Raw genomic sequence first — 72089 nt, 5'->3', positions numbered from 1 at the left:
CACACCACTGTCGAGGCACCGGAGCATGGCATTTCGACGGGCACCCGGTGCCAATTTTGAGCTCACAAGCTTTTCTCCGCTCAATCGCGTTTTGCAATTCCGGGGTCGCTGGATGGAGAATCCCATCCTATATGTTTTCAAGATGGAGTTAGATAAAGCTCTTGGGGAGAAGGAGATCAAATGTTATCGGGAAGGAGGGATTAGGCTCGAGTTGGATGATCAACCATGATCATAGTGAATGGCCGAGCAGGCTCGAAGGGCCAAATGGCCTCGTCCGGCTCTTATTTTCAATGTTTCTCTGTTCTTTTTTAAATGGGTACATACAGCTGAGGGGAATTTCAGTTCAACATGTATGTTCTTATCCTGCAGTGCAATATCAGTCAATTGCTTTTCAATATTGTCAAAGGTACTCACACTAACTCATGTGAGAGTACCTTTTAAGAAATGGGGGTTTATCGAATAGCTGTAGTGGGTATACCTTTAAGAAATGGGTATTTATTAGAGAGCTGCAGTGATGTCAGAGAGTGGGTGGAGATGGGCTGCCTGTCTGCTTTACTTTTGCTTTGGGCTGTTTGCTACAGGGTGTGGTTAGTTTTGTTTTGAGAGCTGGATAGCTGCAAACTAAAGACTGTCTCCAAATCAATTGGGTGATTTCAAAGTGCTGACTGCTCTCAATAGTGAATTTAAACCTGATCTCTGTGTTAAAAAGGGTCTTTTGTCTTCCGGATGTTGTTTGGGAATTTATTAAGAGTTATCTATCGAGTACTGTATTCTTTGGGGATTTATTGGTGTTGATAATTGGTAAGATGTTTACTGAGGGTTTATAAAGTGTTAACTGGTTTCATAAATAAACATTGTTTTAATTTAAAAGTACTGTAAAGCTCTGTTGCACCACATCTGTAGAGTGGACCGTGTGCTCCCCAAACCACAATCTAGTAAAAGTCATGGATCAAGTGAACTCCATGATACACTTTGGGGTTCTCTAAACCCTGGCCCATAACAAATTGGGGGCTCGAGGGGGATAAAAATCTATCTACTGGATTGGCTTTGTGAACTTAAAGACAGTGAGGGGTGAGCATATTGTGGGTGCTTTTCAGGTGTGGTATTCTAGTTTACAGAGGGCGTGTGTTGTGGACAATGGCTCTTTCAGAGGCTCCGAAGTTTTTGGGGGTGGAGATGGTCACACACAGTACCTTATAGACAGAGACTAAAAACAGACTTTTAGATTTGGCAAAAACATTGCAGTTAACATTACCTGACAAAATGCGAAAATATGAGGTACTTACGGTGGTAGCTGAGCATTTAAAATTGCCTGAGATACAGTCTGATGCATGAGAAATGGCAAAACTTCAGTTACAAATCAGGCAACTTGAACATGAAAAAGAATTAAAGCAGCTTGAATACGAAATGAGAGAAAAATAAAGAATAGCCCTAGCAGAACATAAAGAGAGAGAAAGAGAAATACATATCAAGGAAAAAGAAAGAGAGAAAAAGGACAGAAAAGAGAGAGAGAGTTTCAACTTCAGAAAATGGCCATGAAACATGAAAGTCAGTTAAGATTGGCGGCTGGAATGGAAAACGTACAGTTGGAGGATAGTGATGAGGATGAAGCGATAGAGCTTCATAGTCGAAGGCATGGTAGGGATCTATTTAAATATGTCCAAGCATTGCCAAGGTTTGACGAGAAGGAGGTAGAAGCCTTTTTAATTTCATTTGAGAAGGTAGCTGAACAAATGAAATGGCCACAGGACATGTGGATATTACTGATTCAAACAAAGCTGGTAGGTAGGGCTAGTGAAGTGTTTGCATCACTACCGGAGGAGGTATCTGGGAAGTATGAGGAGGTGAAAAAAATACATCTTAGGTGCATATGAACTAGTGCCTGAAGCCTACAGAGAAAGGTTTAGAAATTTAAATAAATAATTTAGTCAAACATACATGGAGTTTGAAAGGATCAAACAGAATAATTTTGATAGGTGGATAAGGGCTTTGAAAATAGACCAAACGTATGAAGCTCTCAGAAAAATTATACTTTTGGAGGAGTTAAAAAATTCAATTCCTGATGGAGTGAGAACTCATGTGAAAGAGCAGAAGGTTAAAACTGTGAGATTAGCAGCGGAAATGGCAGATGATTATGAATTAGTTCATAAATCAAAGTTTCGTTTCTGACATCAGTTTCAACCCAATGAGGGATAGAAACTGGGGACATGAGAAATACTCAAGTGGTAAAGGTAAAGGTGATCTGATGGGAGATAATAAGGAGAGTATACCTCAGATTAAAATGGAAATCCAGGAGAGTGGAAGAGACATGAAAAGTTTAAAATGTTTTCACTAATAAACTAGGCCATGTAAAGTCACAGTGTTGGTGGTGGAAGAAAAGCACTGGGAAGGCTGCAATGGTATAACAGGATAAGACAGTGGGGTTTATTAAAGTGGTAAAAGAAAGCCCAAGTGAAGCGAAGGAGGTGCAAAAGATTGTACAGCCTGATCAAGAAGTGATTGATAAGAAGGTGCCAGATCGCTTTAAACAATTTACTTGTGTGGGTAAAGTTTACTCATGTGTATCAGGAAGAGCAGGTAAAGAAGTCACAATATTAAGAGATACGTGAGCTAATCAATCTTTAATGGTAAGAGATGAGGAGTTATGTAGTTTGGGAAGAATGTTGCCAGAAAAGGTGGTAATATGTGGAATTCAGGGTGAGAAGAGTAGTGTTCCATTATATAAGGTAAGGTTGGAAAGTCCAGTGAAGAGTGGAGAAGTGGTAGTAGGAGTAATAGAGAAACTGTCTTGTCCAGGAATACAGTTTATCTTGGGTAATGATATAGCTGGATCGCAGGTGGGAGTGATGCCTACTGTGGTTAATAAGCCAGTGGAAAATCAGACAACTGAAGTGTTGAAGGACGAATATCCTGGGATTTTTCCAGATTGTGTAATAACAAGGTCGCAAAATCACAGATTAAGACAAGAGGAGAAATCAGAGAGTGAAGATAAAGGTGAAGTGCAATTATCAGAAACAATTTTTGATCAGCTGGTTGAAAAAGAACAAGAACAGGTGGAGAATGAGGCATCACAGATACCACTTGATGAACTTCTGCCCACTTTTAATCCGCCTGCATATATAAAGGTCTCCATTTTCTCATCAAGACATCACTTTCACGGTAATAACACTCTGGTATACACTCAGATTCCTCTTCCGTGTATGCTTTGTGATACATACGGTTTATGTCTATATCTCTCTGTTTTAACTCTGCCAATTTTTCTGAACTGAAACTATCTGCCTCATTCTCCACCTGTTCTTGTTCTTTTTCAACCATCTGATCAAAAATTGTTTTTGAATGTTGCCCGTAAACCGTACCGGTCAACCATTCAGTCCATCTCGCGCTGGAAGACGGAGTCCCCGTTGGTGACACCGAAGGGAACCCTTAAGAAGTGATAGAGCTGCCCATCTGCCTCGAAGGCAGTGTATTTGCGGTCACTAGTGCGGATCGGGAGCTGGTGGTAGGCGGACTTGAGATCCACCGTGGAGAAGACCTTGTACTGCGCGATCCTATTCACCAGGTCGTATATGCAGGGGAGAGGGTACGTGTCCAGCTGCGTAAACCTGTTGATGGTCTGACTGTAGTCGATGACCATCCTATGCTTCTCCCCGGTCTTTACCACCACTACTTGAGCTCTCCAGGGACTGTTGCTAGCTTCAATGACTCCTTCCCTCAGTAGCCTTTGGACCTCTGACCTAATAATGATTTGGTCCTGGGCACTGTACCATCTGCTTCTGGTGGCGACAGGTTTGCAATCCGGGGTGAGGTTCGCAAACAGGGAAGGCAGGTCGACCTTAAGGGTCACGAGGCCGCAGACAGTGAGGGGAGGTATAGGGCCACCCAATTTGAAAGTTAGACTTTGGAGATTACACTGGAAGTCTAAACCTAAGAGTGTGGCTGCGCAGAGGTGGGGAAGGACGTAGAGCCGGTAATTTTTAAACTCCCTTCCCTGGACTGTGAGGTTTCCCCCTTTATCTCTGCTGAGGCCAGGGAGATTTTTTGATTAACGGGGTGGACGAGGAGAGAACAGCGCCTTACCGTGTCGGGGTGTATGAAGCTCTCCGTGCCCCCAGAGTCGATTAGGCAGGACATCTCGTGCCCGTTGATAAATACAGTCGTTGTAGCAGTTGAGAGTGTTCGAGGCCGGAACTGATCCAGAGTCATCGAGGCTAATCACAGCAGTTGAGTGTTCTCTTTGGACAGTGCGCGGTCAGCCGAGCTGGGGTCCTGGGGGTCCATCCAAGATGGCGGCTCCCATTGGTCGCACATGGCTGGGGGTGCACAAAATGGCGGCACCCATCCATCTAATGTGGTGTCGCGGGACAAGATGGCGGCACCCGGGGGGCCGCACGTGGCCCTGGAGTAGGAATATGGCAGCGCCCGCTGGCCGCACGGGGACCGTGCAGAGGTTTGTGGTGGCGGTCCGCATTCGCCACGAGACCGCGCAACCGTATGGGCCTGGCATACCACCAGAAACTGGCCCTTTTTACCACATCCCTTGCAGGTGGATGCGCGGGCCGGGCAGTGCTGGCGGGGGTGCTTGGCCTGCCCGCAAAAGTAGCAGCGGGGCCCCCCCGGGGTTGCCAGGCCGCCTTGCAGCATAAGCCTGTGGGGGGATGGGGGATGTCTTGGTGCCTCCTTGAGACCTAGAGTGTCTTTTTTCAGCAATCACTGGCGGATTTGGGAGGACAGCACACCTGCCACGAAAGCGACCCGGACCAAGAGTTCAGTGTGTTCGCTCACCGAAACTTGCGGGCAGCTGCAGTTTCTCCCCAACACTAGGAATGCACAGTAGAATTCTTCCAGCGATTCCCCAGGGATTTGTCGCCTCGTCGCTAGCAGATGTCGGGCGTAGACCTGGTTTACCGGGCGAATATAATGTCCTTTTAGCAGCTCTATTTCCGCATCAAAGTCTCCCGCTTCCTCGATGAGGGTGTAAACCTCCGGGCTCACCCTTGAGTGCAGGACTTGCAGTTTCTGTTCTCCCATGGGTGTGTTTTCGGCCGTCCCGAGATATCTTTTAAAACACGCCAGCCAGTGCTTGAAGATTGTCGTTGAGTTCGCCACGTGGGGGCTGAGTTGCAGACAGTCTGGCTTGATTCGGAGCTCCACCCTTTTAAATCTAGCTTATTAAATGAATGCATGATCAATGACCACTAAAGCGAGGTTGTAGTCTAACCGAAGGCTTTATAAGCTAGATGTTTCCCCCAGCAGCTCAGGTACAGAATGAAGGCTGCTGGGGCGGCATGGGCTCTTATACCCCTCTAGCAGGGCGGAGCTACCATACAGCTTGACCAATAGGAAGCATACACTTTCTACCAATGGTGTTCCAGCATTACCAGGTACCGTAATACCTCTACGGCCACAATCTGTTGGAGTTATTCGATCGACTTCAGGAGGTGGGTTTTGTGGTAAAGCTAACCAAAAGTGAATTTGGAAAAGCCCAAGTCACTTTCCTTGGCCATACAAACGAACAGGGTTGAATGGTCACATGGGATGTGAAAAGAGGACAGTTAAAAGTCAGCCACATTGCTGTGGGTCTGGAGTCACATTTAGGCCAGGCCAGGTAAGGATGGAAGATTTCCTTCCCTTGTGTCATTTCAAGAAGGAATTAGATATAGTTTTGGGGGCTAAAGGGATCAAGGGATATGGGAGGAAGGCGGGATAAAGGTATTGAACTTGATGATCAGCCATGATCAAAGTGAATGGCGGAGCAGGCTCGAAGGGCCGAATGGCCTCCTCCTGCGTCTATTTTGTATATAAAGGACATTAGTCAACCAGATAGATTTTTTTTCTACAACAAATGATGGTGGTTTCATCTTCACCGTTACTGAGACCAGCTTTCAATTCCAGTTTTCTTTTAATTAATTAATTGAATTTTAATTCTACCAACTGACATGAGATTTGAACTCATGTTTGCATTAACCTGAGTCTCTGGACTGGTAGTGACATTGCCATTGTCTTTGGTACAGCCTCCTTATTCTCCTAATCATGCCACATCACACTTATCAATGTTGAAGCATAGTGCCCATTATATGTCTCTTCTTCAAGTTTATTAATACCTTATATTTTGTTGCGGCCCTTCTCTGTGTTAACTGCAACCCAGTTTGGTATCATCTGCAAATTATGAAATTGCACTTCAGATTCCCGAGTCCCAATCATTTCTATAAATGGTGAGCATCATTTCTCAGCACCATTCCTTGTGGAGCATCTCTTCCCAGCCAGTCTGAGTAGCCACTTTGAACCACATTATTTTGAATTCTGTTTTCGAGCTAACTTGATGCCCCTTCTGCTACAGCCCGTGTCCCCTGACTGTACATGAGATATGGATTAGAGACAACCGAGCTCCCAATCCTATAATGGCAAAGTCAGTGTGCATACCTCTCTCCATTCATTGTTACCATTTGCAACAAAACAACATTTCAGTTATATATTCATTGTAGTGCATTGTAACAAACAACGCAGTCAGGGGCCGATTCGGCTATGTGGCTCCTCACTGAAACATTATACAACAGGTAGCCTGAGAGGATCTTCCGTACGAAAGAGATCCTGGCTGAAGTCTGCAGGAAGAAAAATAAACGGTTAGCCGTGTTTCCTGTAATCTCCTCTCTCTCTGCTGACAAAGTATTCCCAACGGGGATCTAGAATTGTTTATGTGCTTTCTTGCGCTTGTTTTCAGATGAAATTGGCCACATCCTATGATCTCCCTTTACTTAGGATTCCAATCTAAACATTTCGGCTGGCTGTTATTTGTGAGCAAGGAGACGAATCCCGTTACCTATTTCAATGTGAAAGAAACAGGACAATGGGGGAAATAAGCAGCCCATACATTGCTGGAATGTATGTGGTGTGTGGGCTATACATAGTTAGCAGTATAACACATAAGTGCTTAGTGACACACCCACTAGTTATGGACCATATGTCAACGTCAAAAACAGAATCCATCAGCAGATAGTTGGATCATTCTCTGTAGCCCCTCCACCACCAACGACCCCCCGCCCCCCTCACACACACACACCACCACCACCACTAAAACTCCCTCCCCGCCCCAGCTATGGGGGGGGGAGGGGGGGGGGGTCCAAACCCTCTTTCAGGAGCCGGACTCGAGTTGGGTAGCCCAGGTGTCGAAACCTAACAACCACTGGCTCCCACCAATGCTGGTCTTTTCTTTCGCAGCCTTCCCAAACCAATATTGTTTGGTACTTAAGGCAAATTGCAATCGTTATGAAAAAGAGCATTTTTTGGGTTGCATTCACCAATCCAAATTCAACAAATCGATTGAGCATTTTAAAATTTAATTTTGGAGTTCTATGTTTTCAAAGAGCAATACAGCACAGGAACAGGCCCTTCGGCCCTCCAAGCCTGTACCGGTCATGATACCACCCTTGGTTCTGTTATTGTCTAATTCGGTTATGTTTTACCGAATTTGATGCTTACACGGTGCTGTGAGAAAATAAGAAGAAATGATGTCTCCATCCGCATAATGAGCTTTGTGGATTTACAGTAGAGCCGTTAGGATAGGTCAGAATGAGATGACATGGCATTCAATCAATGGTTCTTTGTAAAACAGGAGGAGGCAGAGAGATAACTGGACTGCCGCATGGACAGTGGACATGTTCCCTGTTATTTCAGTGCCACACACACCCTCTCGCTGCATGGCGTGGCGCTCCCAGTGACAGATCAAACCCCAGAGTGATTTAAACCAGGAAAAGCAAAGAACAGGTCAAGCCTTTACTAATCCGCTCACAATTCACCTTCTCCCATATCCTGGCAGTTCACACACAGTAAAAGAGGGGAATTCAGGCCGGGAGTGAGGTTAACCAGGACACAATTCTTCGCCCCCCCCCCCCCCCCCCCCACAGTGTGAGGCGCATACAGTTATCTTGGGGGCAGAGCCGAGTACAAATGAGGATAATTAGGAGCAAGGCAATCTTCATCAAGTGATCACTTTCAGTTCATAGTATATGTGTGTTGGAAATGCTGAACTCGACATCTTCCTGGCGCTTAGTATGAGAGCACTTGGTGAACACAGTGCCAACACGCGCCTTCACATTGCACCATTTGTGGCTACAGGTCAGCGGAGTGTTGTCACGGCCTCTGGCCCGTGGGTTTGTCAGGCCGACAACTCACATCGTAAATACTCGCTGTGAAGCCATTCACACTGACAAGCACAAATAAATCGGCGGCCACTCTGCACTTCCCCATTCACAGTGTACTGGAGCTGCGGCGGCCCATGTTGCATGACCCCGAGATTCTCAGTAAAGAAAACAGAACAAGAATCGAATTGGAAATCTCTGATGTGAATCGCACAATAAATCTCCGGATGGGAATCTTCCCCACCCCGCAGTCCCCGCTTAGATCTCGATAAACGTTTGCCAGGCTGTTTTACACCGCACAGAAACACCCATAACAAGCCCACTTTGTCAGATTTTGCACCGCCTTTTATTTAATAATTTGCTTTTCAGTTTAATGCGTACGGAATCCGCTCAGAAAACAGCAAATAATTGGTAGGAGCAAATAATAGCAGGTGTACTTTTATATGGACATCACATATATTTAGACATTCAATCGGTAGACAGCAGAGACAGAGCACTGATACAGATATGTATCCTCCACACATTCAATCCACTGGCTGCTTTGTCATTTGTGAAAGTAAAATGAGATTGAATGCTGGACGAGATGGGACAGCCATGACCCAGTAATGCGAATTCTAACTCGGACGTTTATGATTTACCTTCATTTTCCTTGATTGATGAGCGCATTGTTTATCCATCTGGGTGAGCCTGAGGTTTTTATCAAACTCCTGCACCCAAAGCTTTTTTTTTCTGGGGGGGGGGGGGGGGGGGGGAGTTATTGAACTTGCTGTACATTTCCAACAAACCTGCTCTAGCAGAGAGCGCTCGCAAGCAGACACATAGACTTAATTACACATCTCTGTCAAACAGCCTTCGTTCATACAAGACAGTCAGCCCAAACCGTTAGGTGAAATAAGGCATTTAATTGTAAGTCAAGGGTCTCAGATCGTGGGAATTTCATATCGGATTCAGCTGGAACAATGCTGATCGGGCAACACACACACCGCTGTGAATGTGTCTCCCCCCCCCCGCACACACATACACTTTTTATTTCTCCAGAGAGCATCATTTTAATATGTTACTTTCCGGCGAATTGTTACGTTCAGGGAAACGTTGTCCCTCGCCAGGCAAATGTGGTTAAAGGGTGTCAACCAGATCCCAGCTGTCATGGTGCGGTTCTTTTGGAACGACTGAATTTGTTAAACTTGGGATTAGAGATCTATCGATTGCGTTATGGTACACGCACAGATCATGAATTGTTTCACTTCACCCTCAACAATTACAACCGTTGCATATCCAATTCCAAATGAACACTTAATTGGCACATTGCACTAATCCTTATGTATGAGTTTAAAGATTGCAGCTAAATTGCAGCTAAAAGACAGTCTGTCCTATATTTTCAGCCTGGAATAGACATGCTGGTGTCTGGGTTCTGAGAATGACTGGCACTGGAAAGTATTTGATGCAGTTTTTAATCCTCTAACTCAAGGGGAAACGGGCATTCTCGCCTCTGAGGTAGCTCCCGCCGAAGGACAGCACATTACTGAATGGCTGACATACTGCATTTACAAATGCATCAGCTTTAACAGTCATCCAGACTCGAAACGTGAGCTTCGTTCTCTTTCCACAGATGCTGTCAGACCTGCTGAGATTCTCCAGCATATTCTCCAGCATATTCAGCGAGAGTGAAGGCAGCAGCAGGCAATTGTTGCACAGCCGGAGAACACAACATGACAAGGAGAGGAACAAGCAGTTAACCTGTTTTGTTGTTGCCATGTTGACTGAGGAAGGAATAAAGGCCCCGGACATTGGGAGAACAAGTGCTCTTTGCTCTTGGAGAAGGGTCATGAGATCTACCGGAACTCTGAAAACAACCCTCACTTAACCTCTCCTCCCTAGCAGGGGATTTCAAACAGCGCCACGTTCATTTAGTGCTGCACTCAACGGGTGACTCAAAGGAAGGGAACAATCTCAGAGACAGAAGTGTTAGCACAGGGCCTAGCTGACAGCTGCCCATGAGGCTGAGAGAGACCTGCAATAGTGATAACACCGTGGAGATCTCTCAGGGCCTCTGTGGAGCTGGAGATAGAACCAACACCGCAGTTCAAAAACGCAAATCACTAAAGTTTAGGAAGAACACTCACACATCCAGTTGAAACGCTGGATAAGAGTTTCAGTCAGGTTTTAGATGAAGGAAACCAAGCATGGATTTTGCAGGTTAATTCTCAGACTGAGTTTCAATGAGGTCCTCTGCTTTTAGGCGCTCAAAGTCGGGGCAAAGTTGTTCGGGTTTCTTTCAGTTTTAAAACCAGGCAGGCCCCAAAAGGGGCCCTTTTGGTTTACGAGTTTGGAATTCCAAACACCCTTTAAAAAACAAACCTCTTAAGCTGTCATGTTAGAATTAGCAGTCAACGCCAGAAGCTGCCAAGTCATTGAAGGATCATCAGTTCTCTGAGGGGAAAGGCACAAAGAGAGAGCGGGAGTTTGGAAAGTTGGAAAACAAATCTCTCAGTGCAGGGTGAATTGAAAAGCGCCAAAACACCAAGTCAGTTACTGGCTGGGCGGAAGATTTAATTCATCCTGTTTGAAAGGTTGCACTGAAAATTATTTGCCCCATTCTTGAAGATCAACTTTTGGATTCAGAAACCTATTTTCACGAACAATCGATTTGAAGCTAAAACGAAAACTTCTAATTTCTTACAATTTCTACACAGCATTTGTGCCGGGTTTCCTAAAAGAAAATCGGCCAGTCAGTCACTTGACAAAGTGTAGCTGTCATCTTGATGTGAAAATGACTGAGGCGCTCCATGCAGTTCAGGATAGAGAGTTTGAATGTGAGTGTGACTGTGTGTGGGCTGAGATGAGCTACCGCCGTTTTAAGCACAGGTTAACAATCCTTAGTCAGCCAACGAAAATCTCTACATAAATCTACCGATGGCACTCCCGCTTAAATGAAGCTTAAGTGCGACTCCCAAACTTACAGTATTGCAGGTCTCCATCTGAGATCTTGCCCCCGCCCCCCCAACCTCTTCAAATGCCTTCTGGCGCCAGAAGGAAATTCAGATGTAATGGATATCCATTGGCGAAAACCCAATATTTTGTTTCCAGTGTCATCGCCCTAACTGCCCCACCAGCGGGCTTCGACTCCAAGCCAAAACAATAGGAATTATTGGACACCTAAATGGAAGGCTGAAGAGATTTGGGAGAGGTTTAATCGAGTCGATGATTGCTATCTTTCGCCTTGTGCTCTGGGCTCCTGATCCCTGTGTCCTTCCCCACTAATTCCATTGAAGTTAATAACGAGCCCCCAGACCTTGGCCACTCAATGCCAGACATGTTATCCTTTATGCAGACAATTACCCTCACCTTTACCGTTTCGTTCCGTAGTTCTTACAAAAACAGGTTTTAGCACCAATTTTGCTATTAGTTCTTACTTTGTGTGATTCTGCGCAAATAATACCGAGCAGAGGTCGTCCTAGAACCCTATGCGTTAGGATTAGCAATTTTGGTTCGAGGTAAATTATACAGTAATTCGGAAGGTGCAGATTGTAGTCGACCTATCTTACACTTCTGAAATTCAAAAGGCTAGAATGAATAATGATCATGATGCTGAAATATGAAGATGTCGTTTCTTTCTCAAGGGTAATTAGGGATGGACAATATATGCAGACCTCAACCAACGAAGCCGACATCCCCTGAATGAATAAGAACAATTGAAACGATTTAAGCTTGTGCACAATTCTACTTAGTTCTAATCGGCCAAAAAATGACAGCGAATACCACTATTTCATTTAGTGAAGAAAATTATTATTTCTCATCTTCGTTTTATTAAACTACCAAGTTTACGCTGGGGTGAAGTGGAAAGACACGGCTTCCATTTTAACCAGTCCGCATTAGTTCCCGTCACACTAACATGCCCGCAATCCCCACTTTTTGAAAAACGAAGCTTCACCGGGAAATAAATCCGACTGATGGAGAAACCCTGCAAAAGAAAATCCCAAATGGTATCCCAGTGCTCCATCAGCAGAGCCTCGTTATTAGTATTGTCGAGCCGGGCAGTGAAAAACTGCAGGTTTTGTAAATTCTCTCGAGTGATCCAGACCCGAGTGATCCAAACTATTTTTCAGAAAGTTGGAGTCAAAATAATTTTCCCAAATCGTCAAATGTTGGGTTGATAACTGCAACTAACAAGGAAACAACCCTCTGAATTCGGCAAGTGCAGGATAAAACCTTCGGGAAAAAGAAACAATACATTTATTTCAAAAAAGAATGGAGTAGAGTAACTCGGTTGTAGGAGGCGATTCCTGTTATTAATCCTTAATTATTTTGGAAACATAATACTCCGTCTAATAATAAGTCTGTGAGCAACAAAGCTCCCCCTCCGCCTCCTCATATCTGTACCACTAATAAGTGATGTTAAAAGGTAAATATTGTCCATCCCAAACGACAGAGGTTATTGCTTTCAATTGAAATGCATGCAAAAGGGTGAAGCTATTTAACTGATTAAAATTAAATTCCACTTTGTACCGTCGGTGCTATGTTATGTTTTAAGAATGGTTCCTCACCCCAGGCACCAAAAACGAAATAATTCTCAATTAATGGTTGCAAAATGTTGAAAAAAGAATGTAATTTTTTTTGTACGATCATAAGGATCCATTTTCTCTGATATCGCCTTATTGTGAAAACGTCTGCAAACCTTTGTTGAGACCTTCACCTTGACCTGTCACATTTGAACGAACAGTAGGATTGTTTGCTTCACATAGAATGTTCCTCACAACAGGGCACATCCTTCAGTCCGCACTTGGCGCGCGAAATGTGACACTTGTATTGAGGGTGCTAGTAAATGGGGGTCTTGTTCAGGGTGGTGGCTTTGCAAGTCAGTTAGTCAGTTTCTTGTAAATGCAGTCATGATGTCATGGCATTGTTGCTGCAAATTTATTTGATTATTTCTTTAATTTGCTATTAAAAAAAATAAGCGCGCACTCAGCGAAGACATGAAAGCACATTTTTCAGAGCTGAGTGGGTTGTTGGTGGAACTGTCTCCGAAAGCTGCTCTAGTGTCCCTGTCATAGAATCTTGGAATAACTACATCACAGAAGGAGGCCATTCGGCCATCGAGTCGGCATCGACCCTCTGAAAGAGCACCCAACCTAGACTCACTCCCCCACTAACCTACTCATCTTTGGAAACTAAGGGGCAATTTAGCGTGGACAGTCCACCTAACCGGCAATTCTTTGGACTGTGGGAGGAAACAAGAGCACTTGGAGGAAACCCACGCAGACACGGAGAAAGTGCAAACACCATATGCACATTGGCAGGAGAGATATCCCAACATCAGCCAAGATCTGAAGCAGTACTGAAGAAATGGAGTAATGGTAATGGTTCCATCCAATCACAGCAGAAATACCGCAGTTTTCTCCTTCCAACCTCATCTCTACTTCAGTTAGTGAAGAAAATAATTATTTCTCATCTTCATTTTATTTACTATTTTATTGTTGTGGAAAGAAAGTGATTGGTTTAAAGTTGACAAGGTGTTCATCTTGTTGCATGTTTACAACTGCAATCCAATAGTTTTATATACACTGTGACAATGAAAGATCAACAGGTTTATTTTAACTGAGTCATTGAGATCCTAAAGATTAAACTTACTGATGGAATTCGTGAGATCCAGAATTCCCTTGGACTATGGGACATTATTTGCTGTGCTTCATGTTACCCCAGGAAAGGAAATTGTGAAGAGGACATAGGAGGCTACAAAGGGACATGGATAGGTTAAATGAGGGGGCACAAATCTGGCATATGGAGGCATAAGGGGGCAAATGTGAATGTTTCCATTTTGGCAGGAAGAATAAAAAATAAACTTCTCATCTAAATGGTGAGAGATTGCAGAGCTCTGGGCACAGATGGATCTGGTGATCATCAGGTACATAAATACAGAAATTAATTGGGAAAGCAAATATCATGTTATTGTTTATTGTGAGGGGAATTGATTACAAAAGAAGGGAGGTTATGCTACAGTGTATAGGGCATTGGTGAGACCACATCTGGAGTACTGTGTAAAGCATTGGTCTCCTTATGAGGAAATATATAAATATGTTAGAAACAATTCAGAGAAGGTTTACTAGACTAATACCAGGAACGGGCAGGTTTGTCTTATGAGGAAAGTTTGGACAGGCTAGGCTCGTATCCAATAGAATTTAGAAGAGTAAGAGGCAACTTGATCAAAACCTTTCAGATCCTGAGGGGTATTGACAGGGTAGATGTGGCGAGAATGTTATCTCTTGTCAGAGAATTGAGAACTAGGCGTCACTGTTAAAAAATGAAGAGTCGCTCATTTAAGACAGAGATGAGGAGAGTTGTTTTCTCTCAGAGGGTCGTGAGTCTCTGGAACTCTCTTCCTCAACAGTAAGTGGAAACAGAGTCTTTGAATATTTTTTAAGGCTGAGCTAGATTGATTAACAAGGGGGTGAAAGGTTATCAGGGGTAGGCAGGAATGTGGGGTTGAAGTTATAATCAGATCAGTCATGATCTTATTGAATGACGGAGCAGGCTTGAGGGGCCGAGTGGCCTACTCCTGCTCCTAATTTGTATGTTCTATCTTATGTTCCTGTATAGCACAAATTGCATTCTATAACTCACAACTTGAAAATACATAATGCAGTGGAAGTGAAGGATTCATATTTGGGGGACATTATTATGGTGAAACATGATCTGTTGTTAGTAATTTGCTGCAATTTATTTTTCTCTATACAAATCCCCACAGGATCCCCCACCCCACCCCTTCTTTGCCATGGTTTTGGAGTCTAGAACTCGGGGTCATAATCTTAGGATAAGGGGTCGTCCATTTTGAAGAAGATGAATTTCTTCACTCGGGATTGTGAATCCTTCAATATTTGTATTCCAGAGGATTGTGAATTTGCAGGTGTTGAATATATTCAGCCATCAATAGACTTTCGTACACTGAGAAAATCAAGCAATATGGAGATCATGTGGGGAAGTGGAGTTGAGGTAGAAGGTTAGCCATTATCTAATTGAATGATGGAGCAGGCACGAGGGATTATATAGTTTGCTCCTGCTCCTGTTTGTTCTGTTTTATGTTATTCTCATCTATAAATTTGTCAGAAACGTTTGCTACATACAAGTCAACCTAATCCATTAAAAAATTGGAGAATCATTTCAGTAGGGTTCTCTTGCTTGCTGCCATAGTTTCGCTGCAAGGGTCACAAACATCCCAGAAAAAAATGGAATAGGTCAGGTTCATGCAACTTTTCCAGGATTTATGTGTCTCTTCACCTGAGGTCATAATGAATGAGCAGAACCCTCTAGATGATCATGTCCATGCAGACATGTTGCCAATATTTTTATAATAATAATAATCTTTATTGTCACAAATAGGTTTACATTAACATTGCAATGAAGTTACTGTGAAAATCCCATAGGGACCAGACTCCGGCGCCTGTTTGGGTACACTGAGGGAGAATTCAGAATGTCCAAATTACCTAAAAGCATGTCTTTCGGGACTTGTGGGAAGAAACTGGAGCACCCGGAGGAAATCCATGCAGACATGGGGAGAACGTGCAGACTCCGCACAGACAAGCCTGCAATCAAACCAGGGGCCTGGCACTGTGAAGCAACAGTGCTACCCACTGCATTTCTGTCATGCATTTTCCGTTATGCATTTCTATGGAAACTGCCTATGCATTTTTAATTCTGTAATAACACCACTCCTGAGTGGAGCAATCTGAAATTCTAATAGTGACAGGAGTGTGTAACTTGACATGATGGGTTTACATTTTAAATGTGCACAGAGGAATTTAGGGTACAAATATGAAAGTAAGCATGGTGTATATGATACAAAAATGGGTTAAAGAGATATGGGGAACAGAAGGGGAGGTGGATTCAAGACCAGGAAGCGATCAGCCATGATCTGATTGAATGGTGAGCAGGTTCGAAGGGCTGAATTGCCTACTTCTGATCCTAATTCCTATGTTCCTACTATGTGTTGTGAAAAGGATCCAATTATCATCACATCTTCAACTCTGCTTCACCTGAAAATTACAACTGGTTTCCATTGACTGTACAATGCCACAGTTTGCAAAAACAGTCTAAACAGGAAGGCCTGGATGAATTACCACAATGGTGCTCGTCAGGAATTCTGTGGATGGCAGAAGGCGCTGAGAATGGTGCTACATGCTTCATTTGGTAAATGCACTTCTAACCACTGATGCTTTGTGCATCAGTACTGCACAGAATACATTCAATGCAGATAGATACCCCTTTAGGATCAGAAAACTATAAATGAGCAATATTTCTTGGATTCCTACTATGTAGCACAGATGCAATTGATTATGGTTTATAAAAGAACAAATTCCTTCATTCCATATTTGATAACAATAATAAACCACCAGACTGAAGTAACTTTAATTTAAGATATAACATCAATTAGATAAGAATTGCTTTTTCCCACTGGTGTGAATGTATATTATGAGGTTAGATCACTATTAGAACTGTTATTCAATGTTATCTTGAACATAAATCACTTTGATAACAGATGAGGGCAACTGCCTGCAATCAGATTGATGCTGACAAGCGTGAAAATGAGAGACTACACCCCCAGAGGTCAGCAGGCTGTGACAGATTTGCTACAGTGCAGATCAACTTTCCTCAGGTCCAAATGCAGTTTGCAACAAGTCTGTATCGCTTAAAGACACAATGGTTTCTTATTAATGGGCAATTTGATCAATTGTGAATTTATTTCCTACTCAAACTTTACAACCTTCTCAGAAGGCATGATTTAACAGCAGTGAGCGCACGGCGCTGATTAAATAGCGGGAGGGGCCAACATCAGGATTCGCTTTGGGCGTGAATTGGTTCGCAATCTAACCAGCCTGTTCCCGGTGGTGGGTGCCGGATCCCGCTCAGATGGGGCTAAACATCAATTGACACCAATTAAGACTAATCTCCATCTCATTAGAAAGATGTAAGTCTAATCTAACAGCCTGCTGGGAACTAACTGGATGCCCAGGAAGTTGGCGCAATGGCTGCTGAGGGGAGTTTGGGTGGTGAGTGGCAATTTCCATTCCCTGGCATGCAGCCAAGGGGCACTGGAGCTGCTGCCCCAGTGCTCGGGGGAGGGGATCTCTGGGGAATGGGAGGATGGGCTTTGTTGAGGGGCTGGGCATTATAGGTCGGAGGTTGTCCCTGGGCTGGAGGGGTGAGAGTCGTAACATCTGTTGGGCCTACAAGCCATCCCCAGTATTGTGTATATCTATACAGGGGCAACCAGTGTCCTACCAAACACTTCCAGGAGACAGCCCTGTTCTTAGTTATATGCTGAAGGTTAATTCAACTCTCTTTGACTGTGAGCAGATTCTAGCTTCACAGCTGAAGGCAATTGCTGAAAAGGAATTGGCATTGTTAGAATATAGAACATACAGTGCCAAACGAGGCCATTCGGCCCATCAAATCTGCACAGACCCACTTAAGCCCTCACTTCCACCCTATCCCCCTAACCCAATAACCCCTCTTAACATTTTTGGACACGAAGGACAATTTAGAATGACCAATCTACCTAACCTGCTGTCATTGCGCGGTGCATCAAACTGCTCAAACTGCGGATCTAATGCTTGTATCACCTTGACGGTGCACTGCAGTACACCCCCCCAGAGGGTCTTCCGCTTTGTGGTGGCCTGCTGTGCTCTCCATAACCTGGCACAGCAGTGGGACGACATGCTGTAGGAGGATGTTGCCTCGTCTGAGGAGGATGAGGAGGGGCCGGTCCAAGAGGGACTGGAGGACGAGCCCAGGGAACACCCGATGGAGCAGCCGGAGGATGGAGGTCAGGCAGTGGCGAAGGTTCAGCATGCCTGTTTCTCATAGTACGAGCCTTTGCCCTGTCAGCTTGCCCCCTTCCCCCACAACTCCACTCCCATTCACCCGCTCCCCCATTGGCAATCCCCACCCCCGTTTCCCTCCTTCCTTTCGCCCACCCTTCATTTCCCGACCCTCCCACATCACCCCTCCCCGATTACCCTGTTCCACCCTCCCAGGGTCTGTGTAACACCACTCCAGGGTGATGGGCCTCTGTTCCACTGTCAGCGGGTCATTATACAAGGCAGAACAGGCCCTTCGGCTCTCCAAGCCTGCGCCGATCACGTGTCCTATCTAGACCAACTGCCTGTAACCTTCGATACCCCGTCTGGTCATGTGTCTATCTAGATAAGTCTTAAAGGTAGCTAACATATCTGCCTTAACCACCTCACTTGGCAGTGCATTCCAGGCCACCACCACCCTCTGTGTAAAAAACTTCACCCCGCACATCTCCACTGAACCTATTCTCCCTCACCTTGAATTTGTGCCCCCTTGTAATTGTCATTTCCGTCCTGGGAAAAAGCCTCCAACTGTTCACCCTATCTAGACCCTGATGATAACTCGCTGTGAGGAAACTCTGGTGCTCCTCAGTTTATGCCAAAGTCTGACTCCTGTCTTTCTCCTGATGGCGCGCTCACACCGATCACCTGAACGTGATCTGCATCGGGGGCTTTTGATCCAGGACCACTGTGGCAGGGGACAGGGGTTAGGAGGAGTGGAAGGCAACAAGGGATGGGAGTGCAGGCAGGCCCTCTGTGAAGATTAACATGATGGAGGCTTCACATATATCAAGTGTTATATATTTAATGATGAACATTTGAAACTTCCATTGCCCTAGCTACAGATAATGCCCAATCCCATACCTTCGAATGTCCATTCAGTGATCCTCCATCTTCTTAATCTGTCGTGTTCTTCCTCTATGTCTAGGTATGTCACTCAATGCACATCAGAGGTGGAGGCAGCCTGCTGCTTCTTATGCCCTTCGGCGGCCTATGATGCCCTTGGAGGGCCTGAAGCTGGAATGCTCCAGCTGACTTACCAATGTCACCGGCATCACCATGCCACCCTGTTCTGCCCACTGACCATGAGACACACCGATGTCAGGAGAGGGCGATTTGGACATGGGTGAGGACCGACGTTGTCTCTCTGGTGGCAGGCACGGGGTTGGCCTCCAGCACTTCCTCCTTCCGGACAGTGCCCATAGAACCCTGGGGCATCTCCATGGGATGGAAGGGCAGCTGAACTGAGTTCCAGAGGCCACTGCATCACCTGGCCCTACCGGTCCTGGTGCCTCTCCCTTGGCTGCACCATGAAGTTAACGCCCTAAACAATGCTCCTCAGTGACTGGGACATGCTCTGGAATGCTTTGGTTATGTCCACCTGCATCTGGGTCATGGTCTGCAGTGTCTTGGCAATGTCCACTTGCACCAGGGACATGTCCCTCAGCGACTGGGACATCATGACGAGGCCCTCAAACATGGCTGTCACTGACTGAGCCACTCCGTGGACAGCAACACTCAAGGCCCTGATGTCATGCTCCTGGATTTCCACTGTGGTTGCCACCCTAGCTGTGTTGGTCTCGGTGCCATGTATTGCCGGTGCCATCTCCTGCACCCGTAGCCTTTGGGACTCCTCTAGTCGGCTATGCCGAAGTGTCGCTGACATCCCCTCCTGAATCTCACGGCTGTGTCATAGCAGCTGCAACAGCTCTGGGATAACCTTACTCAGAGGCTCGGCATCTGACTGGGACTCAGCTGAGTCCTGGGATCCAGCAGACCTCTGATTGCTGATCCTCTTGGATGTTCCTGCCTCCACCTGATGTACATCAGCAACTGTGTGGTGCTCACCAGATTGTGCCCCAGATGCCTGTCCACTAATGTCACCCACCAAGGCTTGTGTCTCTGAGCTGGTGGAGAGTGGGGATGACAGCTGTGATGTCTCGTCCAAGGTGTTCTGTTGGGTAGTGACCCCGGATGGCCCTGCCCCATCAGGTGGAGATCTGTGGGAGAAGTGACATGTGGTCAGTGGGAGGGAAGGATCATTTTGTCTGACATGAACAGCTCACTTGAGACAGGTCATCTGGGTGAAGGGGCAGTGGATCCTCTGCGATGCAGGCCAACCTTGTTGTCGGTGACTGCTCTCTCCTTGGCCAACCCTGTGATCTCCGGGGCCTATTCCTCATAGGAGGTGAGGATTCTGATGTCTGGAACTCCACCACCCATCTGGACGCTTTCACACGTATTATGGGCTAACCTCTCCTGCGGAGACAGATAGGGCACTTTGCGAGTGGTGTGCTTGCTGCTTTGGGAGGGTCGAGGGCAGGTGGCATGTGGGGGCACCGCATCTGGACATGGAGGGGTTGTGATGGTGGGTGCCAGGGTATGCTGGGGCACAAGCATAGTGATTGGATGTGGGGAGGGTGCAAGATGCCAGCCGGTGATCTGTTGGGAGACCAAAGTCAGGGGTGTGGCAGGCAGAACTGATGCCAGGGGGGGCTTGTGTTAACTTACCCTTGCAGCCCAGTGGAGGTTGATGGTTTTCTATCCTGCACTGCACTGGTCATCCTGCACGAGCTGACAGCCACTGCCACTGCCTCACAGGTGGCAATGGCGACCCTACTGCTGGTCCTCCCACCTCCTCGTGGAAACAAGGTGTCCCATCTTGCCTCCACACCATCCAGAAGCCTGGCCAGGTTGGCATTCCCGAAGGATATAAGTGGTCAGCGTGGTGCCATGCTTGTGTGCTGACTAGGACTGAGTTTGGAGGGAGCGTTTAAAAGCAACTCCACCTTGTTGGAACTGCAAGTCTGACGAATTAGCTGGCGGGACAGCGAGTGCCTGCATGAAGCTCATAGGGGATCATTTTCGGCACTAAGTGTCGTATAGTACGGGCCACGGGATCACACTCGGAATGTTTTCCATTCAATCGCTCCCATAATGTCCTCTGCAACTGCGAAAAATCGCAGAAGGCAAATTGACTTTGAATCGTGTGAATTGAGATTAAAACAAGTTTCTAACCTATATAGAAAGTGGAATCTTTGGTCTTCTTTGGAATTCTCTACCCCAGAGGTTTGTGAATGCTTCATCGTTGAATGTAGGTAGGGTTTGGATGGACTAATTTTGGTCTCTCGTGGAATTAAGGGATCTGCGGCGTAGGTGGGAAAATAGAGGTGACGTTCAAGATCAGCCCCTCAAGCTTGCTCTGTCGTTCAATATAATCATGGCTGGTCTCATCTTGGCCTCATCTCCACCTTGCTGCCCGCTCCCTGTAATCCTTCATCCCGCCACTAATTAGAAATCTATTTATCTGTTCCTTAAATTTGTTTAGTGTTTCAGCATCCTCTGCACTCTGGTTTCACAAATTCATGATCCTTTGAGTGAAGTAATTCATCTTCATTTCTGTTTTAAATCTGCCACCCCTGAGCCTAAAACAATGAATGTTCAACAACAGGAAACATCTGGGGCGGGATTCTTCGCTGGCTTACGCCGAAATCGGGAAATGCAATTGGTCGGAGAATCGGTTCCGACGGCAAAATCATGGCGGGCGCCGATTTGATGCCAAATCGCAAAATTCGTCGCCTCGATAGCGGCGTCAATGCAGTCCGAAGTGCACGTACAGAAAGCACTGTTTGCAGATAATTAGCGGGTCTGACCCGGTATTCTTCGGGGCCTCCGCGATTCTCCGCCTCCGATGGGCCGAGTTCCCAATGTTGTTAACTTGTGCTTTTAAAAATCGTGAAACCGGCGTCGTGACTGCTGAGGGAGAGAGGAGCTACGGAAAGTGTCGAACGTCGCCATAGTTTGATGCCAGCTGCGCCGCTGGCTTGGGAGTTTCTGTCAGGGCTGGGGGAAGTACCGGGGGTGACCAGGAGGTGGGCCCTGGGGTCGGGGTGGACGGGCACGGAACACCGTTTCCACAGCTGGAAAAGCAGCCATGCAGCTGCACATGCCGCTGACAGCTCACTATGAGCTTAGGGCCACGGGTCGTGTAGGTGTCCCCCCAGGCCACCCCACCCCCCTGCCCCCCCGAGGAGCCCTCTGGCCCAGCTGATCCATCGGCTGTATGGGCACGTTCCAGTGCAGCCAGTGCCACCTTGTTGGTTGGGATGAGTGTGTGTAGGGATTATAATGTGTATATGCGGCTGCAGCTTGTCAGCCTCCTGAGTATCATTCACGGACCCGGTGAATCCCACACCATATTTCATTGGAATCGGTCATGTTCCACGTGGTGCCAGTGCTAGCCCCTCAACCGTCGCTGAAACGGTCCAGGTTCGTCGCCAGTTTTGCTGTTGTGAAAGACCACGAATCCTGCCCCAGCGTCAAAGTCTCTTAGTCTCAGAAATAGCGAGTCCAGCCCTGTTCTATTTATCCTTTCAATCCTCTATAGTATCTGATATATCTCAATTGGATCTCCTCTAATTCATCTAAACTTCAGTGAGTATAGACCTATTCTGTTCAATCTCTCTTCATAAAACAAGATCTTCATCCCTGGAATCAATGTAGTGAATCTTTTCTGAATTGTCTCTAATGCATTCACCTCCTTCCTCAAGCAAAGGGACCAAAACAGTGTGCAATATTCCAGATGTGGTCTCATCAATGCCCTATACAGTTGCAGCAGCACCGCCCTACTTTTATAGCCTATTCCATTAGCAAAGAATTCAAAAAAGTTGCCGTTGCAGAATTAAGGGATGGGGGAGCGGGTGGGAAAATGGAAGTGAAGCGCAAGATCAACCAAGTTGCTCTTGTCCTTCTTGATGGTAGCAGTCTTGGGTTTGGAAGATACTGTCTAAAGAGCCATGGCGAGTTCCTGCAGTGCATCTTGTAGATGATACACATGGCTGCCACTGTACTTTGATGTTGTAAGGACTGAATGTTTGTGGGTGGGTGCCAATCAAGCAGGCTGCTTTGACCTGGATGATGTTGAGCTCCTTGAGTGTTTTTGGAACTGCATTCATCCAGGCAAGTGGAGATATTCCATTACACTCCTGACTTGTGGCCTATAGATGATGGACAAGCTTTGGGGAGTCAGGAGGTGAGCTATGCGCTACAGGATTCCCAACATCTGACCTGCTGCAATAGCCACAGTATTTCGCTCTGAAGAACAGTTATGTGGACTCAAAACATTTACTTTGTTTCTCTCTCCACAGAAGCTGCCAGACCGGCTGAGTTAGTTCAGCATTTTTTTGTTTTTATTTCAGATTTCCAGGATCTGCAGTATTCTGCCTTATTTTATATTGCTGGTTCAGTTCAGTTTCTGACCAATGATCACCCCCTTTAACAGTGTTCACTGTTTCTAAACTGCATCAGTTGGGACAGTTTCTGGGCTCCAGCCTCCAAACAGATGTGAAACCAATAAGCAGTGAGGGTTTTACTGGCTGCAGGCCTGACTCATAATGAAGTGCCAGCACCAATTTCACAATGTTATTGAGCAGGTACAAGCAGCAGACCCAGAATGCCCGTTTTCTGGTGAGATTGCCTTTATTTCAGTTCATCAACTTGAGAATCACAATGGCTGCTTTGTGGGGAGAACATTTGCATGTGCCAAATACACATTTCAGAAGAGATAGCAATCATTTTCAGCTTGTTGCAAACAGTGTGCAAAACAGCGATGTTCTAATCCCATTAAAATGCTCTCTTTTTGGACAGCAGCTGAAAGAAACTTTCTGAAATTCATTCGTGATCGAGGGCGAAATCTTACCAGAATTTGGCAAAGTGTCAGACTCGGACTGAAAACAGGCGTTTCACTCTCCAGTTGCACAGACCAGTTTTCACTCCAAATATCGAGCCTCTTACAGAGAAAGAAATGAGTGGGCGTGGTATACTGCATCACTGTGGCGAGTCGGAGCAGGCAAGCAGCTCCACAGAGATCGGGGCGCCATCTTTAAAAGACACCCCAATTAGTGCTGCAGCCTAATGGCCCCCACACCCCATCACGGAGATCACCCCCCCTCCTCCACCACCCCTGACAGTCCTCGCTGGCATGCCCCCCTCCTATCCTGACAAACCCTCGCCGGCTTACTTCCCAACATTCATCGCTGGCATTCCAACAGCTCTTCCTCCCTGACATTCATTGCTGGCATTCCACTCCCACCCCACCAAAACCGCAGAGGTATAGCCGGCACCTTGCCTCCAAAACCTCAGTGTCCGCTCTCTCTCGCCCACCACTCAGCAACACACACCCTCCCATTGGTGCTCCCTCTAGGCTTACTCCTGGCACTACCCCCTCACACAGGTTGGCCCTACCAGGTTGTCAATGTGCCAACCTGGCAAGGCCAACCTGTGACAGGTGCCAAGGCACTTCCCACATTCCTTCCTCTCCGCCCCGGGGGGCTATACTTACCTCTGCACCACCGGGGGATCCCCTCGACTGCCTTACATTATTGTGAATCATGGCAGCAAGGTATAAATATTTGAAGCCCAGCTCAAACTGGAGGAACAGCAGCTCATCGTCCAATTAGACACGTTACAGTCTTCCAAACTTAGCATTGAATTCAACAACTTCCTACTGTGAACTCTCTCCTCCACCTTCACCCCATTTCTATTGCTACCAATTTATTTTAATTTCTTCTATCGATCTGTTTTTCCTTCACCATTGTCCCCCTCCCTCACCCCGCCTCACTTGGGCCATTTGATCCCTGTTCCTAGTTGTCCTTTGACACACTGCTCACCTTTGATCAACTATTAACACATTTTGATCTCTTAATGTGCCATTACCAACATCCTTCTTAGTCATTATCTCCACCATTTAATGTCCCTTTGTCTTTCTGTCCGTCATATCTTTGCCAATCTCCACCTACCGCTGGTCCTCTATCCAGCCCCATAAATCTCGACCCTATTTCAAGTCCTCTCCAGCTTTGTCAAAGAGTCATCCAGGCCTGAAATGCTAGCTCCCTTTTCTCTCCACAGATGTTGTCAGGCCAGCTGAGATTGTATGGTATTTGCTGCTTTTGTTTCAGATTCCACAGTATCCGCAGTAATTTGCTTTTATCTAAAATGAGGTTCACACTATGTTATTAACTGTTGTATAAAAAGTTTCCAATTGGAATGCATATTACCAGTGGTCTTGATCAGGCGTGGAGGTTGGATTGGGTCCATCGTGCCGATTGGTATCTGAAGGATCCGAATGCTGTGAGGCCTTCCTTGGTCGAATGTTTGGTTTAAGTTCTCTTCTCTTGCTGGTGTCGAGCTGGCTTGCTGAAACCACTCCTGGTACTATATGTTATTCTCTAATTCTGAATAACGACTGTAGACTTACAGTTAACACAAACACTTTATTCAAAGGGTTTGTTCTGCTTTCAGAGCTCAACTAGATGTAAAACAGTCAAGAGGTATCACCAGTGAAACTAAGGTAAACTGCCTATGCTAAGCTATCCCTGTGTGCTGCTGCTCACTAGCTCTGTGCTTAGAATCATATCATAGAATTTACAGTGCAGAAGGAGGCCATTCGGCCCATCGGGTCTGCACCGGCTCTTGGAAAGAGCACCCTACCCAAACACACACCTCAACTCTATCCCCATAACCCAGTAACCCCACCCAATACTAAGGGCAATTTTGGACACTAAGGGTAATTTATCATGGCCAATCCACCTAACCTGCACAACTTTGGACTGTGGGAGGAAACCGGAGCACCCGGAGGAAACCCACGCAGACACGGGGAGGATGTGCAGACTCCACACAGACAGTGACCCAAGCCGGAATCGATCCTGGGGCCCTGGAGCTGTGAAGCAATTGTGCTAGCAACAATGCTACCGTGCTGCCCTTCTAAAAACTTCTAAAAGAGGCGGATCCTGCCTTGGGCTTGACCCTTTATACCCATCTCTGATGCTCCCTCTAGTGATGCTGTGGCTGTCACATCTGTGCTGTATGTGCAGATGTACGTACAGATGTACAGATCACTACACACACTTGTGACATCACCAGAAAGAGGTGGGGAAAATCATGAAACACGGTCTCTCCTGCGAAAATTGCATTTCTCGAATCTCACGGGATTTCCTGCCTGTACCGCCAATCCTGTGGACAGTTAGTACGGGCTCAAAATCGCCCTGTATTACCCAAATACTTGCTAATTGATGACAGGCAATTAATTGATGAATGGCTAATCACACATCTTCCATTCTTGAACACATGAGAGAAAAGATAATTGGTTGCTAAATTCATTTCAAGCCAGTTTTAAGATAAAATGTACAACGATAATGCAGAGAGATTTTAAACAATCACTAATATAGTTATGACTGACAACCGCCATATAAAAGAAAATGTGTATTGCTGAAAAAAGAGACATGCTGTTGAAGCTTTTTGTCTTGCACTCATCAGGACAGATGCAAGAATCCCAAATTTCAAAGGGAGTAGCAATTTATATTGCATGAGAAGTTGAAAGACGGCAAAATGCATTTACATGTACTTGTCCTGTGTGTGAAGATATGTAGCTTCTAGCATGCATAAAGTAAGCCACACTGTGAACCCAATTGATAGCATTAAATTAGTTGTTAGTGTAATTCTTAGCACAATTGGGATTGTTTAGTAGGTGTTGTCCAATCGCAGAATCGCATCTAATACTGGACAAGTTTTGAGTTTTGTTTTGAGTTTTACAAGCACACTCAGTAGTTGCGAACAGCTGAAGGGTCATGCTATTTGACACGATCCACCAGCCATTGGGATGTATGGCCTATTCAAGTGGTTATTTTTAAAGGAAAATCTCTGTTTAACCTGACTTGTCAGTTGAAGCACTCCAACAATTAAAACAAATTACAAATTTCAGCACTGTGTTCAAAATTTCAGTTGACCTGTTTAGCTAGTGATGTAATCAAAGCAGATCAGCCCTGGGGTAGAACTAACTTCATTTTACCCATTTCATTTGTGGAGTTAGAAAGCTGGAAATTACGATGAGCAATGTCATTGTGTAAACATTGAATGTACTCATATCACATTCATTTCTTGTTACTTTAAGAGAAGTGCTAATCTGTTGACTTTACATGGGTTAATGTCTCTGTTTAATTAGCAGATAGAGGAATTTGATATGATCTTGTTAAGCATTCATACAATATCAATCTCCACACTAATTATCAGACTAATTTTTCTCTGTAGTTTTATCTTTGAACTTTTGACTGATTACATCATCTATTAGTAAAAAGCACAATGATTCATAAAAACCGCAACACTGAACGAGGCCATGTGTACCTCCACTGATGCTGGACCTTCAGCGAGAACCACCCACTAATTTTCTCACACCCTTTTAAATTCTTCCTTTTCAAATATTTATGCAATTCTCTTTCAAATTATGCTCGTGTCACTGCATTTATAGCTACTTTTAGAAAGTGTTTTGTTTTTATGGCTAATGCTGAGTTTTTTGCCACTTACCCACTGGAAACACTTATCCACTAATGACCTTTCCTAATTTTAAAAATGTCTGTTAGACCCTCCTCAATCTTCTCTGTTCCAGTAACACAAGTGATGAGATGTCAAAACTATGAATGCATATTCAACGTATAACTATTGAATAACCTTTATAATTATAACCCTTTAATTACTGGTATCTTCATGTGGATCTTTCTATTGCTCTAATATTCTTACCTTCATCAGCAGGAATAACCTCATGCAATACACTATCATCAAACAACATCCTGTACAAATTAAACATTATCTGCAACTTTTATATTTATTTGATCTATGTACTTGTATTTGGTTAGCACTGTTGCTTCACAGCGCCAGGGTCCCAGGTTCGATTGCAGGCTTGGATCACTGTCTCTGCACTGTCTGTGTGGAGTCTACACATTCTCCCTGTGTTTGCATGGGTTTCCTCCGGGTGCTCCGGTTTCCTCCCACAAGTCCCGAAAGACGTGCTGTTAGGTGAATTGGACATTCTGAATTCTCCCTCTGTGTACCCGAACAGGCGCCGGAATGTGGCAACTAGGGGCTTTTCACAGTAACTTCATTGCAGTGTTAATGTAAGCCTACTTGTGACAATAAAGATTATTACTACAAATCTGATTCAGAATCTTTTCTACTTGTTTACTTCTTAGATTTTATAAGTTTGCAGCTCCGTCTTTCAAAGTTAATGTGTATGCAAATATACTGTTATCTTTCTCATTCTATTAAAATATCTGAACAAGGCTGCAGCCAATGTCATCATAGAATGCCATAATAGAGCCTCTGTGTCCTCAAAGAATGTCACCACAGAGAATCTCCCGCAAGAGTTTTTAAAAATTTATATTCATTTCCGGAATGTGGGTGCCGCAGGCTGTGCCAGCATTTATTGCCCATCATACACACCTCTCCATTTCAAAGGGGGTTTGAGAGTCAACCTCATTGCTGTGGATCTGGATTCACATGTAGGCCAGACCAGATAAGGACAGTAAATTTTCTTCCTTAAAGGCCATTAGTGAATCTCAAGAGTCACCCTATAGTGTCACCATAAAGCTTCACTAAGAGTTGGCAGGGGCAGCATTTGCGTGTTTTATTGTTGTTTGTGCTCAGAAAGGTTTTAATATGCGAGGTCAGTGTGTTTCCTTATCCTCATAGTGACGTCCCAATTGAAATAATTTTCAGCAGCAAGCTTATGGTGAAGAAGATTATTCATTATCACAGCAGAACTAGGGGGCATAGCCTCAAACTAAGGGTAAGTAGATTTAGGACTGAGCTCTGGAGGAACTTCTTCACCCAAAGGGTTGTGAATCTATGGAACTCCCTGCCCAGCGAAGCAGTTGAGGCTCCTTCATTGAATGTTTTCAAGATAAAGATAGATAGTTTTTTGAAGAATAAAGGAATAAAGGGTTATGGTGTTCTGGCGGGAAAGTGGAGCTGAGTCCACAAAAGATCAACCATGAGTGGTGAGGATTAGTGGGAAACCAGAGGATTGGGAAGCCTATAAAAACCTTTAAAAGCGAGCAGAGGACAACTAAAAAAGCAATAAGGGGGAGAAGATGAAGTACGAGTGCAAGCCAGCTAGTAATATAAAGGAAGAGAGGAAGAGATTTTTTTCAATATATAAAAGGTAAGAGAGAGGCAAAAACAGACATTGGACCACTAGAAAATGTGGCTAGAGAAGTAATAATAGGAAACAAAGAAATGGCAGACAAACTGAATAGTTACTTTGCATCAGTCTTCACGGTGGAAGACACGAGGGAAATGCCAGAGTTCCAGGAGAACAAGGGGGCAGAGGTGAGTGCAGTGACCATTAGCGCCAAAGGCCTTCCACGCCAGCCGGTGGGGTGCCAACCACTCCTAAAGGTGCAGGCCTAGCCCCCGAAGGTGCAGAATCGGCGGCCCGACACCGGACCCCCCCCGCCCCACCAGGTAGGGGAGAATCCCACCCACGATCTTTCAGGAATCACTGGAGGCAGGAAGGGTTCCAGAGGACTGGAAATGGCTAATGTAACACCACGGTTTACGAAGGGAGGGAGGCAGAAGACAGGAAATTATAGGCCGGTTAGCCTGACTTCGGTCATTGGTAAGATTTTAGAGTCTGTTATTAAAGATGAGATCGCAAAGCACTTGGAAGTGCATGGTAAAATAGAACTGAGTCAGCACGGCATTGTCAAAGGGAGGTCATGTCTGACAAATCTGCTAGAGTTCTTTGAGGAGGTAACAAGCAAGTTCGACAAAGGACAACCAGTGGACGTGATTTATTTAGATTTCCAGAAGGCCTTTGACAATGTGCCGCATAGGAGACTGTAATAAGTTAAGAGCTCGTGGTGTTCAGGGTAGGATCCTGGCATGGATAGAGGATTGGCTGACTGGCAGATGGCAGAGAGTGGGGATAAAGGGGTCTTTTTCAGAATGGCAGCCGGTGACTAGTGGTGTGCCTCAGGGGTCTGTGCTGGGACCACAACTTTTACAATATACATTAATGATCTGGAAGAAGGTACTGAAGGCACTGTTGCTAAGTTTGCAGATGATACAAAGATCTGTAGAGGGATAGGTAGTATTGAGGAAATAAGGGGAGTGCAGAAGGACTTGGACAAGCTAGGAGAGTCGGCAATGAAGTGGCAAATGAAATACAATGTGGAAAAGCGTGAAGTAATGCACTTTGGAAGGAGGAATCTAGGCATAGACTATTTTCTAAATGGGGAAATACTTCGGAAAGTAGAAGCACAAAGGGACTTGGGAGTCCTTGTTCACGGTTCTCTTAAGGTTAATGTGCAGGTTCAGTCGGCAGTTAAGAGGTCAAATGCAATGTTAGCATTCATGTCAAGAGGGCTAGAATACAAGACCAGGGATGTACTTCTGAGGCTGTATAAGGCTGTGGTCAGACCCCATTTGGAGTATTGTGAGCAGTTTTGGGCTCTGTATCTAAGTAAGGATGTGCTGGCCTTGGAAAGGGTCCAGAGGAGGTTCACAAGAATGATCCCTGGAATGAAGAACTTTTCGTATGAGGAACGTTTGAGGACTGTGGGTCTGTACTCATTGGAGTTTGGAAGGATGAGAGGGGATCTTAATGAAACATACAAGATACTGCGAGGCCTGGATAGCGTGGACATGGAGAGGATGTTTCCACTTGTCGGAAAAACTAGAACCAGAGGACACCATTCAGACTAAAGGGTCGAACATTTAAAACAGAGATGAGGAGGAATTTCTTCTGCCACAGGGTGGTGAATCTGTGGAACTCTTTGCCGCAGAAGGCTCTGGAGGCCAATTCACTAAGTGTCTTTAAGACAGAGATAGATAGGTTCTTGATTAATAAGGGGATCAGGGGTTATGGGGAGAAGGCAGGAGAATGGGGATGAGAAAATATCAGCCATGATTGAATGGCGGAGCAGTCTCGATGGGCCGAGTGGCCTAATTCTGCTCATATGTCTTATGGTCTTATGGTCTCATTGAATGGCGGTGCAGGCTTGAAGGGTCAGATGGCCTACTCCTGCTCCTAGTTTTTATGTTCGTATACACTTTCCTCAGTGGTTTCAAAATGCAACCACTCACACACATACTATCAAACACACAACAAATAAGATACAATACGATTACAATTTTAAATGATTTCACTCTCTTTCATAACCGGTCTTTAGGTTCTTGGATAAATTTATGCTTTAACTGAAGTAGAGAATCATAGAACCATAGAATTTACAGTGCAGAAGGAGGCCATTTGGCCCATCGAGTCTGCACCGGCTCTTGGAAAGAGCACCCTACCCAAGCCCACAACTCCACCCTATCCCCATAACCCAGTAACCCCACCCAACACTAAGGGCAACTTTGGACACTAAGAGCAATTTATCATGGCCAATCCACCTAACCTGCACATCTTTGGACTGTGGGAGGAAACCGGAGCACCCGGAGGAAACCCATGCACACACGGGGAGAACGTGCAGACTCCGCACAGACAGTGACTCAACCTAACATTTTTGGATACTAAGGGCAATTTATCATGGCCAATCCACCTAACCTGCATGTCTTTGGACTGTGAGAGAAACCGGAGCACCAGGAGGAAACCCACGCAGACACGTGGAGGACGTGCAGACTCCGCACAGACAGTGACCCAAGCTGGGAATCGAATCTGGGACCCTGGAGCTGTGAAGCAATTTTGCGAACCACTGTGCTACCGTGCTGCCCATAGAGGTCTTATACTAGCAAAGAATACTTAATTAGTTGCAAGGCTTCTTGTCCTAAATTGGCGGACGGTTGCCTCTCAGGTGAACTTGAAGTTGCAACAGGTTGGGGGGTGAGTCCTTCTCCCGTTTTCAAGGCATCGCTGTTTATTATCTTGGTTGCGTAGTTGCCTTGCAGTTGGTTTGATGGTTGAGATGGTATCTCTGATGTTATCTATTTCAGAACAGCTTCTGCTTTTATTTATAAAAGCAGGTACTAAACACCTTATGTAGTGATCTCTGTATGTGCACGTACATAAGGGGTTAATCTGTAATCAGTAGAATCAGATGATCACTAGAGGGCAGCACTAACAGGAGTATAAAAGCAAGCTCATTCTGCATCCCACTCTCTTTTGGGTGCATTGTGACGAGAGCACAGAAGTGTAGATTAGCTCAGTGTTAGTGTAGTTAAACATAGTTACTGTATTTCGATCTTGTTAACCTTATTGCTAGTATTAATATTAAAGTAAAGAACTCACAAAATTATTATTTTAGTTACTCAATAAATCTTTTGTTGTTACTGGACGACTTCGAGTCTTTCTCAACAAGGTTCAGAAAACCTCATCAACAACAGCATTGAGTAAAATATATTACATTGAGTCGTGTAACATGACATACTACCAGAAGTGTAATAAAACATGGTACCAGGATAATTGGCTTTAAAAAAACCAGTACTAGTTAGAGGTGGTTATAAAAAAGAAAGAAAAGAAAGTACCAACTGCTCAACTGTGGATGACTTCGCAGCATTTGGATCCTCAACGGCCAACCGATTCGATGGACCATGTTCAAGCTCCACGGCAGCTGAAAACTACCGGTAACTTAAGCAGTAACGGGAGAATGTTTAAACAGCAGTTCCAAATTTATATGGCAGCTAATGATTTAAACGCAGCCTCTGAAGAAAGAAGAATAGCACTGCTACTGGCAAAAGCAGGACATCAAGCTATAACTCCTTTAACAACTTGGAAGGTGAAGACAAAACTAAATCTAATGTGATAATCGCAAAATTGAAGATCCCTGCAAAATGCAGATTAATGAGATCTTGGTAAGTTTTAAATTTCGTAATAGGTTCCAGAGAAACGGCAAGCCAATCACTAATTTTGTTACAGACCTCATGTTACTAGCACAAGCCTGCAATTTTGCTGCTTTACAAGACTCAATAATCAGAGATCAATTACTTTATGGACTATGTGATGAACGTTTAAGGGAATCATTTTTACAACAGAAACAACAACAACGAAATGACACCCTGTCCAACATGGCACAACTCTGCGCATAAAGGACTATGTAGCAGCACAGTCCAAAACAATGGCAAGAGTAGAAACATAACATGGACATTGGTCACACAAAACAAATGTCATGCCAATGAATTTCACAGATTCATATTTGCTCCAAGACAAAGAAGCAACACAGTTTTCAAGGTAGATGACAAACAGAATTGATACCATAAGCACAAGAAAAGACCAGGGGCAGAATTCTCTGACCCCCCCCGCCGGATCGGAGAATCGCCGGGGGGGGGGGGGGGGCGGCGTGAATTTCGCCCCCGCTGGCCGCCAAATGCTCAGGCACCAAAAATTTGGTGGGGGCGGGAATCGTGCCGCACCCATCGGCGGGCCCCCCCGGCAGTTCTCCGGCCCGCGATGGGCCAAAGTCCCGCTGCTGTCATGCCAGTCCCGCCGGCATGAATTAAATCACCTACCTTACTGGCGGGACTGGTGGTGGGGCGGGCTCTAGGGTCCTGGGGGGGAGCGCTGGGCAATCTGGCCCTGGGGGGTGCCCCCACGGTGGCCTGGCCCGCGATCGGGACCCACCGATCCGCGGGCAGGCCTGTGCTGTGGGGGCACTCTTATCCTTCCGAAGTGACACCCCCCCTGCGCATGCGCGGACTTCCGCTGACCAGCGCAGTCCCTTCAGCCCCGGCTGGCGTGGCGCCAAAGCCTTTCCCACCGGCCGGCGGCACGCAAAACACTCCGGCGCGGGCCAACCCCTCAAGGTGAGGGCTTGGCCCTCTACGCACCTTTGGGGCGGCCCGACGCCAGAGTGGTTCACGCCACTCCATCCCGCCGGGACCCCCTGTCCCGCCGGGTAGGGGAGAATCCCGGCCCAGGTCAGACAACGAACACTGCAACAGTAATACGACAAGTGGTGCCACGCTCCTATAAGTCTGATGAGGGTGTGCTGTTTAGATGTAATCGGCGAGACTTACTAAAGGTTCAACTTCCTAAACCTGTCTTTGCAGAGTTGCATCTACATAATTCACTTACTTGACAATGCTTTAAACCATCCGTCAGTGAACAGAAGGACATTAAAATTTCAATGACTCCATGTACACTTAGGAGATCAACTAAAAAAAGACGCAAACCCAATCGTTTGAATTTGTGACCATCGGACTGATTAACTCATTAATTTTATGTAATGCATTTGCAAACTGCATCAATTATGTTTGTTCAATTTTCTTTACTACATACAGAAAATATGTAACGCACAAAAAAAAAGGGGATGTAGTGATCTCTGTATGTACATGTACAAAGGGGGTTAATGCGTAATCAGTAGAATCAGATGATCACTAGAGGGCAGCACTAACAGGGGCATAAAAGCAAGCTCATTCTTCTCCCCGCTCTCTTTTGGGAGTATTGTGACGAGAGCACAGGAGTGTAGATTAGCTCAGTGTTAGTGTAATATTAATACTACCAATAAGATTAACAAGATCTTGTTAACCTTATTGCTAGTATTAATATTAAAGTAAAGAACTCACAAAATTATTGTTTTAGTTACTCAATAAATCTTTTGTTATTACTGGATGACTTTGAGTCTTTCTCATCAACATTCAGAAAACCTCATCAACAACAGCATTGAGTAACATATATTACATTCAGTACTATAACATAATATACTACCAGAAGTGTAATAAAACACCTTACCCATGTGACCTGTTTCAAGTTCAAAGTTCTTTTCCAAATAAGATGCTGTGTTAAATCAGTAAATATCATGCGTTGTGGCTTTTCACACTTTGAGAGTTCCTTGTGTTTATATGTAGAGACATTCCAATAGAATAAAAGGTCAATAGGGTCCATTCCATATTCATCTACCACCATACCCCATGGAGTTTTGAAGTCTTTGTTAATGTCGGCATTCTTGAGTGTTGTTATACTGGACCCACACAGCCAGTCATGTGGACTGTGCCTGGTATGTGCCTGAAAATGGTGGATAGGTTTCAGGGAGTCAGGAGCTGAGTAACTCACCTCAGAATTCCGAGCCACTGCCCTGACAAATCTAGGGGCAACAATACAAAAGAAGCTGAGGATAACAGAAATGAGAACATAAAGGGGACACAAAAAAAAAAGAACCTGCAATCATCTTTAACATAGGAGCACATCTCAGGTTACCTCACATAACCATCATTTCCAATGGTGACACTGAGCCAAAGAAAGAAACAGCACAGCTGACCAAAGGTCTATTCAGCTAGTTAGCTTTGAATGAGCATCTGAAGGAGAAGAACGTGACGGAGAGGTTTAGGCAAGTACTTCCAGAGCTCAGGGCCTAGCACTGTTGCCAATGGGCAAAAGAAATCAATTCTGCGCATGAGGCCAGAACTAGAAGAATACAGAGATCTTGGAGGTTGGTGGGTCTGCAAGAAATCACAGAGATAGGGAAGCATGAGGACATGGAGACATTTGAAAACAAGGGTGAAAATCTTGATACAAAAGTGTTTTTATACTTGGAGCTCAGGTCAGCGAGAAAATGGTGATAGCTGAATGGGATTTGTCACAGTTGAAACTGTTTAGTGTACAGACAAGGGAGTTTTGAACGAGCTCAAGTTTATGGGAGATTGGCAAGGAGAACATTGGAATACTCAAATCTAGAGCAAATAAAAGCACAGATGAGGATGCAGCAAGTAGGCCGAATTGAGCGTTATTACAGAGGTGCTGGTGATGTTTGTGATGTAGTGAACATAGGTTTGAAAAAGAATGGCCAAGTTGGATGATAAGGTTACAATAGTCTTGTTCAGCCTGACACTATGGCCAGGAATGGGGATTAAATTGGCAGCGAGGGAACAGAACATAGATACAAACACATTGATTAGTGGTAGGAATAGACTACTCAGCTCCTCGTGCCAGCGCTGTCATTCATAAGATTGCATATCAAGAATCTATCTACCTCTGCCTTAAAAATATTCAAAGACTCTACTTCCACCACCTGTTGAGCAAGTGACTTCCAAAGACTCACACCCTCTGAGGGAAAAACATTTTTCTCTTCTCTGTCTTCTATGGGTGGCCCCTTATCATGGAACAATGCCGCCTATTCTAGATTCTCCCACAAGAGGAAACATCCTCTCCTCATCCACCTTGTCAAGGCCCCTCAGGATCTTATATGTTTCAAATATCCGCCTCTTACTCTTCTAAACTCGGCTGGATACAAGCCTAACATGTTCAACCTTTCCTCAAAAGACAAGCCACCCATTCAGGTATTAGTCTGGTGAACCATCTCTGAACTGGTTTCAATGCTAATACTGCACACAATACTCTGGATGTGGCCTCACCAATGCTTTGGTCGCTCCAGCTAAGTCATTTATATAAATTGTAAAAGGTTAAGGCCCCAGCACTGATCCCTGTGGCACAGCACTCATTACATCCTGCCAACCGTAATACAACCCATTTATGCTTACTCTCTATTTCCATAGAAACATGGAAACATAGAAAATAGGTGGAGGAATAGACCATTCGGCCCTTCGAGCCAGCAACACCATTCAATATAATCATGGATGATCATGCAAATTCAGTATCCCACTCCTACTTTCTCTCCATACACCTTGATCCCTTTAGTCAATTTATGTTAGCTAGTGAATTTTCTATCCATGCCAATATGTTACCCCTCCTCCCCGACACCATGAGCTTTTATTTTCTGCAATATTCTCTGAGGTAGCACCTTATCAAACACCTGGAAATGGCGGAATTCTCCATTCCTGAGGCTAAATGCCGGCTCCAAAGGAGGATCCGTGGGTGTTTCACGACGGGACGTTCGGCGTGAACCCCTCACCGATTCTGGTACCGGTGAGGGGCTAGCACCGGCGTGCTGAAATACCCACAGAGAATCGGTGGGTCCCGGCCGGGCATGCGCACGGCTGACAAGCTGCACCGGTCGCGCCGGAAAACATGGCACTGGCCATGCTAGACTGCGCACCCGCCTACTCCGACCCCACAGCCCACCCCCTAGCCATCCCCCACCACTCCTTCCAGCCCTAGCAGAAGCCCCTCGGCCAGCAGCACTGATCCCGGCCTAGTGTGGTGACGCTGGACACTGTCCGCAGCCGGCACGCCAGGTTCCGACTGCTGGGAACACACATGGCCCGCGCAATGTGCGTCACTTACCGGTCCTAGTCTCTATGGTGTCTGAGCTGAGCTTGGAGTCTCAGCTTCACCACAACTTTTCTGGGTTCCAGGTTTGCAGGTTGTACTTTCAGCAACTCATGCAGGGATTTGGCGAGCTTGCTAAAGTGCTAAGCTCCTTCTACCTGTGCACCAGTGAATTGGTGTCTAACTTCCTTCTGGCCACTTGGACGAATTATCTTTCTGGGCAGAGTTGTCTTATACTTTTTCTAATCCAACAGCCCTGCAGGCAGTTTCATGTCAGCCCTGATCAGTGCAGATTGGAGTAATAATAAAGCAAGGTTTGGGTCTTCCTTTGTCTCTCGGCATTTCTTGAGGGTTCTCTCGACCATCCAGATGCATCTTCTATAAATCTTTGTCTCCTTGGGTAATGTAGTGATGTGGTGATGATGTTGAACCTATGCTGTTCAGCAAATTCCTTAACTTCCCTGGATGTGAACTGGGCTCCATTATCACATATTAATCTTTCTGAAATCCTTGGATCAGCAAACAGAACTTGTGCTGCTGAGTTGATTGTTGTCACTCTCAAATATTTTACCTTTCTGATAAAAGACGACTTTGAGTAGATGGTTACAACAATGGGATACCCTGGGGGGGGGGGGGGGGGGGGGGGGGGATTCTCGGGTCTCCGACGGCGAAATCGCATTGGCCGATCAGCCGGAGAATCCCCATTTGCGCTCAAATCGGGGGCAGTGGCGCTTTTGCGATGCTCCACCCCCTCCAAAACCGAGTCCGCGCACGCTGTCAGGACGGCTTCAACACGTCACCTGAGGCCCTCCCCCGATGCTCCGCCCCCGATGGGCCGAGTTCTCAATGGCGTGGGTCACTCATGCTATTTATTTTCGTGAACCCAAGGTGGTGGTTGCGGACTGAGTCCAGCGTCTCCACAGTCGGGTGGGAGCCGTTCCGCGGGCAGGGGGGGTTTTAGCGTGGGCAGTTTTTGACAGGCTGGGTCCGCATGCGGCTGGCGCCATGTTGAACGGTGCGGCCACTGCAGGCCGCCGCCATGCGCATGCGCGGTCACGGTCCCGGCAATTTACCGGCCGTATCCACAGCTGGAGCCGGGGGCGTTACCCTGCGTGCCTGCTAGCCCCCCACCAGACGGAGGATCGGTGGAGGTTTTGCTCCATATTTTTGGGCGTAAAACACCACTGTTTCCACGCCGGCGTCAGCACTTAGTCTGCAAATCGGAGAATCCAGCCCCACATGTGGTCTGAGCTGTTATTAGAGCTTTGGATGCGAGTGCGATTTCCCTCTTGTATCGGGGCTGTTCCCAATACTTTTGTAAAAGCATCTACTTGCAGAGTTACAGGTTCATTCTGTATCAGGAAGATATTGGTGTAGAGCAGCGTCTGGAGGGGCAAAGCAAATTGGATAATGACTTCCACACAGAGTGTGAAGTACAGATGATGAGCGAACTGGATATTTCTCAAATAGCACGCTAAAGTCAGAATTTTAATGCAAGAAAGGTTTTAGTGCAGAGGGGAAAGGAGGTGTGCTTTCTTTATCCTTTTTCTTTTACACCCAGTCGCTGGTGATTGTTTTATTCTGTTTCTTAACTACAAAACTGTTTTTGCTGTAATTTTACCTTATTAAAATGATAATGAATTAACTAATCAAATAAATATATTTAGACTGAAATAGCAGGTGAGCTGGTGTACGAGAGCTGCAACCTGTGGTTGTTTGTGCAAAGCGTTGTGATCCCGGATAACCTTACGTGTAGAAAGTGTACAATTCAAGCAACTTTGACTAAGAGTTGCCGAGCTTATGTTGGAGCTACAGACACCGCATGCATTGTGGAGGGATAGAAATCCCTTAACATTTTGTTCCAGGAGGTAGGTTAAAGTCGGCTCTTAGATTAAGTAGGACTTTAGAGTTGGTCAACAGTCAGGGATAGGACGGGTGACTGTGAGTCTGGCAGGTATGAGGAACCAAGACTTTGGCCAACAGGTGCAAGGCAGTCGCTATATGTGTGGATAAGGACGGCAGAGTAGATCGGCAATCATGCTGAGGAGTAAAAAGGAATGTGGCAGAGATAGGACACAATATAGTTAAGGGGATAGTCAGCTGTGGAGTTGCCTTCAACCCTGGCACCAAATAGGCAACTCAACCTTTGCAACTTGCATTTGCAAGAATGTTTTTGAAATAACATCTTGGAATAATATATTGTGAAATCAACTCGGGGCAGAGCTATTTTCAACCTAATATTTTGTACGTGGCAGGGGAAATTGGTAACCTCGTAGTAAAATATCCTCTGGGGAAATAATGATCTTAATACAATTGCATTCCATATTAAATTTGCGAGCAACATACCCAAATCCAAAACAAAAATCTTAAGCTTAAACAGAGATAATTACATAGGTATTATGGAGAAAATTGATTGGATAAAATAAATGGCAGTAAATAAACAGTGTTTAAAAATTCAACAAAAATACCTTTTATTAAAGAACTAGGGAACTTAAGAATAATATTAGATTCAACGAAGAGGCTTTTAAATTGACAGTCAGAGTTCAGGGCCTTTTGTGCATGCATTGGCTGGGAAATGGTCACACATATGCAATTCAGACCTTTTTTAAAAGTAGTTTGGGTCTTTTAGACATGCACCAGCCAGGAAAGGGCTAGACATGGGCAGTTCGTAGTTTTTGCTTTCTTTTCTTCTGCAGAGCTGGTTCCTGGTCTCAAGAACGTAATGGTGTGGAACAGTGTAAAACTGCAAGTTAAATGATCTGGAGCAGGAGCAGCATTCAAGAGAAGGTGTCCCAGGACATGGGGAGGGGACAGGGAGAAGGTCCCAAATCAAGAAGAAGGTCTGAAATCATGGCATAGGATAGAAAGAGGTCCCAGAAGAAAGTTCCAGGCAGGAACAAAGACAGGGATCAAACATAGATCTCACTGAGTCAAGATAAATGATAGGAGAACAGAAAAAGGATCCAAGTTAAAGAAAGAGTGGCGGGGAGTGGACTTGAAGCAAAGTGGGCTCGGGAGAACACTAAAGATCCAAACAAGCAGCCGGAGATTGGTGATTCCTTACTGCAGGCTTTTGGAGCAGTGGTACTCTTCAAGGCATGGCCGAAGTGTGCTTGGAAGGTGAAGACTTAGTGTACTGGGAGACCCAGGAAAAGAAATCTCGGAAGGTGAGACTGATACTCTGGCGGTGGAGCCCTTTTGAAGCCAACTGAGTGGGAGCGATATTTGGAGAGAATTCCAAATTGAGTTCTTCAAATATAGAGATTGGAAAGCTTTGTAAGAAAGACAGAGTTTCAGTGAGACTGGTTGGGTCTCAGTGTGACAAGTGGATTGCTGAGAAATCTATGTAATCTGCTTTGGTTGCATCTGTTATTTATTTTTGAGTGTGTTGTGGCTGACTACAGTTCACCTGTTAATTCACATGTACTGCATATTTACCCTGAATATTAGAGTACAAGACAGATATGGTAAATTGTTTTATCTTTCTGAATTTGTATGGGTTCTCAAAGATAGAGCTGGGGTGAAGAAATAGTTATTATTGGAGTCATTTTCTTGTGTTTGCATTGCAATCTTTCCAGCCTTTTTGACTGGTGTATTATCGTTCATTTTTATTGTTTAATAAATGTTTTATTCTCCTTAAAAGTTCATCAGCAGACTCCTGTGAATTCACGCAGTAACATTCCTCCATGGTTTCAAAGAAAAATTTGGATGTATCAAGTCAGGTTTCACTCTGGGACCTGACCAGTCCAGTATTAACATCAGCTGTGATCATAACAGTTTATAATTTTGTGAAGAATAGATCATAGATCATAGAATTTACAGTGCAGAAGGAGGCCATTCAGCCCATCGAGTCTGCACCCTTGGAAAGAGCACCCTACCTATGTCCATGCCTCCACCCTATCACCGTAACCCAGTAACCCCACCTAACATTTTTGGATACTAAGGGCAATTTATCATGGCCAATCCACCTAACCTGCACGTCTTTGGTCTGTGGGAGAAACAGGGGCACCCGGAGGAAAACCCACACAGACACGGGGAGAACGTGCAGACTCCGCACAGACAGTGACCCAAGCCAGGAATCGCACCTGGGACCCTGGAGCTGCGAAGCAATAGTAGGAAGTCTGAAGATTGGTAATTTCAGAACTAGCAAAGGGAGACCAAAAAGTTGATAAAATGGATAAAAATATAATATGAGAGTAAACTTGTCAGATATATTAAAAACAGATTGGAAGAACTTTTCAAAGAATATGGAAAGGAATGCAGCCAAAGTAAATATTGGTCCCTCAGAGAAATCGACAGGCGAAAATTACATGAGGAATGGCAGAGACATTAAGTACATATTGTGTGTGTCTTCACAATATAAGGCACAAAGTATATACCAGAAATATTGGGTAACCAAGGGGCTAGTAAGAGGGAGACATTTAAAGTAATTAGTATCAGTTGAAAAAATGTATTGGACTAAAAACTGACAAAACCTAAGGACCTGATCTCCTAGGGTTCCACAAGAAGTAGCTGTGGAGATAACAGATGAATGATATATGTTTTTTCCAATTTTCCTTTTATCTTATAATGGCCTTAGTGGATTAGAAGCTAGCAAATGAAACACTACTATTCAGGAAAGGAAGGATAGAGAAAGAGGGAACTACAGGTCAGTTAACCTGACATCAGTTACCGGGAAATTGCTGAAATCTATTATTAACGAGGTCATACCAAGACATTTAGAAAATTGTTGTAGAATCAGACAGAGGTGTCATAATTTTATGAAAGGGAAATCATGCTTCACAAATTTATTCGAGATTTCTGAGAATTAATTATTAGAGTAGATTAAAGGGAGCCAGTAGATGTAATATACTTGGATTTCCAAAAGACACACAATAAGGAACCGTACGTTGTGTAATATGCAAGAGAATGGCTCATGGAGTTGGGGATAATATCTTTGCTTGGATAGAGGATTGGGTTGTAGAAAAGAAGCAAAGACAAGGAATAAATTAGGCTTTTCCAAGTTGGCAGGAAGTAACTAGTTGAGAGCTGTAAAGATCATTGCTGGGTCTCAAGTACTTACAATTTATATTAATGACTTAAACAAAGAGTAATGTATTCAAGTTTGCTGATGATACAAAGCAAGGTGGAAATGTAAGCTGTGAAGTCGACGGAAGGAGTCTGCAAAGAGGACTAGGCAAGTTAAGAGAGTGATCAACAACTTGGCAGATAGACACATTGGTAGTAAGGATTGAAAAAGCAGATTTTTAAAAGGAGGCATGAAACCTTTAAAGGTTGATGTTTCAGAGGCTTGGGTGTACTTGTACAAGGAACACAGGAAGTTAGCATGCAGTACAGCAAGCGATTAGGAAGACAAATGTCAATATTACAAGGGGATTAGAATAAAACAACAATGAAGTCTTGCTGCAATTCTACTGGGCTTTGGTGGGACCACATCTGGAATATTCTGTGCAGTTTTGGTCTCCATATCTCAGGAAGGGTATGTTGGAGATGCTATAGAAGATTGGTTCCTGGGATGAGAAACTTGTCCAAGGAAGAGAACCTGAATATATTAAGCTTATACTCTGGAGTACAGATGAACGAGAGGTGATATAATTGAAACATACAAGATTCTAAAGGGGCTTGACAGGGTAGACACAGAGAGGTTGTTTCCCCTAGCTGGGGAATCTAGAACATGGTGGCTTAGTCTTAGAATAACTGGCTGATTATTTAGGATTGAGTTTCGGAGAAATTTCTTCACTCAAACGTTTTGTGAATTTTGGTAATTCTCTATCCCAGAGGGCTGTGGATGCTCCAAATTTGAGCTAGTTAAGGCTGCAACAAGATAGATATTAAAGACAGTTATGGTTGTAGATTGCAACAACTATGGTAGGATATCAACAACTTTTAAAATCTTCAGTATTGCTTTTTAAAAAAAAATTTAACATAAACATGGCAATTTGAGTGTCCTTGGTTAATATCCTACACAGTAATAATTAGCCCTGACTGTGGCCTCCGTGTTTATTCTGTATGCCACAGAGGTTTATTGCCTTGTACTCTTTGGGATTCCTACGTTTATCACTTAATAGACATAGTAACAGACAGATAAATAGAGGCAGCCTTTTAGGTTATGTACATCACATACGTTCATGAATCAACAGCAATAAGAACCCCACAAAAAGGGTCAGATTCTTACATATATAACTTGAGGTTTGGCAAATTCACTGAAAATCTGACAACCTTATCTGAGAAAAGATTTAAATTTATAGAAAATGGCAATATCATTATTTGTTGCGAACAATGCATTTGGGGGACTGAGTAGTGCAATGGGTTAATGTCTGCCCTTTCATCTTTCGGGAGCTGGTTTAAATCGAGTCCAGACTAATGAAAGTTACCTCTGTCTGTCTGCTATAATGGCCCAATGTGAAAAGAGCTTGGGGTGTCTCGCTGCAATTCCTCGTGTTTATGGGCCATTATATAAACTGTGCATAATTCAGCACTAATTGACAACCAATTGTACAGACCTGTTCTGTATCTGAGCTAGAAGTGCTTGATACTGGTATGCCTGAAGTGGGAAGTGTGCCATTACCCAGTTCCTAACTAATTAGAAAAATGAAAGTACATTACAATGGCAAGTGATTTGTTTTAACTGGTGAAAACACTCTTTACCAAAGCAGTTAATGCATCATTTTAAAAGCAGGTTTGGTCAAATCACTGTTCCCAGGTATACACAGGATTACACATTGAGTGGACAGCACTGAGAAGGCAAAGTATACCAGCCTGTTGAGAAAGCTGGACAATGGTGTTCCTCATTTACCTCCTCTAATTACTGGGTCCAAGATCTTTTTACTTATAATCATTCAGCACCTCTGCTTGGTAATTACACATGAGCTACAGGGGGGAAACAAATGAGAAGCAGGTGGAGGGGCAGTGAAAAATTGATGGGACATGACTGGAAAACTGGTTGGAGCAATGGGGATTCTTGGGTTCAACCTACGCTACTTGCCAAGGTACCATCATCAGTGTTAGACAAAGCCTCTGGCTGCCCAATGTTGGAAGTTCAACTGTTGCAGAAAAAGCACAGTTACTGATTGTCTCAAATCTGCAGTAGGGCATTACATCCACTGACTGGTCCAAGAAGCTTCAAAGATTATTAAATTCTCCATTATCAGGATATTTGCTTGAGATTAGTGGGTAGAAATGACAGTATCAATGCCTCTTGGGTGGCCATTCAGTCATAGGGAGAAAAATGGTAGTTTATGCGCACTGCTGATGCTGAGTGTCAGCAGGGCCAGATCAAGATGCCTCATCAATTGCAAAACAGTCCATTATGCACGGAGACTGCTTCCAAATTTGTCCGTCCATCAACTGTTCCTGACAAATAACATACTTCTACTTCATGCTGCTAGCCATTTGACAGGGGACACCTGAAGCAGATCTGGTGGGGGTTCCAGCAACCTCATTCATCCTGCGAGTCCCATTTCTACCTTCCGATGTCATCAACGAGGAACTGGGCAGAAATATCACATTCTCTTTCAGGGAAGTCATCCCAGCCAAAATGGTTGAAGATTCAGTTGGCGCTATCCTGAAAACCATCCTCTTACTCAGCCCTGAATCTCTTTGTATAATGGTCCATAAACTCTAGGAATTACAGTGAGACTCCCCAATGCTGAAGATTTTCAGAGCTTCTGTATTTTAATGGTGATGTGTGCAAAGTCTAATTTAACTTCCTTAACTCCATCCTCATTTCATCATAACTGTTTTGCTCAAATTATTGTTGTGGTCTTTGTATTACCTCTCTCTCTCAATCATTATGTTAATCATTATTATATTGTGATCAGTACACTCTTGGAGTGAATACAACAATCCAGAATCACCAAGTATAAGATTCTTCAATTAAACTGCAATGTCAAACTGCGAGGTATGGTCAAGCTGTCATTGCTCCAAAAGTATGCTGACTGGAACAGCAGAAACTGTTAGCATTAAAACAGTTTTCATGTTTACTCCAGGAATTTAAGAGTGGCTGCAGCTGTACCTCCTCATTCTTCATCAATCCAACATATCCTTTCGAAACCCACACACTGTTTTATTGCCTGTACAAGCCTCTCTCTGAGGAGTGTCATTGCACCAAATTCCATCCCCTGTATTTGGAAGTTCAGATGCAGCACTGTGAAACATCTGACAGGCAATGGGTAAAGAAAGCTTTCAGTTTCGAACTGACATCCCAGGTAATAGTTTAGCACCTGTCCATTGGCATCTGATTTTTGGCTTGCTTATTCTTTTTATTTAACTGAGATATATTTCTCCTGAAATATATCATTCTCTCCTTTGAATAGTTCCCACAATTGTTCTGCTTCTGTGTGCCAAAGTTCTCTATAGTTCAACTTTCTTCACTCCATCCTCATGTCATCAGAACTGTTTTACTCAAATTATTGGTGTGGTTTTTGTATTATCTCTCTCTCAAATTACATTTGTAGAAGATGATTCTTGGGTAGGGTGTGTGGACAGTCTGGGTCATGTTGACATTGAATAGGATGAGGTATTAGCTCTTTTAAAAGATCAGTAAAAAGTCTTACAACACCAGGTTAAAGTCCAACATGTTTGTTTCGAATCACTAGCTTTCAGAGAACAGCTCCTTCCTCATACATCTGAGGAAGGAGCTATGCTCTGAAAGCTAGTGATTTGAAACAAACCTGTTGGACTTTAACCTGGTGTTGTAAGACTTCTTACTGTGCTCACCCCAGTCCAACGCTGGCATCTCCACATCATGGCTTTTAAAAGATAACATAGGTAGATGTCTCCTGGGCCAGGTGGGATTTACCACCGAATACTGAGGGAAGCAAGGGAAGAAATTGCTGGGGCCGTGACTGACATCTTTGTATCCTCATTGGCTACAGGTGAGATCCCAGAGGACTGGAGAATAGCTAATGTGGTACCACTGTTTAAGAAAGGTCGCAGGGATAATCCTGGAAACTACAGTCCGGTGAGTTTCACGTCGGTAGTGTAAATTACTGGAAATAATTCTCAGAGAGAGGATTTATACCCATTTGGAAACAAATGGACTTATTAGTGATAGACAGCATGGTTTTGTGAGGGGGAGGTCGTGCCTTGCTAACTTGATCGAGTGTTTTGAGGAGCTGACAAAGATGATTAATGAAGAGAGCGCGGTGGATGTTGTTTACATGGACTTCAGTAAAGTCTTTGACAGGGTGCCTTATGGCAGACTGGTACAAAAGGTGAGGTCACTCAGGATCAGAGGTGAGGTGGTAAGATGGATACAGAACTGACTTGGTCACAGAAGGCAAAGGGTAGCAGTAGAAGGGTGTTTTTCTGAATGGAAGGTTGTGACTAGTGGCGTTGCACAGGGATATGTGCTGGGGCCTCTGCTGTTTGTGGTGTACATAAACGATTTGGAGGAAAATGTAGCAGGTCTGATTAGTAAGTTCGCGGATGACACCAAGGTTGGTGGAGTGGCAGATCGTGTTGAGGATTGTCAGAGGATATAGCAGGACATAGATAGGTTGGAGACTTGGGCAAAGACATGGCAACTGGAGTTTAATCCAGACAAATGTGAGGTAATGTATTTTGGTAGGTCTAACGTAGAGGGGAACGATACCGTAAATGGCAAACTCTTAGGAATATAGAAAGTCAGAGAGATCTGGGCGTGCAGGTCCTCAAATCTTTGAAAGTGGCAACACAAGTAGACAAGGTAGTCAAGAAAGTGTATGGAATGCTTGCCTTCATTGGACGGAGCATCGAGTATAAAAACTGGCAAGTCAAGCAACAGTTATATAGAACCTTGTTAGGGCCGCACTTGGAATATTGTGCACAATTCCGGTCGCCACACTGCCAGAAGGATGTGGAGGTTTTGGAGAGGGTGCAGAGGAGGTTTATCAGGATGTTGCCTGGTGTGGAGGGTATTAGCTATGCTGAGAGGCTGAATAGACTCAGACTGTTTTCATTAGAACGACGGAGGTTGAGGGGTGACCTGATAAAGGTCTGCATGATTATAAGGGGCATGGATAGAGTGGATGGGCAGGTACTCTTTCCCAGGGTGGAGGGGTCAGTAACCAGGGGGCATAGGTTTAAGATCCATGGGGCAGAGTTTAGAGGAGATATGCGAGGCAAGTTTTTTATACAGAGGGTGGTGAATGCCTGGAACGCGTTTGCAGGGGAGGTTGTGGAAGCAGATATATTAATGGCATTCAAAAGGCATCTTGACAAACACATGGATAGGATGGGTATAGAGGGATACGGCTCAAGGAAGTGCTGAGCGTGCCAAGTTTGGTGTCATGACTGGTACGGGCTTGGAGGGCCAAAGGGCCTGTTCCTGTGCTGTATTGTTCTTTGTTCTTTGTACTCCTTTGATGTTCTCCCACACTTACTTCTCTTATCTGCTTTACTCCCATTCTGCCTTCTCTCTCCTGTGGAGATGCAAATACATATATTGCCCAGGTGTCCTTTTCCACCAAAGGCAGGACAAATCCAATCCAGCACATTATTGCCCCATCAGTGTACTATGTGTTTTGTTATGCTCTTGTCGTAGCATAAGCTGCTTCCTTGATGTGCACTCTGACAAAGGAAGGTTCAGACTTGGAGATAGCTTTAACACATTTATTACTGTTAACAATTCTCCTACTTGGATTCGACGCTACTGTTAATCCTGCTATAGCTACTCAGACTGACGAACCAGTCTGCTACAATCCACGTGGTGGGAGTGAGGTTCAATCAACCCTGTGTCTGTACTCACTGAGTGTCTCCACTGGAAAGAGACGGAGCATGTGTGATGTGTCCTTTTATATGTGTTGGTGTAATGCCCTCCTGTGGTAGTGTCACCTCTTTGTGTATCGTGACTGCCCATTGGTCGTGTCCTATCTTACTGACCTATTGGTTGACTGTCTGTGTGTCATGTCTCTGGTGCTCCCTCTAGTGTCTAGCTAGGTGTAGTGTATGTACATTAACCCTTTGTGTACTTACAATGATGTATATCACCACATCCCCCCTTTTATCGTGTTACATATTTTCTGTACAGTGTTATAGAAAATTGAACAACTAGGTAGATGAGTGATACTCTGTACAAGTTATGATAACAGTGATCATTAAACAATAAGTCCAAATCATATGCATGAGTCCAAAGTTCATGAATTATTATGGTCGAGTGGCTTTCTTGTTGGTTGGTGAGTTGGTGATGTTGATGGTGGCATTGCATTGTAAACGCCATCAGTGTCCATGTGCTGAAGGAACCAAGAAGTGGTCAAATCACTTTGTTGCCGGATTTGGACTCTATTTTTTCTTTCGATGCTTGTGGTGGTAATTCTTGATGGCATCTGTCCTGAAAGCCAGGTTGCCTGTTGGTAGTGCAGCAAACGTGAATTGGTAAGATGCATCGTCCCGCCATGGCATGTCATTGTACTGAGCTGAGCAGTAACAGTGTCCCTCATTTGCAGAGTTGTACTATGTCGTACCAGTCGTAACTCCATTGGTGTTGTTTTTGTTGTGCTTGTTGTCGACGTTGTTGCCTCTGATACGCTTCTGGATGTTGTCTTTGATGTTGTTGTTGTGTTGGTTGGTTTTGTTGCCGTGTTTGCTGCGCTCAAGGACCACAGTCTGTGGATAATACGAGTCCTTCACACAGTTACTCGTGTCAGCGTCCCTTGTGGCATCATCTGTCTCCTTGAGCGTGCTGTCACTGAGTTCGTGGTGCTCCCCGTCTGGAGTCATGTCCGGCTTACATGAATCAGCTATGGCTTGTGGTTGCTCCCCGTCTGGAGTCTGGTCTGTTTCACCTGAGTCAGTTTTGGATCGTCGATGCTCCCCGTCTGGAGGCTGGTCTTGTTGACCTGAGTCAGTTTTGGCTTGTCGATGCTCCCCGTCTGGAGCCCTTTCTGGTGCACCTGAATCAGCTTTGGTTTCTTGCCGCTCCCCATCCGGAGTCACTGCAGGTTCACTTGAGTCAGCTGAGGTTTCTTGATGCTCCACATCCGGAGTCTTTTCAGGTTCACTTGAATCTTCTGAAGTTTCGTGATGCTCCCCGTCCGGAGTCAAAATGTTCAGGAATTCATTTGCTTGTGGAGAGGCTCAAGCGAATGAGTTTTGAAGTAACGTGGTGTCACCAGTAGTCTCACTGTGATTGTTGAGTGCCTCTGTACACACTAGCTGAGGTCTGTCATGTTGCACATCTGGTATGGGAAGTGGGATGCCGTCGTCACTTATCTCACATACAGTGGGTAGAACCTCAGTGTCTTCTTGTCATTCCCTTGAGCTGGGTAGACCATCATAGTCTGCGTGCTGTATGTCATGATATTCAAACACACACATCATGATAGACAGACCAACAGACCAATTAGCACACATAACACGACAGCCAATCACAGACAAGGGCAGACACAGTATAAGACAAGAAACACGACACCTGGTGGCCAGTCCATCTGGAGACAAGGACAAGGCCAGGACCTCATTAACAAGACACTCACACAGTCACCATGTGCTGAGTACCAAGACAGATCTGTAAATAACAAGTTGGAATAAAACTGCGTTGTACCAATCGCAACCGTGTTGGTTCATCTGTACCTCAGAGCACCCAACACCACACTGTACACTTGAGCGTGGCAGACCGTTGAGAGTAGCAATGGAGGGATGCCTTTCTAATTGGAGGGCTGTGACCAGTGGTGTTCCACAGGGATCAGTGCTGGGACCTTTGCTCTTTGTAGTATATATAAATGATTTGGAGGAAAATGTAACTGGTCTGATTAGTAAGTTTGCAGACGACACAAAGGTTGGTGGAATTGCGGATAGCGATGAGGACTGTCGGAGGATGCAGCAGGATTTAGATTGTCTGGAGACTTGGGCGGAGAGATGGCAGATGGAGTTCAATCCGGACAAATGTGAGGTAATGCATTTTGGAAGGTCTAATGCAGGTAGGGAATATATAGTGAATGGTAGAACCCTCAAGAGTATTGAAAGTCAAAGAGATCTAGGAGTACAGGTCCACAGGTCATTGAAAGGGGCGACACAGGTGGAGAAGGTAGTCAAGAAGGCATACGGCATGCTTGCCTTCATTGGCCGGGGCACTGAGTATAAGAATTGGCAAGTCATGTTGCAGCTGTATAGAACCTTAGTTAGGCCACACTTGGAGTATAGTGTTCAATTCTGGTCGCCACACTACCAGAAGGATGTGGAGGCTTTAGAGAGGGTGCAGAAGAGATTTACCAGAATGTTGCCTGGTATGGAGGGCATTAGCTATGAGGAGCGGTTGAATAAACTCGGTTTGTTCTCACTGGAACGAAGGAGGTTGAGGGGAGACCTGATAGAGGTATACAAAATTATGAGGGGCATAGACAGAGTGGATAGTCAGAGGCTTTACCCCAGGGTAGAGGGGTCAATTACTAGGGGGCATAGGTTTAAGGTGAGAGGGGCAAGGTTTAGAGTAGATGTACGAGGCAAGTTTTTTACGCAGAGGGTAGTGGGTGCCTGGAACTCGCTACCGGAGGAGGTAGTGGAAGCAGGGACGATAGGGACATTTAAGGGGCATCTTGACAAATATATGAATAGGATGGGAATAGAAGGATACGGACCCAGGAAGTGTAGAAGATTGTAGTTTAGTCGGGCAGCGTGGTCGGCACAGGCTTGGAGGGCCGAAGGGCCTGTTCCTGTGCTGTACATTTCTTTGTTCTTTGTTCTTTGTTGTCATAGTCTTTCTGTTGTTCACTTGAGCGTTGCAGACTTGCATTGTCTGCTGCTGGTTGCTCAGAGGAGTTTGCTAGACCCTCATGGTCTCGTTCATGCAAGGACTGCGCTTTGGAGTCTTGCATTGCTTCTATCATGGAGGCTGTCCATGAGCTCGCTGTGGAGGCTGGTGTCACTCCCTCTGTGGAGTCTTGCAGCATTCCTTGTGTGGAATCGTGCATTGGTCTCTCTGTGGAAACTGTCATCACTTCTTGTTCATGTAAGGACTGCGCTCTGGAGTCTTGCGTTGCTTCTATCGTGGAGGCTGTCCACAAGCTCACTGCAGAGGCTTGTGTCACTGGAGTCACTTCTTGTGTGGAAACGTGCAGTTGTCTCGCTGTGGCTGGGACCCTTTGTGGTGTATGGACCACTCTCTGTGTGAAGTCAGGGACCCTTCGCGGTGCGTGGACCACTCTCTGTGTGGCAGCAGGCCGCTCTCTGTGGGATTGTACCGCTCTCTGTCTCTTGGTGTCAGGCCGCAGCATAATCCTGCTCTCACGAGTCAGGATGTCATATATGCTGGGCTGAAGATCCTCAAATCCGAAGAACCCGTCGTCGGGGTCGTCATTGTGCAACACATCTAGTTGTGGTACGGATTTGGTACTGGGGTAACCTCCCAAGATGAAAGCTTCGTCTGAGTCATTGTCTTCCAAGACCATATCACCACGTGTTGTGTCGGAGCTGGCATTGGCCTCACGATGTCCAAAGAAGAATTCAAGGTCTGAATCATAGTCTTCAAGGACTGTATCATCTCTTTGGGCGCTGCTAACTGCTTGTTGCAGGGTCGTGCGGAGGTTACTTTTAGCTACTGGTCGAATTTCAGGCATTGTGCTGTCGTTCCAGGTGAAAGAATCTGGTTTTGAGGCTTTAAATTTTTTTTCGTGTTTTGGGACATTTCCCCTATAAGTGGGCGTGGTCCGGGGCCTCTGACATCATGACGCTTGTGACGTAGAGTGTAAGAAGCAATTGCGCATGCGCAGATCGCGGGTCTTTTACTTGGGGCTTTTTTCACAATTGCGCATGTGCGGCTTCTCGCACATGCGCAAATGGACCGTCCCGTTCTGTGCGCCCTTCGCACAACTGCGCATATGCAGCACCTTTTTCAAGATGGTTGCAATTCAAAACTGCCGTTTGTTGCTGCCAGCCTACCTCGCGGTGGGTTTTGGCGCCTCGTTTACCTTTTCTTCTTGTATGTTCCTCGCAGAATTCTTGGAATTGTCCAGGACTGCCTGGAAGTCGCCCTTGTTTTGCCCCTTTGAGTATTTGAAGGTCTGGAAGATTTAAGCTGCTTCTGGACCCGTGATGGTAAGTAGAAGCTTTATTTTCTCTGCATCCGCCACACCATCTAGGTCGGTCTTTACCAGGTAGATCTCAAAATATGCCTGAACCAACGCCAGTTTTCACTGAGATTGCCTTGGTACCTGAGCGGTTGTGGAACCGGAATCCCGAACATCATCTTGCCTTGCTGTTGTTGCTGGTAGTCACTGTTCACTGAGTTGCAACTATATGGATTTAACAGTTCGCTCCTGGAACCATGTTTTGTTATGCTCTTGTCGTAGCATAAGCTGCTTCCTTGATGTGCACTCTGACAAAGGAAGGTTCAGACTTGGAGATAGCTTGAACACATTTATTACTGTTAACAATTCTCCTACTTGGATTCGACGCTACTGTTAATCCTTCTACAGCTACTCAGACTGACGAACCAGTCTGCTACAATCCACATGGTGGGAGTGAGGTTCAATCAACCCTGTGTCTGTACTCACTGAGAGTCTCCACTGGAAAGAGACTGAGTATGTGTGATGTGTCCTTTTATATGGGTTGGTCTAATGCCCTCCTGTGGTAGTGTCACCTCCGTGTGTATCGTGACTGCCCATTGGTCGAGTCCTATCTTACTGACCTATTGGTTGACTGTCTGTGTGTCATGTCTCTGGTGCTCCCTCTAGTGTCTAGCTAGGTGTAGTGTATGTACATTAACCCTTTGTGTACTTACAGTGATGTATATCACCACACTATTGATTATCAGAAAAATGATGGAAGATGTAATTGACATCTGGTGACTAACAAGTGACACACAGACATCAATAACCAGCTCACTGACACTCAGTTTGGGTTCTGTCAGAGTCACTCATCTCCTGACCTCATTACAGCCTTCATTCAAACATGAACAAAAGAACCAAAATCCAGAGGAAAGGTGAGAGTGACAGCTCTTGACATTGAGGAAGCATTTGAATGAGTGCGGCATCAAGAATTCCAAATAATATTGTAGTCGATGGAAACCAGGGGGGAAGTTTTCCAATGGTCGGACTCTTACCTGGCACAAAGGAAGATAGTTGTAGTTGTTGGAGTTCAATCATGTCCACCCAGGGTATTGCTGCAGAAATTCCACAGGGTTATGCCATGTGCATGTCATGGGTAATATTGGGAAAAGCCAGGGGAACTGAATACAGAAAACAAAAGGGGGGAGTCAAGATGGAGGAGAAAGTTCACAGCCTAAAGTTGTTGAGCTGAATGTTGAGTCCTGAAGACTGTAACATGCCTAATCGGAAGAGGAGATGTTGTTCTTCTAGTTTGCATTGCATCCCCCACATGACTACTTCCCTTGTTGTTAACTGTGGCTCCCACTGAGCACTGACCTCTTTTCTCCGATGCACACATTCTGCTATCCTACCTTTGCCACTATTAACACTCTTCAGTCCGTAATGACACCATTAACAGCCCCTCGTCTCATGTCCATAACATCTTTGTCAATCTCCCACTCGCTCCAATGTGTCGCTGATTTTCTGTTTTGGCTCCAGCCCCCTCTCCCAACATATAATTCATCACATTTCTATCCCTTTTTTGTTCTGTAGAAGAGTCAATGGACTTAAAAGGTTAACTGTGTTTCTCTCTGCACAGATGCTGCCAGACCTGCTGAGTTTATCCAGCACTTTTTGTCTACATTTTATTAATACTTGTCCCAATTACTGCAATCCCGATGATCAAGAACAGCATGCACCAAAGTTGAATTTATTACAGCAAACAGAATATGAAACACTTGTATGAGGAATTATCAGCAAGTCCTTGACAACATTAGGCAATGAATACTAAAATAATGACAGAACATTAATTTAAAAATGTTTTCTTTATCACAGAGCTGAAAACTTGTCTGGGACATTATTCTTTTCCCTCGTCCTTTAACAAAAAATCTTTTGGCCTTCATTAATGTGATGGGGCAATAAATCACTTCCGTTCCAAGTATTCGGTCTCAGCTTCAGCATTAAACTCCCTCGACTCTAAGAATCTTCTTCAGCCCCAACTTCAGAGCAGCATTTCCCATTGCAGCAATGGGGCATTTTATCTATTTTTCACTCCAGCCAAGCTGGAGCCTCTCTGAATGGAAATGCTGGTTAGTGCCAGTTTTGTGCTATAGACAAATGCCCACAGAATTGAGAATGTCTAAATATATTTTACACAAGTTCCTTATCACCAGCATGCAAAGGAGGTTTAAATCCCACCAGTAAGGACTAGTGTGAACACAGGTCGCAAGGGTGAAATTCCAGTGTTTGTTCATACCAACAAGTTACTCCTATTTTCTCCTTTAAATGGCAATTTCCATGAGTGGTATCAGCCAAAGACATATTTATCGATTTCTCCCAGGACACCGCATATGTTCAATTTGATCGGACTCCTCAAGAATGGTAAACGATTTTAAAAAAATTTTAGACTACCCAATTCTTTTTTTCCAATAAAGTGGCAATTTAGCGTGGCCAATCCACCTACCCTGCACATCTTTGGGTTGTGGGGATGAGACCCACGCAGACACAGGGGAGAATGTGCAAACTCCACACGGACAGTGACCTGGGGCTGGGATTGAACCCGGCTCCTCAGTGCCGTGAGGCAGCAGTGCTAACCACTGCGCCACCGTGCCACCCCAGGTAAACTATTTTTATGGCTGTACATCATTCCAATATTTTGGTGGTTATTGAACTGAATAATAGAGATGCTCAGAAGCAAAGTGGAATTGTGTTGGAGAAAGTAAGATCTCACCACTGCAAATCCCTTTATGGTCCTTTCGCGAAAGTTAGTGTCTGTAATGGGATTTGTGCCCACTGTGAACAGGCCCTGAAAATCGCTGCCTCTATTCAGGTTGTGTCAAAAGAACAAGCTTAAAATCATTAGATTTATAACTTAAGCTGTTTGCTACTGTGTTCAATAATTTCCATTCAGGGATTGTCTGGTCCTACCGAATGGCCCACCATTTGGATGGTCCACCACATCCTTCATGGCAGGCCCTGCCATGGCGGCACCAGAAAATAGTGGCCATTATTTCAAAGTTTGGTGATGTTACAGGGGCATCCTATAAACCAGATAATATCATATGTGTTAATATAAACAGAAATAAACTTTTATCTGTTTGCTACTTCATTAGAAATAGTTGAGGTGTGTTCGTCTCCAGCTCTGCAAAAGCGATTCATGTCGTCCTAACCATATGCCTAGTGCAAGCATTATGGCAAGTGGGCCTCTATCTTATGGGCTGGATTCTCCGCCTCGTGACACTGGAAATGTGAACCACGATCGTACAGAGAATCGGACGTCCGGCAAAATTGAGGTTTGCACTCAATGCTGAATTGAAAGCCATGCTCTGGTCCCTCGCTGGTGGTGATGATTTGCGCCCTGTACTGGCGGTGTCATGCAAAACCAGCATTTACATTAATTTGCATTTCATTAACGGTATGCTCTGGCCTCCATGATGCTCCATCCCTCTCAGGTGAAAGTTATGCGGGCGTGGTTTACTACAGGTATTTACAAATGGTGTCTGGGCGCCATGGCTGCTGAAGGGGAGAGAGAAGCTAAGCAAAGTTTGAAAACCTGTTAAAAATTGTAGCGTTTGCTGGGGGGCTGGCTGCCAGGGCGAGGGGAGGTGTAGCGTGGTTGACTTATTGATTTGGGGTGTCCCCCTCAGGATTGGGGTGACCGGTCTCAGATCGCCATTCCTGCGGTATTTGTTTTAAACGCACCCCTATTTGGTACAAGTTACAGGCCCCAGGCGGCTCACTCTGCTGACTGCTCACTGTGTCCTGTAAATGTTAACAGAGTCTCTGGTCATTTGGCAGCCCAGTCCACCCCTCTGGAAACCCTCAGACCCAAGTTGACCCATCAACGGGATGGGCGTTGGCTAAAATTAATCAGTGGCACACTAGGTGCTGCCACTCCTCTGCACTCATCAGTAGTGCAGCTTCAATGCAGAGGAAGCAGGGGAATAGCAGAGCTCACCCCGAACAAAGGACACATGTACCATGGCCTTTGGCACCCTTCCTGGCTGATGCACGATCAATGACCACTAAAGCGAGGTTGTAGTCCAACTGAAGGCTTTAATAAGGTAGCTGTTTCCCCCAGCAGCTCAGGTACAGAATGAAGGCTGCTGGGGCGGCACGGGCTCTTATACCCCGCCTAGCAAGGCGGAGCTACCATACATCCTAACCAATAGAAAGCATACAGTTTCCACCAATGATGCTCCAGCCTATCAGGTACCGTAATACCGATAATACCACATTCACCCCCCTGTTAGAAAAGAGTCCGGCGGGGGTGGTGGCCTGATACTACAAACATGGTAACGTGGTCGAATTAGTTATGGAGGTACCGTAATACCTCCGTACAGTGTTTTGTAACTATTTACAATTCTGATAGCTATGTACATTTTATGATTTAAATTTACAGTTTACAGCTTACAGTTTACAATTTAAATTGGAGCAATCAGTTTATAGTTTACAATCTACAATTTAAAATGAAGCAACCAGTCGATCGGGGGCCTAGTCTTCCTCTGTGATCGTCGGAGCTTCGGCAATGACTCCGGTGGAGGCTCGGGCGTCTGTGACTCCGGGAGCGTGCCTTCGATCTCCATGGCAGCTTTGGCATCCCTAGATGGCGCTGATGGGGAAAACGGTTGACCTGGGAAGGGAGCGCCTGCGGGGAGCGTCGGTGGGTGGGGCGGATTAGACGTGGCCGGCGGAAGGACTGATCCTCCTGTAAGGTGCCCCGGTGGGAGGGAGGGTGGGACTGGTGGCTGGGGTGTGCGTGGGATTCCGGCGGGTGCCAGGTCTCATAGGGAGACCGTATCTTGTCGGCCGTCGGGGTACGCCATGTAGGCGTACTGGGGGTTAGCATGGAGCAGATGGACCCCCTCGACCAATGGGTCCGACTTGTGCGCCCGAACGTGTTTTCGGAGCAGGATGGGTCCGATTGCTGCCAGCCAGGTCGGGAGCGAGGTTCCAGAGGAGGACTTCCTGGGGAAGACAAGGAGACGTTTGTGAGGTGTCTGGTTGGTGGTCGTTCAAAGCAGTGACCGGAGTGGAGGGCATCCGGGAGGACTTCCTGCCAGCGGGAGAGTGGGAGATTCCTGGACCGTAGGGCCAGTAGGACGGTCTTCCAGACCGTTCCGTTCTCCCTCTCTACCTGTCCGTTACCCCGGGGGTTGTAACTGGTCGTCCTGCTCGAGGCGATGCCCTTGCTGAGCAGGGATTGATGCAGTTTGTCGCTCATAAAAGAGGACACCCTATCACTGTGTATGTAAGCGGGGAACCCAAACAGTGCAAAGATGCTATGGAGGGCCTTGATGACGGTGGTTGCGATCATGTCGGGGCAGGGGATGGCGAATGGGAACCGGGAGTACACATCAATCATGTTCAGGAAGTATGTGTTGCGGTCGGTGGAGGGGAGGGGGCCTTTGAAGTCCATGCTGAGGCATTAACAGGGACGGGAAGCCTTTATCAGGTGCGCTTTCTCTGGTCGGTAGAAGTGCGGCTTACACTCCGCGATGATTTGGCAGTCTCTGGTGGCTGTCCTGACCTCCTCGATGGAGTAGGGCAGGTTGCGGGTCTTGACAAAATGGAAAAATCGAGTGACCCCCGGGTGGCAGAGGTCCTCGTGGAGGGCTCGGAGGCGGTCCACTTGTGCGGTGGCACATGTGCCACAGGACAGGGCGCCAGGAGGCTCATTTAGCTTCCCGGGACGATACAAGATCTCGTAGTTGTAGGTGGAGAGTTCGATCCTCCACCGCAAGAACTTGTCATTTTTTATCTTGCCCCGTTGTGCATTATCAAACATGGAAGCAACCAACCGTTAGTCCGTGAGGAGAGTGAATCTCCTGCCGGCCAGGTAATGCCTCCAATGTCGCACAGCTTCTACTATGGCCTGGGCCTCCTTTTCGACTGAGGAGTGGCGGATTTTGGAAGCATGGAGGGTACGAGAGAAGAAGGCCACGGGTCTGCCCGCTTGGTTGAGGGTGGCCGCCAGAGCTACGTCGGACGCATCGCTCTCGACCTGGAAGGAGAGGGACTCGTCAATGGCGTACACAGGGGCTGCTACTGGCTTCAATGACCCCTTCCCGCAGTAGCCTTTGGACCTCTGACCTAATAAAGATTCGGTCCTGGGCACTGTACCGTCTGCTCCTGGTGGCGACGGGTTTGCAATCCGGGGTGAGGTTCGCAAACAGGAAATGCGGGTCGACCTTAAGGGTCGCGAGGCCGCAGACAGTAAGGTGGGGTATAGGGCTGCCGAATTTGAAGGTCAGACTTTGGAGGTTACACTGGAAGTCTAAACCCAGGAGTGTAGCCGCGCAGAGGTGGGGAAGGACGTAGAGACGGAAATTTTTGAACCCTTCCCTGGACTGTGAGGTTTGCCACTTGTGAATCTCCTGCCGGCCAGGTAATGCCTCCAATGTCGCACAGCTTCTACTATGGCCTGGGCCTCCTTTTCGACTGAGGAGTGGCGGATTTTGGAAGCATGGAGAGTACGAGAGAAGAAGGCTACGGGCCTGCCCGCTTGGTTGTGGGTGGCCGCCAGAGCTATGTCAGACGCGTCGCTCTCAACCTGGAAGGAGAGGGACTCGTCAATGGCGTGCATCGTGGCCTTTGCAATGTCTGCTTTGATTCGGCTGAATGCCTGGTGGGCCTCTATCGACAGGGAAAAAGCTGTGGATTGGATCAGGGGACGTGCGTTATCCGCATAGTTGGGGACCCACTGGGCGTAGTAGCTGAAAAACTCGAGGCAACGCTTCAGGGCCTTGGAGCAGTGAGGGAGGGGGAATTCCATAAGGGGGCGCATGTGTTCAGGGTCGGGGCCCAGGACTCCATTTCGCACTACGTAGCCGAGGATGGCTAGGCGGTCGGTACTAAACACGCATTTATCCTTGTTGTATGTAATGTTAAGGATTTTTGCGGTCTGGAGGAACCTTCGGAGGTTGGTGTCGTGGTCTTGCTGGTCATGGCCGCAGATGGTGACATTATCATGATATGGGAATGTTGCCCGTAAACCGTACCGGTCAACCATTCGGTCCATCTCGTGCTCAAGACCGAGACGACATTGGTGACACTGAAGGGAACCTTTAAGAAGTGATAGAGCCACCCATATGCCTCGAAAGCAGTGTGTATGCGGTCACTAGTGCAGATGGGGAGCTCGTGGTAGGCGGACTTGAGATCCACTGTGGAGAAGATCTTATAATGCGCGATCCTGTTTACCAGGTCGGATATGCGGGGGAGAGGGTACGCGTCCAGCTGCGTAAACCTGTTGATGGTCTGACTGTAGACGATGACCATCCTATCCTTCTCCCCGGTCTTTACCACCACTACTTGAGCTCTCCAGGGGCTGCTACTGGCTTCAATGACCCCTTCCCTCAGTATCCTTTGGACCTCTGACCTAATAAAGATTCGGTCCTGGGCACTGTACCGTCTGCTCCTGGTGGCGACGGGTTTGCAATCCGGGGTGAGGTTCTCAAACAGGGAATGCGGGTCGACCTTAAGGGTCGCAAGGCCGCAGACAGTAAGGGGGGGGTATAGGGCCACCGAATTGGAAGGTCAGACTTTGGAGGTTACACTGGAAGTCTAAACTCAGGAGTGTAGCCGCGCAGAGGTGGGGAAGGACGTAGAGACGGAAATTTTTGAACTCCCTTCCCTGGACTGTGAGGTTTGCCACACAAAACTCCTTTATCTCCACTGAGTGTGAACCGTAGGACAGGGAGATTTTTGGATTAACGGGGTGGATGAGGAGAGAACAGCGCCTTACCGTGTCGGGGTGTCTGAAGCTCTTCGTGCTCCCAGAGTCCATTAGGCAGGACATCTCGTACCCGTTGATGAATACGGTCGTTGTAGCAGTTGAGAGTGTTCGAGGCCGGGACTGATCTAGGGTCACCGAGGCTAATCGCAGCAGTTGATAGTTCTCTTCGGGCAGTGCATGGTCAGCTGAGCTGGGGTCCTGGGGGTTCATCCAAGATGGCGGCTCCCATTGGTCGCACATGGCTGGGGGTGCACAAAATGGTGGCGCCTGGAATAGGAAGATGGCGGCGACCGCTGGCCGCATGGGGATCGTGGAGAAGTTTGTGGTTGCGGTCTACATTTGCCGCCAGAGACCGCGGCAACCGCACGGGCCTGACATACCCCCACGAAATGGCCCTTTTTGCCGCACCCCTTGCAGGTGGATGCGCGGGCCGGGCAGCGCTGGCAGGTGTGCTTGGCCTGCCCGCAAAAGTAGCAGCTGGCCCCCCGGGGTTGCCAGGCCACCTTGCAGCGCAGGCCTGTGGGGGGATGGGGGAAGTCTCGGGGTCGGCCGCGGAGGGGTTCCACGCTGCCCAGAGGGCTGCCGCGTGGTCGGGAACGTAAGCGCGGGCGTTCCTGGAGGCCACGTCCAGGGAGCCTGCAAGGGCCCGTGCCTCCCTGAGACCCAGAGTGTCTTTTTCTAACAGTCGCTGGCGGATTTGTGAGGATAGCATACCTGCCACGAAAGCGTCCCGGACTAAGAGTTCAGTGTGTTCGCTCGCCAAAACTTGCGGGCAGCTGCTGCTTCTTCTCAGCACCAGGAGTGCACGGTAGAATTCTTTCAGCGATTCCCCAGGGGTTTGTCGCCTTGTTGCAAGCAGGTGATGGGCGTAGACTTGGTTTACCGGGCGAATATAGTGTCCTTTTAGCAGCTCTATTGCTGCATCGAAGTCTTCCGCTTCCTCGATGAGGGTATAAATCTCCGGGCTCACCCTTGAGTGCAGGACTTGCAGTTTCTGCTCTCCCGTGGGTGTGTTTTCGGCCGTCCCGATATACCCTTTAAAGCACGCCAGCCAGTGCTTGAAGGTTGCCGCTGAGTTCGTCGCGTGGGGGCTGAGTTGCAGACACTCCGGCTTGATTCGGAGCTCCATCCTTTCTTCTTAAAAAACTAGCTTATTATATTGATGCACGATCAATGACCACTAAAGCGAGGTTGTAGTCCAACTGAAGGCTTTAATAAGCTAGATGTTCCCCCAGCAGATCAGGTACAGAATGAAGGCTGCTGGGGCAGCACGGGCTCTTATACCCCGCCTAGCAGGGCGGAGCTACCATACATCCTAACCAATAGAAAGCATACACTTTCCACCCATGGTGCTCCAACCTATCAGGTACCGTAATACCTATAAAACCACACTGGCACACTGCCGCTCTCCAGGAAGAGGCCTCACCAGTCACACTGTCAGCTAGCCTACTCTGCAGGGCCACCTGCTGTCTCCAGGCCCTGCCTACTGTGCCCCTGCTGTCATCCATCCTGATCACCGGACAGGTTGTCACAACCTGTGTGTCACACTCAGGACCCACATCACACTATATGTAAGTTCCCAGCAGACACCCATTTCTCTGCCTCACCCCCATCTGTAAGACCGGCCCCCACATTAGTCTCTAAACATGGAGGTGCTTGGCGGCACACGGTGTCCCTCTCCATCGCACAGTCAGGAGCAATTTGGCTGATGGGATAACACATGGCCCAAATAATATGTATACCCACATTAGACCTCAGGCGGAACAGGACGGGGACTGCAGAGCCTATCGCTGACATGGATTGCAGCAGCCACCCGTACCCGTGTTGACAGAGATGGGTGGTAACAATAAAGGCTCCCCAGTGAGACTGATGAGATTGTGGGGAACATGTGGAAGGTGGAGCTGAAGTGCAACCCAGGGTCACCATGTAGCCTGTTGAATCTGGGTGGGCAAGGGCATCTTACTGACATGTCCTCTCCACACCCCGCCCCCCCCTTCGCCCCCCAACCCCTGCAGAAAATGAATTTTGGAGTACAGCCAGGAATACTCGCTATCTACCTGACTGCAGCTGCCATTGCGGATGCACGGAGGCTGGAGGCACAGGGCCTGTTTGGGGGGTCCCTGCACAAGAGGAGCCTGCCCCAGAAGAGCAGGGCCAGGCAGTGAGGGTGGAGAACCTGCCGTCCAACAGGCCGTGGAAGAGGTGCGAACGTGGCGCCGCATCAGGCCATGTGGAGCACCTGCCTGACCGTGTCTGCCGCCAAAGAGTTCGACTAACCAGGTGGACCCTGCAACATCTGTGCCAGATAATGGCACACCTGGAATCATGGGGGCTTGGAGGAGGGTCTCTGCTCCTGGTGGTCGCCAATGTGACCGTTGCCCTGAATCTTCTGCCTCTGGGCTTTTCCAGGTGCCGAGTGGGCACGTGTCTGGGATATCGCAGACATCCACACATATCCAATCTGTGTATCCAATCTGTGACGGATGCCTTAAATGCCCAGGCAGAGGACTATATCAACTACAAACTGGACCAAGCCCACCAAGATGCCCAGGCAGCTAGATTCACAGCCATTGCTGGCATTCCTCAGGCACAGTGCATGATAGATGGGACACATGTGCCCCTAAGAGCACCGACTCATCAAGGGGTACACTTCATCAATAGGAAGGGCTTCCACTCCCTGAATTTGCTGCTCGTGTTCGACCACCAGCTGCACATCATCCAGGACTGAACCAGATACCTGATCAGTGCACACAATCTCTTACATCCTGGCACACTCGTCATTCCCGGCACCTTCGAGGCACTCCTTCAGGTGAGGGGTTGGCTCTTGGGAAACAGCGGTTATCCGCTGAGGTCTTGGCTAACGACGCATCCAGAGGCCCCAGACCGAGGTGCGGAAGCACTATAATGATGGCCATGCAGCAACCGAAAGCATCATTGAGGGGTGCATCAGCATCCTCAAGATGCGGGCTGGACCGCTTCATTGGGGCACTCCAATATAGCCCTACCAGGGTCTCTCGCATCGTGGTGACCTGCTGTGTCCTTCTTAACATTGTGCCACAGAGAGGAGGAGAAAGAACGGCAAACCTCATCTGATGAGGAGGATAAGGGAGGATGCTGAGGAAGAACCAAGTTTGGGCTTGTGCGGGCACGGCAGGCCTCCCAATGTGTGTTCCAGGCACCGCATGTGTAACAAGCTCATCACATCCCGATTTTCCAACTGAGATCTGGCCACCGGCTGCTCAGCCACCCTGTCCCACCTCTCCATCCTCACCCCACCCCACCCCCTTCCAAATCATAGAATCATAGAATTTACAGTGCAGAAGGAGGCCATTCAGCCCATTGAGTCTGCACTAGTCCTTGGAAAAGCACTCTACCTAAGCCCACACCTCCACCCTATCCCCATAACCCAGTAACCCCAACTAAACCTTTTTGGACACTAACGGACAAGTTTAGCATGGCCAATCCACCTAACCTGCACAATGGCAAATTCCATCTGCCACTTATCTACCCATTTGACCATCTCGTCTATACCTTCCTGTAACCCAAGATACTCAATCCCACTGTTAACCACCAGGCCAATCTTTGTGTCATGCGCAAACTTACTGATCCAACCCCCGCATAGTCATCTATGTCACTTATATAAATGACAAATAATTGGAGGCCCAGCACGGATCCCTGTGGTCGTCACTGGACATTGGCTTCCAGACACTAACGCAGCCGTCTGTCATTAATCTCTGTCTCCGACAGCTAAGCCAATTATGAACCCACTTTATCAAATCACGCTGTATTCCATGTGCATTTGTCTTCTTAATAAGTCACCCATGTGGATCTTGTCAAAGACTTTTCTGAAATCCATGTAAACTACATCAACTGCACTACCCTCATCTATACACTTGGTTACATGCTCAAAAAATGTAATCTCATTTGTTAGGCATGACCTCCCTCTGCCAAAGCCATGCTGACTATCCCTGATCAAAACTTGCCCCTCATTGTGGAGATAGATTCTCTTTTTCAGAATCTTCTCCAGTAGTTTCCCTACCACTGACGTGAGACTCACTGGTCTGAGGTTCCCTGATTTGTGTCCACAACCTTTCTGAAATAGTGGGACCACATTAGCTATTCTCCAGTCTTCTAGCACATTCCCTGAGGGCAGAGAGGAATTCAAAATTTGGGTCAGAGCCCTGGCAATCTCTCCCCTCGCCTCCCACAGCATCCTGGGACACAATTCATCTGGACCTGGAGATTTGTCCAATTTTAAGCCGGCAATACCTCCAATACCTTGCCACTCCCTATGATAATTTGCTCAAGAACCTTACAAACTCTCTCCCCGAGTTCCATAACTACCTCCTCATTCTCTTGGGTGAAGACAGATGTGAAATACTAATTCAACACCCTACCAATGTCCTCCGGCTCCACCCACAGACTTCCCCCTTGGTCCTTAATGGGCCCTACTCGTTCCCTGGTTATCCTCTTTCCATTGATATACTTATAGAATATCTTGGGATTTTCCCTTCTTTTATCAGCCAGAGGTTTTTCATATCCCCTCTTTGCTCTCCTAATTGATTTCTTAAGCTCCATCCTCCACTGATGCCTCTGCAGACTTGCTCACCTTATACTTGTTGAAAGTCTCTTTTCCTTCTCATTGTATCCTGAATGTCTCTGGTCATCCATGGTTCTATGGGTTTGCCACACCTTCCTACTACCCTAGAGGGAACATGTTGGGCCTGTACCCTCCCCACTTCATCTTTGAACAACGCCCCCCCCCCCCCCCCCCCCACTGCTCTTCTGTAGATTTCCACATAAGTAACTCTTTCCAGTCTAGCTTGGCCAGATCCCGCCTTATTTTGTTAAAATCTACTCTACCCCAATCCAAAACCTTTTTTTGCAACTTGTCTATTTCTTTGTCTATAACAAATTTAAATTGAACCATGTTGCGGTTGCTATCACTAAAATCCTTCCCCACCAACACATCAACCACCTGTCTGGCTTCATTCCTCAGAATTAGGTCCAGCATTGCACTATCCCTTGTTGGATCTGCGACATGTTGAGCTAAAAAGTTCTCCTGGATATATTTTAAGAATGCCACTCCATCTAAGCCCTTAACATGATGACTTTCCCAATTAATTTTGGGAAAGTTAAAATCACCTCATATAATCACCCTCTTATTATTACACCCCTCCGCCAACTGCGCACATATTTGCCCTTCAATTTCCCGCTGACTATCTGGGGGTTCTATAATAAACACCTAGCAACGTAGCTGCCCCTTTTTTATTCCTAAACTCTACCCACAAAGCTTCATTTGATGCCCCCTCCAAGATATCATCTATCTTTACTGCGGTAACTGCCTCATTAACTAATAATGAATGCTTCTTCCTCTTTTACCCCCTCCTCAGTCTTGCCTGAAGATTCTATATCCCGTGATGTTGAGCTGCTAATCCTGCCCCTCATTCAACAATGTCTCTGTGATAGCTATTATATCTAATTACACATGTCAATCATCACCCTTAACTCATCCGTTTTACTTTTAGTACTCCTGAGAACCTTTGATTATCTTGTTAGTGAAGAATCTATCTAACTCTTCCTTAAAAATGTTCCATACCCCTGCCTCCATCACTCTCCCGGGAAGAGAGTTGCAGAGACTCATGACCTTCAGGGAGAACAATTTCTCCTCATCTCAGTTCTAAATTGGAGACCCCTTGACTGGAATTATCCTGCCTATCCCACCGGCAGGATCGTCTGCTCCTAATAATAATCACTTATTGTCACAAGTAGGCTTCAATGAAGTTACTGTGAAAAGCCCCTAGTCGCCACATTCTGGCACCTGTTCGGGGAGGCTGTTACGAGAATTGAACCTGCGCTGCTGGCATGGTTTAGCATTACAAGCCAGCTGTTTAGTCCACTGTGCTAAACCAGCCCCTGCCAAAGGCAATGTACGTTTGAATGGTTCAGTGTAACCGTTGCAGGGGAACCTTCTGTGGCAGGGCTGGAAAATCCTGCCCCTTATTTTTACATTGTTTCCCATAGTTCTAGTCTCTCCAACAAGGGGAAACATCTCAACCCTCAGGGGGGGTTGGACTTGGTCTGGGAGAACAAAATGCTCCAGGTCAGTGTTTGCCCCTGGACTTGTGGGGTGAGGGGCTTTGCGTCTGTGAGGCCTTCAAGCCATCTTTAAATATTGCGGAGACCCATAACGTGGGCAACCACAGCTGCAGCCTGCCAGTCCTACCAAGGTCTCCCAGGACAGAGCCCCGCTCTGGCTGTGAACAGCCTCTAACTTCACAGCTAAAGGCTATTTCAAATGAGGAATTAGCTTTGTCAATTGTGAGAGCACTTCGCACTCCTCAATTCTCAGGAGCCTCCTCAAGGGCACAATTGTCATGTCTCAGAGGATGATAAGTGCATGTCCAGAAAACCTTGATACCCGAACAGTGTGCCTCAACTCTAGGAGCATCAGCACCATAGAGGCAGCTGCCACAATCAAACACTAAAGAGCTGGGCTTCAAGACTGAGGATCTTCTTGCAGCCAAAGTGTAAGTTTGTGGATGAGCGCCGGGCAGCCGAGCACAGTCTCCCCAGTGTTCCCGGCAGAGGCCTGGAGCCTGGGGTTTTGGTGCTGCTGATGTGGCCGGGGGGTGAGTGTGCAGAGCAAGGTTTGCCAGCATAACTCGCTCGCTGGATGGCACTCTGAGAGAAAACAGGACACATAAGGGTGGGGGAGGCTTGGGGAATTTGAGGGTCCCGGGGTGGAAGCCCTGACTGACTGTCTCTTCTTCTCCAATTCCTTCCAGATGCAACAATATTTGCTGGACTAGATCCTGCGGAGGCTGCCCTCGCGTTGCTTGTGGCAGCCAAAGTGGGCAGACGGTGGCGCAGAACCACATATGCAGGGGACTGCCTCATACCCTGAAGACATGACGCCCATAAGGCTGAGGAAGGACCCTGAAGGGGAGGCCAAAGACGGACCAAGGTGTATGGGCGTCATTGGTCATTCAATGAGCTGACGAACACTATGTACAACAGAGGAGGGAGACCGTGCAGCACCTGAGCCATGTCCTCGTGGACTTGGCACCCCTTGGAGGTCATCCGCTCCCTGTGGCCATGAAGCTCACTGTAGCCCTGAACATTTATGCCACTGGGTCATTCCAGGGTTCGAGCAGGGACCTGTGTGACATACCTAATCTTCCACCAACAGGGACATCGGGAGGTTACACATGCTCTGTCCCGGCATCCAACTATATCACCTTTCACCTGGCCCAGATCCACCAAGATGCCTGGGCTGCAGGATTAGCTGCCATCACAAGGATGTACCAAATCCAGAGGGTGATTGATGGCACACATGTCACCCTGCAAGCACAGGGGTAGCGGGGAGTGCCCTATATTAACAGGAAGGGGTTCCACTCCCTGAATGTTTAGATTGTGTGCGACGTAAACCTCTGAATCATGCACACGTGTGTCCGTTACACTGGGAACGTGCACGGCAGCTACATCCTGGGGCACTCAAAGGTTTCCAGTGTCTTCGAGGACCACCCCAAGATGACAGGTTGGCTGGTGGGGGACAAGGGATATCTGCTGAGTCCATGGCTGATGACACCAGTGCTGAGGACTGAGGCCGAGGCAATGACTCGATACAATGATGTCCACGCTGGCACCCATTCTGTTATTGAGCAGTGCATCAGGCTGCTGAAAATGTGGTCCCGATGCCTGGACCACTCTGGTGGTGGTCTGGAGTACATCCTCTAGAGGGTCTCCTGCTTGTGATCTGCTGTGCCCTCCACAATTTGACAGAGGGGTGAGTGGAGGAGGAGGAGCAGCTGGAGTCAGATGGATATATGGCATCATCTGAGGAGGAGGAGGAGGTGGTCCAGGAAGGGTTTGAGGATGAGCCCGAGGATGACCCGGAGAATGGAGGACAGGTGGCAGCAAGGTTCCGACATGTGAGGAGGACCAGGGAGGCCGTCATTGTCTCCAGATTCTTCTGGGACAAGACTGTGCCCATCAGCTCAACCATCCCCCACCACCAACCCCCCCCGCCCCCGATTTTCCTCCCTCAACCCCCATTCCCCTCCCCCATTCCCTGTCCCCCCATCACAATGCCCCCCTCCTAGACCACTCTGCTCCTCCCTCCAAATGTCTGTGTAACATCACTCCAGGGTGATGGGCCTGCGTTGGCACTGTCAGCGGGTCACCATACAAGGCAGTAGAGTGATAATAACTTGCTGCAGAGAAAAATAGGAAGTGAGAGCACTTCAGTGGTTAGTTTTCACAGCTGGGTACTTCAAAGCCACTCAAGTGTGAAGGGAGATGAATGAAACAATATGGCAGCTGGGTGAAGGTTGTCAATCATAGCCTAGTGAAAGCAATTTCACAGAGAAATGAATGAGTGGCTTGCAGATTAAAGATCTGAGGGGTTTTGAACCTAGCTGACTGCTTTTCTCTTTCCAGGAATAGACAGCTGCAGTTTCCGGTGACTGAGCCAGCAGGTGCATTGCACAGGTGAGTTTTAAAGCAGTGATTTTGTTTCATTGTCTTTGGCTGGACTGCTCTCCAGCTTCCAGTCAGGGGTCTCTTTAATGGGGGACTTTCAGGAAGGGGACTCTCTTATGGGGGTCTCTGGTGTGGTCAATCTAATTGGGGCATCTCTGGTGGGGGGCCTGCAGTAGGGTAGTTTGGTGGGGGTAGGGTGGGCAGGTCTAGCATTGTGGGGGGGTGGGAGGCTGGCCCTCCAATGGACTTAGGGGACAACTCCCATAACAGGTTACCCCCTTGGCCCACCACGAGGTCCACCGGGTCAGGACCACGGTTGTCAAGGCCTGCACTAATTCCACATGATGCCCAGAGGATGGGAGAATCACGTGGGCCCGGACAATATGGTGCCAAGCCCATTAATAGGATGCAAATGGGACTTAATGACCTATTTGCATCCTCCTGCTGGCTTCCACCTTAATCCTGATGCCAGCAGAAGACTGGAGCACGGAACGGGATTGGCGCTGGCCCAATGCCACCTGACGAATCGCCCTTCCGGCATCATGAAACAGAGAATACAGCCCAAGATCACCGCCCATTCTCCTAAACTGCAACCGATACAGGCCCAACCTGCCCAATATTTCCTCATAAGATAATCCACCATCCGCCACATATCAGTCTCGTGCTCGGGGGCTCCGAGTGAGAACCCAATAGTACCAAAATTGGGGATAGGTGAAGGGAAAGAATTTTCTTTCAAAAAATTGGCACCAAGACTTATGAGAACACAGTTGCCTGCAGAATAGTGACTTCAGTGGAAATAAAGACTGGGGCAGATGTGAGAAGGGCTGTCGATTCACTACCACCTGGTTTACAGAATCGCACAGAGCCAACAACCATCCCTGAGGAGTCTGTTTGGGAACCATTTCAATTAGTCATTTTTAATAATGCGAGGAATAAAATCTAATTCATAGAATTTATTCCACTTACCTATCAGACTATTAACCATGGCTATTTTTGCACGGTTGAGGGACTATGCAAGTTAAATAGGTGGCCATGCTTTGATTTATTTGCTTTTCTTACCCTACAGGTGTCCTTTCATCTCTGTTATACACACTGTTAATCGCCAATAGACTATTTCTGTAACCGATTTTCCTATTGTTTTAAGAACTGACAGTTGCAAGGTGCCCTGCCCTCAGAAAAAGGGGTGGAGGAAAGTGGAAGAAGAGAGAAAAGACAGCTTGAAGGACAGGCAAAAATCTAACACACACACAGTCCATTGATGCCTTCTGTAAAACTATAAGCAAAGATTCATCAAGCTTCGTCTTCACATTTTTTATTTGAAAAGTCTGGCATGATAAAAAAAGCAGCATAGTCTGTTTAAATGTCTCATTAAAATGTTTAAAATAACCATAAATTAACCTGTTCATATTTTGCTGACTAAGAGCTGAAATGTCATCTAAGGTTGAAGTGGGCACTGATAAATATTAAGTATTTGAACAAAGTAACATTAAGTGACATCATTTTCGTATAAACACAGTTGATATTTTGCAGATGTTCCAGATGTAAACAATAAGTGCAATCCAGGGTTTCATACCAATAAAATTCGCCAGTCATTTATCAGCCGATTCATTTCATTTTTGAAAAGTGGACCTACATTTGTTTCAATTACACTATCTTATATTATTTTAGATGCAGCGAATGTGTCTGTGTTTCCGACATCGACCTATCTTTTCTGTATCAAAAGGCCATGTAAACACTCCATGCCGCCTGTTTCTGGTGGGACTTTACTGCACTCGGTTGACACGGAGCCACAATTATACCCTATGTAAACACTTTGCTACGCTGCAGATGCATTTTCTTTCAGTTGTGCACATGGAACTCAAATTGTCCGCTTTTCTGTCAGGCAGCCTCTGCATTAATCAAAGTGGAGCCACATCAGCAAATTTTAGAGTATAGTACTGATCCATTAGCTTAATAAGACACTCATTGTATCCTCTGCATATTAGAGGATTTAATGCAATACTAATGCTATGGGTACCAGAACTTGATTCTAATAGCAAATAAAATAGAATTGGCGGAATTCTCCCTTCCTGAGACAACGGGCTGGATTCTCCAATTTGAAGTGTCGATGCCGGCGTGGGAACAGTGGCGTTTTACGCCAGAAAAAATGGTGCAAAAGCTGCACCGATCCTCAATCTGGTGGGGGGCTAGCAGGCATGCAGCATAAAGCTCCCGGCTTTACCTGCGGATACGGCTGGAGAATTGCCGGGTCCATGGCCGCGCATGCACATGGCAGCAACCTGTGGCGGCCACGCTGTGCAACATGCCGCTGGCCACACGCGGACCCGGCCTGCCAAATAGTATCCCCCAGTAACCCCCCCCCCCCCTCCCTCGCCACCCCCCGACCACCCCCGGACCACACCCCACCAGTGCCCCCAGCCCCTGCCAAAATCCCATCTCCCCGCGGAACGGTCCTCCCCCCTCCAGCTGGACTCAGTCCACAGCCGCCATGCGGGGTCATAGAATCATAGATGTTTACAGCATGGAAACAGGCCCTTCGGCCCAGCTTGTCCATGCTGCCCAGTTTCTATCACTAAGCTAGTTCCACTTGCCCGCATGTGGCCCATATCCCTCTATACCCACCCCGCCCAGGTAACTGTCTAACTGCTTTTTAAAGGAAAAAATTGGACCCGCCTCTACCATTGCCTCTGGCAGCTCATTCCAGATGCTCACCACCCTCTGTGTGAAAACACTGCCCCTCTGGTCTCTTTTGTATCTCTCCCCTTTCACCTTAAACCTATGCCCTTTAGTTCTAGACTCCTCTACCTTTGGGAAAATATGTTGACTATCTACCTTATCTATGCTCCTCATTATTTTATAGACCTCCCCTAAGATCACCCCTAAGCCTCCCATGCTCCAGGGAAAAAGTCCCAGCCTATCCAGCCTCTCCTTATAACTCAGATCATCAAGTCCTGGTAGCATCCTCGTAAATTTCTTCTGCAATCTTTCTAGTTTAACAATATCCTTCCTATAATACGGTGACCAGAACTGAACACAGTATTCCATGTGTGGTCTTACCAATGTCTTGTACAACTTCAACAAGACGTCCCAACTCCTGTATTCAATGTTCTGACCAATAAAACCTAGCATGCTGAATGCCTTCCTCACCACCCTGTCCACCTGCAACTCCACCTTCAAGGAGCTATGAATCTGTACCTCCTAGATCACTTTGTTCTGTAATTCTCCCCAACTCTCTACCATTAACTGAGCAGGTTGTGCCCTGATTTGATCTACCAAAATGCATCACCTCACATTTATCCAAATTAAACTCCATCTGCCATTCATTGGCCATCAATTGGTCAAGATCCTGTTGCAATCTTATATAACCTTCTTCACTTTCCACTATGCCACCAATCTGGGTGTGATCTGCAAACTTACTAACCATGCCTCCTACATTCTCAACCAAATCATTAATATATATAACAAATAACAATGGACCCAGCACTGGTCCCTGAAGTACATCGCTGTTAACAGGCCTCCAGCTTGAAAAACAACCCTCCACAACCACCCTTTGGCTTCGCTCGCCAAGCCAATTTTGTATCCAATTGGCTACCTCACCCTGGATTCTGTGAGATTTAACATTTTACAACAACCTACCATGTGGTACCTTGTCAAAGGCCTTGCTAAAGTCCATGTCGACAACGTCGACAGCACTGCCCTCATCTACCTTCTTCATTACCCCTTCAAAAGGGAGGCGGCACCCCTGATTTCAACGCAAACGGGGATTCTCCGGCCGATCGCAAAACGCAATTTTGGCGTCGGCGATCGGAGAGTTACGCCCTAAATGTTGATGCTGGGACAGGATTCATGGACTTCCACGACAGCAAAACAGCCGTACCTTGACCGATTCCGCTACTGGCGGCATGTGGAACACCATTGATTCCAATGAGAAGCCGTGTCGGTTTCGCCGGATTCACGACA

General features: G+C 46.5%; 1 long non-coding RNA gene across 1 annotated transcript; it reads left to right on the top strand.

The window, feature by feature from the left end:
- Nucleotides 1-13004: 13004 nt before the first annotated feature.
- Nucleotides 13005-69709, top strand: LOC140411724 (uncharacterized). Its single transcript, XR_011940968.1, has 3 exons — nucleotides 13005-13489; nucleotides 68088-68138; nucleotides 69274-69709. It is a non-coding gene; the product is annotated as an uncharacterized lncRNA (long non-coding RNA).
- The last annotated feature ends 2380 nt before the right edge of the window (nucleotides 69710-72089 follow it).

The sequence above is a fragment of the Scyliorhinus torazame genome, chromosome 4 (genome assembly GCF_047496885.1).
Source record: "Scyliorhinus torazame isolate Kashiwa2021f chromosome 4, sScyTor2.1, whole genome shotgun sequence".
NCBI lineage: Eukaryota > Metazoa > Chordata > Chondrichthyes > Carcharhiniformes > Scyliorhinidae > Scyliorhinus > Scyliorhinus torazame.
Note: the sequence above shows the minus strand (reverse complement) of the source record. Positions and strands in the feature narration are given on the sequence as shown.